At 43.2% G+C, this 72,089-nt stretch overlaps 1 long non-coding RNA gene across 1 annotated transcript; it reads left to right on the top strand.

The window, feature by feature from the left end:
- Positions 1 to 16,921: 16,921 nt before the first annotated feature.
- On the top strand, positions 16,922 to 46,440 carry LOC131837543 (uncharacterized). The gene is made up of 2 exons (XR_009356147.1): positions 16,922 to 17,103; positions 40,154 to 46,440. It is a non-coding gene; the product is annotated as an uncharacterized LOC131837543 (long non-coding RNA).
- The last annotated feature ends 25,649 nt before the right edge of the window (positions 46,441 to 72,089 follow it).

Raw genomic sequence — 72,089 nt, forward strand, 5'->3', positions numbered from 1 at the left:
CAGGGAAGTCAAGTGCTCCTTGCTCAACCTACTCATCCTCCAAGGCCAGATCGAGAGTTGCTTCTGCCACAAAGCCTGTCCACATCACTCCAGCTCACTGAGATTGCTACCTATTTTAAATTCATAAATCTCATTGTCTGTACCTCTCACTTGCAAATAATTGCATATTATCTTGCCAAACCACTTGTCATGTTGTCTTTCCTATAATGTAATCCTTATGCTGGCACTTACATTTGATATGTTGATGCTTTGTTCCTCCAGATAGGTTGCAAGCTCCTTCTGAGCAAGGGTCAGACCTACTGGTTCATTGTATAATAATGTTACTTTGCATTTCCCTGGCACTTTGGAGCTTATAAATCCCTTCCACATCTATTACCTTCTTTGAGCTTTACAATAATCCTGTCAGTTTGGAAGAGCCGGTATTATTGTATCCTAATTTCTCAGACAGGGTAGCCTGGAGTAGGAAGTATTAAATGTGTTGCACAAAGTTACACTATGCCCTGTTTTTTACAGAGCAGGGACTATCTGAGATGCTCAGTAAGTATCATTGATTTATCTGTTCATTAAACCCGAGTTCAATTCCACAGTCAGCCTGATGTTTTAGGCAATAGGTTTTGTATTTTGGGGAGACGATTGGCTATAAAAATATCCTGCACTTACTGGCTTAATATGCAACCTTCTGCCTCCCCCTAAGTGTCTGAAATGCATTTGGTGAATCAGGATAATAGAGACAGATGATAAATCCAGGTTTTAACATGGACCCTTCCTCCCTATTTTCCTCCAAAGGGAGTTTCTGAGAATCGCTTTGCTGTTTCACCTCTCCTTTTCACGGCTGCCTGGAAAGACACAGGTGGGGGTAATGAAAGAGTGGGTTTTAAAATTCTTCTTTCCAGATGTCATCTATTTAGTTCTTGCAATATTAGTTGGCAGCCATATTCGATTTTAGAAGTGTGAGGCTTGCTTGAAACCATATGACAGAACAGTTTTTCTTAGGAACCAAATGTTGAAAGAGGCTTTGGTCGTAAAAGGGGCGCGACAAAAATGGAATTTGTAAAGAGGGATTTTATACCTTGTACATTTCCAGGAAGGAGTCTGTCAACCTGGAAAGGACTTTCTAGAACATTGGGCCCTTTCTGCCGACTCGGTGCATAGAGTGAATGCTTCTGAGCGTTGAGTAAATTAGCCCGTCCTTCATGCCCCGCCCCCCGCTGCCTGCTCCTACCCCCTCCCCATCCCATTCTGTCTTCCCTGTATTTAGACGAAAGTAAAGTTTTCAATTTGTTGGAATTACCTGAGAAGTTGTAAGGATAAATGAGGTGTGAAAACACTTTGAAAGTGGAGAATTGCTTTGAAGAATCCAGACCCAGTCTAAACAGAATCCTCTGTACTTGATAATCCAAGAAGAAAAGAAGACAATGACAAAGGTCAAAATGAAATTCGGAAGGAGGTACAAGAGCAGGGGGCTGCTGGGGTGTGTCCCTGGGTCAAAGGCAGCTCCAGCGCAGAGGGGAACGCGCTGGACTTGCAAGATTTGAACCCAGCTGTCCCTTACACACGGTGTCACGGGGATGATTGATCAGATGTCTGTGAGTGTCTATTCTTATCAGCAAAGCGGTGATAAAAATGCTTGTCTGGTAGGGTGGCTGTGAAGAGCAAATGAGATAAACCACAGGGAAAATCTTTGTAAATGGAAAGGTGCTCTGCAAAGGGAAGGGATTACCGTTGTTATTCAGAACAGTATCTTCTGTGTTTGACAGGTGCGTTTAGGAAGTGTCTTGTGGCTTTTCCTGTCCCCACGGATGGTCCAGGCACCTAAGTCTCTGCAGTAATGAAGCTAAGACTTGGTCATAAGCACTAATTCCTGTTTTAGAAAGTGAATTGATGCCCTTTGAGAGACTATGCCCTCTGCACTCCCCCTAAAAGATCCCTTTCTCTTACTAGGAAGATCACTTCTTGATCTTGAGAGCCAGACATGCCTTGGCTTTCCTTCTTCTTCTTCTTCTTCTTTTTTTTTTTTTTTAAAGATTTTATTTATTTATTTGACAGAGAGAGATCACAAATAGGCAGAGGCACCAGAGAGATAGAGGAGGAAGCAGGCTCCCTGCCGAGCAGAAAGCCCTATGCAGAGCTTGATCCCAGGACTCTGGGATCATGACCCGAGCCGAAGGCAGAGGCTTTTAACCCACTGAGCTACCCAGGCACCCCTCTGGCTTTCCTTCTGCCTCTGTGCTCTTGTCCACCCAGTTCTTCAGACTGGAGGTAGCACAGGGAGGTTCTCCTTCCAAGGTCTGCTACAATCCTCTCCGTTCTTCAAGGCTCTCTTTTGTCTTCCAAGAAGACTTTTCTCGAGTTCTGCAGGAGAAATTACTTCTTTCACAGTTGTCCTGCAGAACCTCATTTCCTTTGTTAGTACAACATTTGCACCAATATTTCAGAGTGAATTTGCATGGATCTCTTCCCAGGGCAGGGTGCTCGGTGTTATTTTACGTGGCATCACCACTGCCCCAGCACCAGACTGCCTGATACACACTTGCATTCATCAGAGGGTAGCGATTTGGAATCTCTGCAAGGTGCCCGGTTGGGGCCGGGCAATGGCGTTCAGCGCCCCCAGTCAAGGACGCGGTAGGTTTTCAGGAAACGAATGTTGGCTGATGATTTGAGTCTCACCAAAGAGATTCAGAAAGGGGTCCTTAATTAGTTTGTAGTTCGTCACAACGTGAAATCTACCAAAACATTTCATTCCTCTGAGCGTTCTGGCTATTCCAGATGTCTCAATACAAATCATCTTTAATTTTAGTTTTTTATGTCTCTGGGTATTTTGTTTCCAATTTTAAAAGTAGCAGATGCCCAACTTGACAAGTTTGGAGCTTACCAAAAACTTAAAGAAGATGATGATGATAATAATAATAATACAATATTGAGATAGTTTGTTCTATTTTTATCGGGATAGTTTGTTCTATTTTTATCGGTTATGTAATTTTTGAGATTAAATTTTAACATATAATTTTAACATATAATTAAATTTTAACATATAATTAAATTTTAACATATAATTTTAACATATAATTTTCACTTAATAGAAGATCAGGGGCATTTTTCATGCCATTAAAAATTCTCAGCATATTTTTAGTGACTGCATAATGTTCCATTATATAGATAGACCATGATTTACTAAACCATTACCTTGAATTGCTCCTTTAGATTTGATACAATCTTCATTTGTTATAAATGATTCATACACGAATCTCTCTATTTAAAAAAATCTTTGTGCTTCATGTTTTTCCTTAGGATACATTAATCAAAGAAAAATCATTTAAGGCACAAACTTTTTTTGAACCTCTGGGTACATTTTCCCAAATTTACTTCCAGAAAGACTGAAACAATTGTATATATTTTCATTAAAGGGGTATTAGAGTATCCATTTCATTGTATTCATTCTATATTTTATTACTTCAACTATTTGACTGGCTTTGCTTTCTCAAGGATGTTTTGGATCAACCTTGCTTTAACACATGATACTTATTTAACATTAATCATTTGTCTCCAGAAGGTTGTTTGGGCAAAATTATAGATGTCATCTTCTGAATTGATGATCTAGTGCCACTAATCCTGATGAATATGACATTAACTTCAAATAATATGAACCATAAAGTGGGATGCAAGTCTGAGCTCTTATTGTGGTGGCTATTAGTGGTATTTCCCAAGAAACAATAGAATTTAGGCAACTGACACATCTAAGATGTCTACCACAGCAATTTAGAAGGAAGCAGTCTTCAGTAGACAGAGTAATGTAAGGAAGTATATTAAAATTGAAGAATAAACCAAGCACTCATTAAAAATGAAAGAGAAGATTTAGGCCCATTGTGTAACTATATTAGCAATGTTTTTGCCTGAAGTGAATTAGAGACTCAAAACTCAAGGGGTGTGCGTGTGTGTGTGTGTGTGTGTGTGTGTACATATATACTATTATGTGTATCTGTATCCATTTATGATTATGAATATTATTACTTGAATGTCTTCTAAAGCTTTTATATCATTATTGTCTTCTTTTCTCCAGGTCATAAGGGGAAAAATGCCTTCAGAATGAACATGGACATCTTCATGGGAAAAAAAAGTAAATCTTAAAAGGAAAAAAAAATCACTGAATTGATATCATAAAACCCATTGGAAGTGATCAGAACAGCCAAGGAGAATCATGGTAAGAGCTTGAGGGGATTAGAGATAGTATAGCCTAACCCTTCTTTTGATAGATGAGAAACTGAGGTCCGTTGAAGTTAAAATAATTCGTCTAAAGAGCGGTAACAGAGCGGTGCCAGAAATGGGTCGCAAACCCTGGTCTCCTTGTTTCGTGGGTAGTACGTTTTCTACTATACCTCTCTGTCTCTCAACAAGTAATTTTCCTAGCAGAGGTCCCTGCTTCATATTTGTTAGTTCAAGAACTTTTGCTGGGTGTGTGACACGGAGTGCCCTTCATCCTACCAGGTGTGGAGATGTCACAGAGGAGCCCTTTGCAGTTAACTAAGGAAGCACTAAAACAATGTACAGGGTGAGAGCCCTCCATGGGTCCCCGAGATCCTGATGGTGGACCCCAAGAGACATGTTGTCACGTATAATTCTGTGTTGTTATTTGAGACTAGTCAGAGTGAAATCACTTGGAAATATTGAGTTTTGTTCTATTTAATACAACAAATACCTTACTTACTCCAGCAGCATCCAGTGTGAATGTTTTGAATCAGGACAAGGATTTTGGATAAAAGGATTATGGATTCGCATGAACATTAGGCATTTGTGGGCTTGCCTCCAGGAAAATATCTGGACTGAATGGGCAAAAGGCTGAGACTTGGTTTCCTGGAATGAAATGAAGAAGAGAATGACAACGACCGTTCTTATGATTTAGGGTGGAGTGTGAAGGGTGCTTAACAAAAAATCAACATGAGGGCTTTTTGAGGTGGCTTTTTCTTTGTGTTTGCTTTTGTTTTGGTCTTGATAATCAAGATTGATCAATTTCAACTGATTCTTTTTTTTTTTTTTTTTTAAGATTTTATATATTTATTTGACTGAGAGAGAGACAGTAAGAGAGAGAACACAAGCAGGGGAGTGGGAGAGGGAGAAGCAGGTTCCCTATTGAGCAGGGAGCCCTATGCAGGGCTCGATCCCAGGACCTTGGGATCATGACCTGAGCCGAAGGCAGCTGCTTAACCGACTGAGCCACCCAGGTGCCCCAATTTCAACTGATTCTTGTTCAGTTTTGGTTACAAATATCTATGTCAAAATGTTCCTTGATAAAGTTAAGTAGACAAAAGCAGACATGCCATATTTCTAGCCCATTTCTGTCCCCTGTCCCCATTCCTGGCTCTCTAATCCACTCCTCTGGTTTCTCTGGGTAAGTAGATATCTCAGGTCTTCCTGGGGGAGATCTGACCTTTGTTGATTTTCCATCTGAAAGGAAAAAGAGCAAAGAGCAAATTTTCTTTTTGTTTAACTAGTCTAATTTAATTCCTGAGTGCCACCCTCACTTCCATCTTCATTCTTTGGCTCACCAGTCCCATGGGGGGCCATGTCTCCCTTGTCAGCCTCTTTATCCAGACACTGGAAGAATTACTCAAGACCTAACTTTCTTTTTATTACACTTCTTAGGAGTACCAGGTAATAAATCAATGGGGCAAGGACAGATACAGAAAAGCAATATTTAAAATGAGTTATGATGTAAAAGAGATGACTTGCTATTATGTTTTATCAAAGGCAGCCACTAACAAGCATAATGTAATTCACAATGCTTAAGCAGGGCGACTTTAATTGCAACAGTCATTAAGTTCACAGGATCATTAAATGCATTAAAGGAGGGAGCCAGTGAGCTATCATGAATGAAATAAGGCCCCCACTCACCCCACTTCACCTATTTAACTGGCATTGAACTTAGTCAGGGTCTCCGGGATGTCACAACCCTTAACTTCCTCTCCTCTTTTCTATACAATGTCACCACGACTATTTCAGAGCTGCCCAAACACAGAAACATTTAACAGGAAAGACAGACAGAGGTATTGTCAAACTATGTTTAAATTTACCAGTGGATTACATTTTGTCTAGTATATCCTATAGCATTTTAAAGTTTGAAGTCTACCCACACCTATTTTTGGTAAGTTTACCATCTTCAGAAGTCTACATAAGAAAAGAAGTACTAGCATCAAAAAGTTTTTCTCCCCAGTAATGACAGAAACATAAATGGAAACATCTCAGATTGATAAAAACTATAAATGAATGATTTTTCCCATTGTTGAAAATTATATAGGAAAATAGACACTTGTACATTGCTATGGGATGTTAAACCTTAATAAAAATTTCTGGAAAATGATTTGGTACTATGTATCAAAAACCTTAAGAAAGTATTCATATGTGTTGAGCCAGAATTTCTGTATCTAGGAAATTATCATTAAAAATGACTAAGATTGGGCTACCTGGGTGGCTCAGTGGGTTAAGCCTATGCCTTTAGCTCAGGTCATGATCTCATGGTCCTGGGATTGAGTCCTGCATCGGGCTCTCTGCTAGGCAGGGAGCCTGCTTCCTCCTCCCTCTCTCTCTCTTTCTCTCTCTGCTTGCCTCTCTGCCTACTTGTGATCTCTCCCTGTCAAATAAATAAAATCTTAAAAAAAAAATTAAGATTTTGGGTGCCTGAGGTGCCTCAGTTGGTTAAGCATCTGCCTTTGGCTCAGGTCATGATCCCAAAATCCCGGGATCAAGTCCCACATCAGGCTCCCTGCTCAACAGGGAGTCTACATTTCCCTGTACCTTTCACCCCACTCGTGCTTTCTCTCTCTCTCAAATAAAATAAAATAAAATAAAATAAATGATTAAGATTTAGCTGTAAGGAGAAATAAATGTACAAAGAATTTGGAAGTACCCTAAATATCCCACACTAAGAGATTGGCTAAATAAAGCAACAGAGTGGTAATAAATAAATATTATGCACTTATTTAAAACAGTGTTTTAAAAGTCTATTTTTTGGGAGGAAAAAGATGTTCATAATATAAGGTGATGAAATATACACCACAGAACCTTATGAACAGCATGGACCCTTTTTTGGAAAAACATATTTTTAATGCTTATCTACATAGAAAAGAGTGGGGATTTATGTTCTGGGTTTTTCTTTTCTCTTCAGTTTCATCTTACAACATTCATATCTTTTCACTCTGCTGTTCTGACACATTGGGGTTGTCTCAGGGTTGGGGTTTTGGGGTTTTTGGATGCAAATGTTCTTTCTCTCTTTTTCTCCTGGGACTTCTAGAATATTGTTCTCAACTTTTAGAACACATTTCTTCTGTCCTCAACCTTGGCTAAGGTCTCATGTTACATATTTTCTACCCCAGAAATCCTTTCTTGACCTCTCAAGTCTGAGCTGGGTTTTCCTTCAAGGGGCTCCTGTTCCATAGTGTACCTTTTATATCATTGTAATGACCTGTTTACTTGTTTGTATCATCCCTTCTTTCTGTGAGAACAGAGAGTGTATCTAGATTCTTATCTGTGTGTGGTAGCTTCTCTTCAAGATGACCACCATCTAGTCCTTCTTTCTCTGTATCTGTATCTGCGTTGCCACACCCCCATGGAAAAGTGAAGCCTTCTCCTTCTCTCACTTTGAGTCCGGGTGGGCTTTAATGACTCACTTTGATTTAAAAAATGTGGTGGAAATGATGTTCAGAGACTTCTAAAGCTTCCACTTGGGTTTCTTGGAACACTTTCCATGGTGAAGTTAGTCATCCCATAAGGGATATGTACTCTCAGTACTCTGAGACACCCATGCTGTGAGAAATCCAAAGAAAATGGAGAAGCCCCAGAGAATAAGACATCCTATTGGGGGAAAGGTGGGAAGGGGAGGGAGAGAGCAAGACAGAGAAACAGATATAGAGAGACAAAGACAAAGAGACACACAGAGAGACAAGAGACTGAGAATGGCCAAGGAGCTTCTAGACATGTGAGTGAAGATACCATCATGGAAGTAAATCCTCCAGCTCACCAGCCCAGCCAAGTGCATCCAGCTGAAACCATTTCCGAATTCTTGACTCACAAAAATCATGAGCAAAATTAAATGGTTGTTTAAGCAGCTAAGTTTTGAGATAGGTTGTTACATAACAATAGATAATGGTAACATCAGCCAGGCATGTATTGAGTCTTTAATAAGTATCTATTAAAGCAATGCATGGTGGGAGTTTTTGTTTTTTACTTTCTTTTTTTCCTTTTTTACCCACTTTCTGATTTTTTGGTAATGTATGTAAATAATAAACCACAATTTTTTTTTTAATTAAAAAATTTCCAGGAGATCTGAAAATGGTAGATTATGGCCAGTCGACCAGAGACTATCTCTGATTTGACCCAATTCTGTAGAAATGTCCTAAATTCTTTCTGGCAGAGTGGCTTCTCCATGACAGCCTCTGTCTCACGGAGCAATGACAAGTTATCTGAAAGCCTAATGCCAGGACAGAGGGAAATAGACACATAGTAGTAGATTTCTTTCTTTCTTTCTTTTCTTTTTTTTTTTTTTAAAGATTTTATTTATTTACTTGACAGGCAGAGATCACAAGTAGGCAGAGAGGAAAAGAGAGAGAGAGGAGGAAGCAGGCTCCCTGCTGAGCAGAGAGCCCGATGCGGGACTCCATTGCAGGACCCTGAGATCATGACCCGAGCCAAAGGCAGCGGACTAACCCACTGAGCCACCCAGGCGCCCCTAGTAGTAGATTTCTAATCTCTGTTTCTAAAATTTCAAATGGTCCCAGAAAACTTCCACCAGTTCATCTTAGCCTTCTCTGAGCTCATCATTCCCTGTTATTTAGGGAAGAAAAAACATTATGCCTTATTTTTCTTCTTACATAATAGTTTCGGGTTCTTAAGGTTAAGAGTATGGAAGGCCTTCATTTGCGTTCTAAATGAGTTTCTATGAGTTGGGAAGAAAACGCCTATTGGCTCAGGCTGACGTGGCAGGGGGTGGGGGCATGGTACTGACGTTCTTCCCATGAGCATTTTTTTCCAGTCTGGACCACACCTAAGGTTTGCTTATGAAGCCTGCGGAGGGCAATGACTGTCAGTGGCATTTCTAAACCAGTTGAAGCATCTGTGTCTGGGATGAATTAGGTGTCCTGGATAGATGGAGTGAAATGCTCTTTCTTTAGTGACAAGAGGAGGATTAACTAGATCTGTGCTAACACTGTTAGCTCAAGAATTCTACAGCATTCTAAGGGTTTCCTCTTGGAGAGCTGAGTGCATAGAGGATTATTCAAAGCCCTACTATTTTTGGTCCCATTACTCCATAGGTATGTCCCTACACTCTAGATTTTCCTTGGAGACCACAGTAAATGATGAATAAAGGAGTTCGTGAGTGGGTAAATGAGTTAGATACCTAGCTAAATTATTTTATTGTGGTGAAGTACGCATAAGGTTTAGCATTTTAGCCATTTTTAAGTGTATAATTTGGTGGCATTAAGTACATTCACAATGTTGTATCACTGCGACCAGTGTCTTATTTCCAGAACGCTTTCATCATTCCTACACCTTGATTGTTAACCCCCACCCCTTTCTGGCTATTCAAAGGTGATTTTTTTTTTCTTTATTTCTAGATTCTAAATGTTTGATGTGGCCAAGCAACTGACCTTGAGATCAATGTCGTATTTTCAAAAATCCTCCATGGATGAAATATTTCAGAAACATGTTCATCAGAGTCATAAACACAGAGACAGACTTCTCAACGTAGCGGTGGTGTTGGTGGTTTTAAATCCTCTGAGAAAAGTTAACATCTAAAAGCCTAATAGCTGCAGTTGGTGAATCAGTCGGATCACTTCAGTCAGGTCTGGGGGTGAGTACTGCTGTCTGCTCAGGGTCTACTCTCCAGGCTTTCCCCTGCTAATTGACTCCACTCCCCTGGCCACAGAGGGGATTGGTTGATCACGTGGTCCAGGTGAAGCTCTTCCTAGCGTCTCACTCCCAGGCCACAGGGACTGGTCCCTTGGGATGGGCAGAAGATGCAAACCATGTTCAGAATTTTTATCTGGGGATTTTCCAATTTCACCTGGGAGAAGAGGACTGTTATTTATACTTCTTGTTTTGGGGTGTTTGGGAATACAGATGTGGTGGAGCTGGCAGCCAGGTACCCTACCCTGGTAGCTAAAATATTTTCAGAGAATAAATTTGGTATTCAGAGAAGCACAGATAAGAGATGAAGAGAGACTTTTTAGAACATTTGATCCTTGGCTTACTTGTCCCTAAGGTCATGTCCAACTTTTGCCCCTTCTGCTGTTGGATTATTATGAATCCACCTCTTTTGCGTAAATTTTGAGTTGTGTTTCCGTCCCTCATAACCACAAGTCCTGATCAGAACAGTAGGATTTAGAATTGTGGACAAATGCCGTATCTTGAGCAGTAATATAGCTGCCAGCCGGGGTTGGTATGCTGTGAATTTAGGGGATAAACGTATGGATAGTGTATCCTACATCCATCCATCCACAGGTCTCACCATCTGTCCATCCAGTTCCAGTCCCATGGGTATCCCACACATGTGAATACAAATTGATACTTTAAATTTCTAGAATGTTTTCTGTCTTGTGAAATCCTCCTTGTGGGTCAAAATTGGTAGCATACAATTGCAGGGAGCCGAAAGCACTGTATCTATTTAAGCAGTTAGAAATTTCATACAAAGAATTAGGCACCTCCAGAATTGTTAGATGTGCTAAAGGAGCAAGCTTTAGGATAGGCTTTTGAGGAATTGGTCGGCCCAGGGAGCTTCTACTTCTGCCACAATCAAAGAAAAATCAGGAGGTTTCCACTGGGAACTATTGACTTTAAAACTGGAATCAGAAGCCACTTCAGAGGTCTTCACAACTGTCTTTATCGCCCATAAATCTGGTGATTAGGAAACTTCATTTTGCTGCACAAAAATCCCCAATCCCCGTAGCTATGCTTGCCAGGATGTGGGGAAATGGACTTCACCTCACTTCCACCTTATAAATCTTATACGTGTATCCAAATGCATATCGTGTTACTTGGGTGAAAGAAGCCGTGTTTAGAACAGAGGTGGGGTAAGCTTGCTCTCTGTGCTGGGGAAAGCCCACCTTTGCATTCTTTCTGGGTAGCCCACTTTAAGAGGGAATGAAATAATGTATTTGGGGATGATAGACATGATGACAAAGGAACCAAAAACTGTATTATGTAAGGAGGAGTTGGAGGATCTGGGGATATGTAGCTGAGAGAGAGAAAACTCAAGAAGGCTCTGCCAGCTTTTGCTAGGTATTAGAAAGGTTAAGTTCTTTAAGGTCCTTAAGAGTAGGGTGAAAGTTATGGGAGACAGAATTCAATGAACATTAGGAAGTTTTTACTAGTCAGAGCTGTGGAATGATTGGGCTGTTCTGAAGTTTTCCAACTTTAGAAGTACCCAACCATGATCTACATGACCATGTAATAGGGATGTTGTGAAAAATATTGTATTTTTAGATCCTGGAGACTTGAGTATGAATTAATTATGAAGTTGGTTAATTTGGGCAAAGCCCTTCTCTTTCCTCAGTTTTCCAGGGTAACTGTGTCTATATTAATGCTGGATTTAGAAAGAAATGTGGTTGAACACACCTTCTCTTTCAGGATCCAAAGTAAGATCTGATGAAGAAGGGAGGCTGTAAGAAATTCAGGGGAGGGACAGGACATGGTTGAAATAACACCATCAGGGGTTAGAGAAGAAGAAGCAACAGCAGTACCTACTCCAAAAGAGACATAAAGAACACATCCTATGGGACATTTGGGCAGAACTGAGGGGTGTCATGGGGTTTAGTATAAATAATAATAGTATTATTATTATCATTATATAATATATATAATATAATATGTTATATAATAATATATATTATTATATTTATCTATATCACATTATCACATTTATATATATATAGATATGATATGATATATATGATATAGATATGATATAGATATTATATATATCTATATCACTATATCACATATATATGATCTATATCACACACACCGAATGCTCAATATTCAGTAACTATTATTATTATAAATAATATATATTATTATATATATATGCAAAGGTGGGCTTTCCCCAGCACAGAGAGCAAGCTTACCCCACCTCTGTTCTAAACATGGCTTCTTTCACCCAATTAACATGATATGCATTTGGATACACATATAAGATTTATAAGGTGGAAGTGAGGTGAAGTCCATTTCCCCACATCCTGGCAAGCATAGCTACGGGGATTGAGGATTTTTGTGCAGCAAAATGAAGTTTCCTAATCACCAGATTTATGGGCGATAAAGACAGTTATTATTAATATATATAATAATATATCATATATAATAATATATATTATTTATAATAATAATAGTTAATGAATATTGAGCATTCGGTGTGTGTGATATAGATCATTAAATATCACAGCATCTTTTTTTTTTTTTCAAGATTTTATTTATTTGTCAGAGAGAGGGAGAGAGAGCGAGCACAGGCAGACAGAATGGCAGGCAGAGGCAGAGGGAGAAGCAGGCTCCCTGCCGAGCAAGGAGCCCGATGTGGGACTCGATTCCAGGACGCTGGGATCATGACCTGAGCCAAAGGCAGCTGCTTAACCAACTGAGCCACCCAGGCGTCCTTCACAGCATCTTTTTTTTGAAAACTCCTTGATTTACACACGAGGAAAATGGTATAAATGTACCCAGAACGTCCAAGAGACTTGTCCAAGGCAACAGGGTCACTAAGGGGCGGAGCCAGGATTTGGCCCCTAGAGCCCATGTTTATGCACTCCATGATACCGTGGTCTATGTCCAAGATAGGAAAGAATAAAAACGCAGCTGGTAATGGAGCCTAGGCTGCTAACAATCTGATCATGCAGCAGAGCCAAGAGGGTGAGGATAGGCAAATACCAGAATCTCATGGGCAAGGAGCCATCCATTTTTCCTTCCATAATCAGGATAACACAGTCAAATCTACATGTAGCCAAGGAATGATATTTTTGAGACATCTTTAATAACTGATTTCAGCTCCGTTTATTCTAGTTACAGTTTTTCATCCATAAAATAGAAATAAAAGTAATTGCTTCAAAAGGTTCATTTGAGGATTCATTAATATATATAAAAGTGTTTGCCTGGAGTGGTGTTGTTAAATCAAAGAGAGTTGACTGAGCAACCAAACCGGGAGTTGTTTTGCCTTTAAGGAGATGGTCTCAGTCTTGGATCATCTAGTCGGTTAGAGGAACAATGGAATAAGAAACATTTTTGAATTCTGGGAAGGCCTTTATTTAAAAAAAGAAAAAAAAAAAGGAATTTCACCTGTGAATGCTATTTGAGTCAACCCATAGTTCTATCCCAACAGGCAGGGGATGTAGGGAGTTCAGTTTGCGTTCAGGTTGAAACACCTCGGTGTAATGTGTTTTTCTGTGTGGTCACTATTTTTGTAAAAGAATAAGCAGCTGCTTATGTGATAAGGGCCTTCTGCCCTTCAATCTTTCTTTTTTCCACCTGACATAGAATATGAAATTCCATTTTAAGAAATCTGTCCTTGAATTAAAGCAGTGATTCTCAGACTTTGCTATGTATCAGAATTGCCTGAAAAACTTATTTAAAATATTGACCCTGGGGGGCGCCTGAGTGGCTCAGTGGGTTAAGCCTCTGCTTTCGGCTCAGGTCATGATCTCAGGGTCCTGGGATTGAGTCCTGCATTGGGCTCTCTGCTCAGCAGGGAGCCTGCTTCCCCTCTCTCTCTGCCTGCCTCTCTCCCTACTTGTGATCTTTCTCTCTGTCAAATAAATAAATAAAATCTTTAAAAAAAAAAAGTATTGACCCTGGGACCTCTGGGTCAGACTCTGGGGTTGACGCTCAGGCGACTGTATGTTTCACTAGATGAGTCTAATGCCCAGCAAAGTTTGAGAAACCCCAGATGAAGGCATTATATCTATAGAAGTCTCCTATTAAGTTTTAAGGTTTCTCTCTGGAAGGTAGCCATGGTTCTCGAATTATAACTTCTACCTCCTTATTCTACTCTAACTGGTCTTGCCAATATCATCAGTGAGCTCTTTGCTGTCACCTGTAATGGATTCTTGTCCGTCTTTGTATATTATGGTGCCTGTCCTCATATTTGAGGGTGTTGATTATTCCTCCTTTCTTCATCTCTGAGAGACACCAACCTCTCCTGAGTTTCCTCCTTGCCTCCTTGACTTCTCTTCTGTCTATGATGCTGGTTTCTTCTCAGTTCATCTCCAAATATGGAAGTTCTTCAGGGCTTGTGGCCAGGACCACTGCTCTTCTCTGTATACCCTTTTCCTGTACTTAAGTGCATAATGGCCAGCAGTTTTCAAATTGTGACCTCTTACCTAATCCTCTCTCGCCAGCTCTGGTTTTGCATCACTGACCACCTACTTGATAGATCTACCTGAGTATCTCATGATAATCTCAAACTCAATATGTGGGAAATGATTCCTAGACTCCTCCTCTCTGTCTCTAGTTTCCACGTCTCAAAAATGGTACCACCATCCACCCAGTTACTTAAATTGGAACCTAGAAGTCATGGTCATTCCTGCTTCTCTGTCATCACCTGCATCTGCTCCATCAGCAAGTCATGTCCATGTCTTCTCAAATGGTTCTTGAATCTTCCCATCTCCCTCTATACCCCGATCACTATCCAGCAAGTCACCATCCTTTTCTCTCACGATACTTCCTGGATCCCTGCTTCATCTATTACCCCTTTATATCATTTTCCAGGAAATAGAACGTTCTTTTAGAAAACTCCAAACATAAATCAGATACTCCCCCCCCCCCTTAAACTATTCAGTGGCATTCCACTGCATTTAGAATAAAAATGATTCCTTACCTGGGTCTGCAAAGTACCCATTAATTTCTTCCTTGTCCTGATCTATAAGACTCCTTATTTTCATTTTGTTTCCTAAAGATTTTATTTATTCATTTGACACAGAGAGAGAGCAAGCTTATGAGAGTGAGCATAAGCAAGGCGTGCAGCAGGCAGTGAAAGAGGGAGAAGCAGGCTTCCCACTGAGCTTGGAGCCTGCCTGATGCAGGGCTTGATCCCGGGACCCTGGGATCATGACCTGAGCCAAAAGAAGAAGCATAATGACTGAGCCAACCCAGGGGACCCTGAAGGCAGACCCTTACACCCAGGCACACTGGCTCTTTATTCTCTAGTTCACTACATTGCTCACAGTATTACAGTACACTGATTTTCTTTAAGTTCCTCAAATACTCCAAATTATTATCTTCCTCAGGGCCTTTGCACATACTGTTCCTTCTGCCTGGAATGATCTTCACCTCAATGACATAGTTTATTTGTTTACATTTCAGAGCTTAGTTTAAATGTTGCCTTCTGTAATTACTCTGTTATTCCCCCATTAATTTGTCATAGTGCTGTGGATTTTGTAATTGCTTATTCATTTGTTTGTTCGTTGTCTATCTCCCTCTCTAGAATATAATTCCATGGATTTAGGAACTATGTATACATATCTGGTCTCTAAAAGAGGGTCTGGCATATATTACTTCCTCAGTAGAAATCTGCTAAATAAGGAGTACCTTTGTGGCCCAGTCGGTTGGGAATCTGACTCTTGGTTTTGGCTCAGGTCATGGTCTCAAGGTTGTGGGATTGAGCCCCTCATCAGGTTCCACACTCAGCATGGAGGTCAGGTATGAATGGAAGGCAGTTAGGTTCACACAGTAATGTCATACAGTAACAGTTAACTTTCTTACATGCATTGTAAATTAGTGTAACATTTTTATTGAACGATTTGGCCATTTCTATTGAAATTTAGAATGTGCCTTACCTTTGACCCAATACTGTTTTGAGGTAGAAATTTTAGGAACTCATCTTAGAACAATACTTTCACAATATATAGTGCATATTTATATATGGATATATATTCAAATATATTGGTATATATTCATATATGATGTATATTTGTATATGTCATATATGTTTAGTATGGCTTTTTTTAATGAACAAAAACTGAAAACCATCTGATTATGCAATTAAATAATGATACATTCATAAAAGAAATATTATGCAGCTATTAAAAAGAACACTGGTCTAGAATTTTGTATTCTGTTTGGGACAGATATATTCTCTGATACATTGTTAAATCGAACAGATTTAACTGAATGGCATGTGTAACAAGATCCCCCTCCTTTTTTTTTTTTTTTTTTGGAAAGATGTAAGTATTTATAAACTGCATAAATATGTTCAGGCATGCGTGGAAAAATAAGAAAATGACTGAACATCTTAACTATGACTATATTTGGGAAGTTGGATTGGAAAACTTTCCCTTTTTACATTGTACATTTATGTTTCATACATTTCTGAATTGTTTGAATTTTTTTAACCACAAATGTGTATTGTTCTGTAATTAGAGAGAGAGAAGTACGGGGAGGAAGGGAGAGGGAGGGAGGAGGAGGCAGGAGGAGAAAGGAGGGAGGACAGGGAGGGAGGAGGAGGGAGACAAATGATCACTGTCTCCTGCATTTTGCCATCCTAGTTGGAATCAGCCTGGAAGGTCAGACCACTATAGGGCCAAGGGTTCAGGGGCTCCGGCCTTTCCCCTCTCTCTCTCTACCCCAAGAAGGGGAGGCACTTTGGCATCCCATGTTTTTGTAAGGATTAAATGAGATGAAGGTAGCGAGAAGCCTTTATCAGCTATAAAGCTCTTTCAAATACAAGAGATGATAATCACAATCAAAGTCCACTTCCCATCCCAGGGCCGGGCTGGCTGGCGACTTTAGAAATCCCCCCTTCCCACCCACGGAGAGCCTGTGCTCTGCGGGAGCTTGCAGTCCCCATCACCCAGAACAGCCCTGTACCCCCCCTCCCCGCCCCCACCCCCAGCCCTCCGGGGAGCCGGGCCTGTCTCCCGCTCCATCCCTTCACCCGGCCCCGGCCCAGCCGCTTCCCAGCAGAGCTTGGCTGTTCCTTGAACTTTCAGTGTTGGTTCGATTTCCTCCAGTGGTACCACATGCTGCTGTGCAAACAGAACACGTGGTCGGGCCAAACAAAGGAACATGTGTGCTGCAAACCATCCCCCCTATCACGGGAGCTCGAGCTCGGCCAGGAGAGGGCCCGGCCGGCGCGCGGTAATTTTTCCCTGCGGTTGGAGCGGCCGGGGCTCTCCGGAAGCGGCGGGGCCGGAGCAGGGGCTGGTGGGGGGGAGGGCCGCGGGGGAGGGGGCCGACCCGCACCGCGCCGCGCCCCGCAGCCAGCGTGCCGCCGGGGCCTCCGCGCCCCTCCAGCTGCTGGGGCTGCATTTCACCTCCGCGGGGCCGCTGGGGGGACTGCCTGTTCAAAGATCGCTCCCCCGGGACGCCGGCAGGGGGAGGGGGCGCGGCCCTGTATACAGCTGTCAAAACGTCTAGGACGGGAGGCTCAGGCACATCTGCAAGAGCCCGTCTCCGGCTGGGGGGCACGCGGGGAGCGCCTCCAACCTATCAGTGTAATGGCGAGCGGTAATTGCATTAGGATTAGTTATCTCCTGCGCTCTGCTCATTAGCCCCGAGGATGGCTCGCATCCAGCGAGAGGGTGGCACGCGGAGAGCGAGAGGATGTGCGCCTAACAGGTCGCGATAATGAAAGACTTGCTCTCCCCGAGTTGGCTTCCCCCCGCCAGCCTCCCCTCCCGGCCCCCTACTCTCCTCCTCCGTCTTCCTCTAAACCTCATTTCCTGACTTTTTCCTGAAGGTCTTATGAAATGCGCAATTTAGGAAGATTGCAGTGAAAACAAATCTCGTCTGGCTGGGGGTGGGGGAGGAGGCTGCGGAGGGCGCGGGGCCGGTTGCCCGAGTCCGGGGGAGGCAAGAAAGCGGGTGGCGTTGACTGACGCTGAGGCCAGCGGCTCGGGAATGCCTCGGGGCTCCTCCGAGGTGAAGGGAGAAGGGGTGGCCGCGGGCCACGTTTTCACTTCCTTCCCCGCGCGAGGGAGAGGCGGCGATTTCCACGCATTGGGATCCCGGGGAGCCCTCTCCTCCCTTAGATTGAGGGAACTATCGGCGGGCACCTACCCCCACCGGGGCTGAGCCGGCTGCTCCCTGCTGTGAACTCCCCAGGCCTTTGGGGTGGCTGCATGGACCCAGGACCCAGGACTGACTTGTTGGATGTCTGCCCCGGGAGGGGGGACCAGGTCATTATACTCTTCACCGCAACTAGCACAGGGGCATACAGTTGGTGCTCAAAAATTCATAATGGGTAATAATAGCCCCCCCCTTTTTTTTTAAAGTCAGAGGAATCGCCCTCAATTCCCCTCAATTATGATACAAAACTTGACTGGCGGGCAAGCAGACTTCCTAGCAATATGACCAATTCCAGGTGACCTCACTTTTCCAAATGCGTTCTTCTCATCTGCAAAACAGAATTAACAATATACCCATAAACTTATTCACGCACGCCTACATCACCGCAAACAGAACTAGAACGCGCGTAGTGGGTGCTCAGCGAATGTTAGTTCCTCCGCATGTCTTGCTTTATTCAGCCCTAAGATGGGGATTTAAAAAAAAAAAAAAAAAAACTCTTTGATGTCTCAGGAGGAGGTAATTAATGTTCTCTTAACCCATCTGAAAGGGCCAATAGAGTACAAAGTTGTTTTATAATTAAGAAATGTATCAAACCCCGTGCAGGACTAATTGCTGTGCAAATTTGATTGAGGCCTGTGAGGACAAGATTGCCTTTAATGGGTTGTAGCGGAGGGGGATTATTTAATATTCTTGGGGGGGAAGTTCCAATGCGCAAGTCTGAGTACCAGAGATTGCGTCACCAACCATTAGGAGCTCTACTCAATGGTTTAGAGTGAATACACCAGGGCTTTGCTTAAATAATTATTTTGAAACTGGAAGGTTTATTGAGAGTTCAGGGTTCAGATTTAGAAATGTCAGAAATAGAGTTTTATTTGTTTCCATTGCACATAATGAATTGCCCTTTAAATAATGAAGCAATGAAAATGCCAAGTCCCACATACTCCAATGGATTGCCAAATGTTGAATTAGGCCCCTGTGAGACCAAGCCTTCAAAGCCACATACATTAGAGAATTGGGGCATTTACAATTTCTACAGAAATCATTGATCCAGAGGGAACCCGGTGAGGGCACACCCCTCACCAAATCTACAGTCTAAACTTTTCAACTTCTACTTTAGTGTCATGGGAATACTTGTCGATCTTTGTCATGGGGTACCTGGAACAATACTTTCCTGGAGTGGCCACTGAGAGAAGCTTCTAGAACAGCCTATGTGTGTTCCATTTGTTTGCATGGAAGAAATATACTCTCCCCTTGATAGGACCATGTGTATGTATTCAAGCTAGGGCCGAGTGGAAATTAAGGGTGTGATGGGCTCCCTTCCTTGTGGTCACTGGTGCGGCTTCCCAGAGATGAATCCAAAAGGACTCGAGTGGCTTTACCTCCTGGAATCCTTTTTCTCCACCACTCACAGGACCTCAGAACACATCTTTTTCCTTAAACCCCAATTTTCTCCCTGTCTCTTCTTCATCCTCTCCACCTAGGAGATTTCTTCTCTCTGTGTCTCAGGCTAATTCACCCATATTTCTCCTGGACTACATGACTATCTGCCTCCTGGCAGTTGTCTCTGAATTATCATTTTTCTCCCAAGTATTTCTTTTTTCACTGGAACTTCACTTGGCTTATTTCTGCTTTCAGTCACAGTCCAGTCTTCTAGGTATGGCAACTAAATACTCATTTGAGTGTGTTCCTTTTCTGGTGTCTTTTCTAGGATTCTCTTTCCTTTTACTGCCTGTCTTATTTGTCCACATCTGCTGTCTCCATTGTGACATTACACAGTGGTCGCTTGAAACCCGGCCCCCCCCATCGGACTTCTTTAGTCTGCCCTGCCCATTGCAAAGGCCAGCCAGCGATCCATTCTGACGCTACCCTCCTTTGTTTATCAATCTCTCCTAACCCTCCAGGCCTATGTCAGCTAGCACTTTTCTAAGTCTTTGTAAATGTCTCTATTTTTTTTCTCACCTGTGTCCTCTCTGCCACTCTTCCTCTTCTTTCTCCCAAAATACATGCAGGCCTCAAAAAGCAGAGCTGACATTTGTTGAGTACTTACTGTGCCTTTGAATGCTCCATTCAGCCCTGTAAACAAGGTGCATTGATTATTTCATTTTTAGAGGAAGAGCCAAGGCTAAGATAGTTGATATGTGTTAAATCCTGGTCTGCTTGAGTCTAAGCTCTTAACTGGGTGGCTCTACTGCCCAAGGTTTGGGTCTCTGCTCTGAATCCCTGCTCCTCTGTCATTACCCTGCAGATGTCACCATGTCTGCATGTCCCAACTGATCCTGAATGCAAAGGTACTGTATGGATTAGCTGATGAAAGACCCGCGGATCCCCTTACCCAAGAATCCAACACTGCCACTGGATGCAAACAGCAAGAGGTTTATTGTCACGCAGGTACCGGCGGGTGGTCGGCAGCTCCAGCTAACCGAGCACCCCGACCGGAGTGAAGCAGGGTCTTTTATAGGAAGGTACAAACAAGTTTTGGGTGGGGCGCAATTGATTGGTGGACAGTTTGAACTTTTGAAAAAGGCATACTTGGAGTTTGCGGGTTGGCTCCAGGGACCCACGAGCGCGAAGAGAGCGGCGGGGAGGGGGGAGTAAGCTGATTGGTTATGAGGGCCCGCGCGCGCGAAAGGAAAGGTGGGGAAGGGGAGCAAGAAGGGGGAAGGGAGGAGTGCCATCATGGCGTCTCTATTATTTCTATAAGCCACGCGGCTAGAGAAAGGTAAGAGAGCAATTCACACACAATTGATAACCTAATTTCATACCTGAAAGCCAGCGGTTTACAGAAAAGCAAACAAGCAGTTAGTTATCCTATCTATCTACTAGGGGAGGGGTCTATCTAAGAGGGGGGTCTTTCACTGACTACTCTCCCCTCCTTCCAGACTGCCACAGAACCATCTTCCTAGGACCAAGGCGTGACCCCTACAACCCTTTTTTCTTTCCCTTGCTTACCTTGGTCAACTCCTCATCCTATTAGACTCAAGGCTTGACCATATTTCTTCTGTAATTTCTCTTGACTATTTTAAAAAATTCGGCCCTCCCTACTGTCCCTTAATAGGGACATTTAAAGGGTCCTCTGTTAGAATGAACACACTAGCCTAATGTTCTCTTACTTGCTATTTTTGGCGGTTGGCTTGCACCTAACTCATCCCATTCATCATGGCCAGAATAGTCTTCTTAGAACATTTCTTCCACATTCACAAAGTTTTCCTTTAAGAATTCTAATGACTTCTCTTTCCTTGCAATAAATCGATACCCCTTAACTTGTTACTCAAGTTCTCTATGGTCTGGTCCCGCAACTTTTCATTCTATATCACCTCCGTATTTCTAAGTAGCCCCTTAGCTCTGTTCTGTTTTAATTAGTTAATTACTTGATTAGTTGATACCCTGCCTTTTGCTGAAAGGCCTTGAGACTCCTGTTGCAACCTCATCTGCATGAACCCAGGGCAGTGGCATTCTGGTGTAGTTTTCAAGTTCATGAGCGGTGGGCTGTGATTCCAAGTCCAGCTCCGCTTTTGTTACTTGGGAGAGCTTGAGCAAGGTTCCTCCTTTCCTCCCTGACTTCCTTTCCATGTCTGCATAATGAGGAGGTATCCTGAAGGCTAATTAGGGAAATAGATGCTTATATCCATTGGTGGTAAAGCGAAGCCCTTCAACAAGTAGTAGCTATAATTAGTCCTTTATCTTTCCCTAATATTCTTGGTGAATTTCTGATTCTGTGCCTTTGGTTATTATCCCCTCCTTGTGGAATTGTCCTCTTCCTTCCTTATCTACACTGATTAAAATACTCCCATTCCAAGTACATTCACCCCACCGCTTCAGGGGTCCCCTCCCTCCTCCCCCCCCCCAGCCCCGACTCCCCTGGAAGGGGCTTTTCTCTGATTTTGGCACTTAGGACAGATACCATGCAAACTGGATACTGTCTTGGGCCATCTTTTACCCGCCCCAGGCACCTCCTTCCACACTCAGCCCGCCGTCTTAGGGTGTCCATGAGAGCTCCAAGCACCCCGCCTGGAGGAAGATGGGGAAATGTTAAAAGGATAGAACAATGGGGTTGAGGGGGAGGGAAGTAAGCCTATTAAACAGGAAACATCAGAGAGGGTGCCAGACATCCGCTTTCTTCCTTCCTTTCTGCCTTTCTTGGACAAAATAAGTCACGCGTTTTACTGATATCTTCAACAAGCACAATCGAAGGATGTGATCAAAACATAACTCAGTTTGTTTCCCACTGCTCGTTCAGAGTTTATTCAGTTGGGATAGTTTTTCTGCCCCTGGATATGGGTGGGTCTGACTAGTAAAAACAAACAAACAAACTATGAAGATAGAAGTTACATACAATCGTATGCATAGATCTTAAGTGTTCAGTTTGATGAGTTCAATAACCCTATATACCTGTGAAACCACCTCCTCCACACAAGATACAGGGCATTTCCACTTCTCCAGAAAGTACCTTCATTTCCTCTTTCCAGATATCTACTTCCTACCACCTCTAACCCCATCCTGCTTTCCCACGCAAGCCCAGTGGTAATTTCTTTCACAATATGATAATTTCCCCTGTTTCAAACTTCCTGTGAATGGAAATGCGGTATGTACTCTTTGCTACTCTTCTGTATTCTGGCTTCTTTACCTCCACAAAATGACTTTGAGTTTCACCCATGTGGGTTGCCTTTATCAGTGCTTTGCAAACTTCTTTTTATTTTGCATTGCGTTGTATTGTTGTGTGGCTCTGTTGTATTTTGCAGAAGTATTCTATTGTGTGAACTCCAATCTTTTTATCCACTCTCCTGGCAACTGACACTTGGGTTGTTTCTAGATTTTTGCTACTATGAGTAAGATTGCTATGGATATGTTTGTGCAAGTCTTTTTGTGGACACGTTTTTTATTTATTTTGGGGTGAATACCAGGAGTAGAATTGCCGGCTCAAGGAGTAGATTAATGTGTGATGAAAACTATTCCACTGGGAGGGAGGTTGGCCCATAGAGCAAGAGAACTGTATGGCCAAGGTGGAATCACTTCATCACATGCACCATGTGGGGCTTGGTTTTCAGAGGGTTCTTTCCTTTTTAACTCTTGTTGCAGGTTGAATCTTCATGTTTCCAGCCATTTGTCTACTTTTATTAAATATTTACAGAGAATCTCCTAAGGATCTGGGGGACTGATGAACTTGGAATTGTTTCTTGTAGAGTGGCCTTTGACTTACTTATGCAGGTTTTCTGTAAGGAGTTGAAATGCTGCAGAGGCTTCGCTATATTTCCCAAGACCTCTGTGAACCAAAGACAGATCAAAGATGCCCACTTTATGGTTACAGAAGTTGAGGCATAGAGTGGCAGCAGGGAGCGCCATCATTCTTCTGCAGAACAGACCCATCGAAAATGTCCTGATAGGCATCTGCACCCCCAGACTGAGATGTTCACTACAGGTCAGGTGAACCCCTGGCATGACAGGCCCCAAGGTCCCATTGTGTGTGTATGTGTGTGTATGTGTGTGTGTGTGCTATTCAATTTTCTCTTGAATCTTATCACTCCTCTCCTATATCACAAAACTAAAACTCCATTCCCTTTGGGGTAATTTCACCCTGGTACAATGACTTTGTACCTCCCTTGGGATATACTCCAGATGTAGGATATTTGGCAGCAAAATACTAGAGCCAAGTTCCACAGCATCTCTGCTATGAACCCACTGGTTCTTGTAAATAAAGCAGAAGAATTTGGTCTTCTCTGCATTTAGAAGAGAAATCTTTCAAGAAATCAGTTGAAGTGTTGGGAAGGGAGGGTTGGTGATTCACTGGTGGGGCAGAGAATGACATCAGGCCTTACAATGGTTAATTCTGTGTGTCAACTTGGGCTACAGGGTACCCAGATAGTTCATCAAATGTTATTCTGGGTGTCTGTGAGGTTTCTGGATGAGATTAGCATTTGAATCCGTAGACTGAGTAAATCAAATTGCCCAATGTGGGTGGGCCTCATGCAATCAGTCGAAGGCATGGAGGGAACAAAGAGGCTGATTTTCTCACAAGTTAGAGGAAACTCCTGCTTGACTGCTTTGACCTGAGGTATTGGTCTTTTCCGATTTGAACTAATGCACTGGCTCTTCTTGGGTCTTGAGCCTGCTGGATGCTTAACTGACCAAGCCACTCAGGTGCCCCTACATTACCATATTTAGAATTTCCCACACTATGTTGAATAAGACTGAGAAGCAGATATCCTTATTTTATTCCTGATCTTAGGAGGAAAACATTTAGTCTTTCACTACTGTGATGTTAGCCATTGGCTAACATCTTTCACTACTGTAATGTTAGCCATTGGCTTGTTGTAGGTGGTCTTTATCAAGTTTAGGGATTTCCCTTATTTCCATTTTCTTTTCCCAAGTATTTTTTTAAAGAATCATAAATGGGTATTACATTTTACCATGTGCTTTTTCTGCATTGATTGATATGATTATGTGATTTTATCCCTCTAATCCATTAATGTGATGAAACACACTGATTGATAGTTGAGTATTGAGCCAGCCTTGCATCTCTGGAATAAATACCACTTGGTTGTGATGACTAATTCTTCCTATAATTATTGAGTTCTATTTGATGACATTTTGTTAAGAGTTTTTATATTCATATTCTTGAGGGATATTAGACTGTAGTTTACTTTTTTTGTATTGTCTTTGACTGATTTTGTACTGTCTTTGACTGACAGCAGAGTAATATTAGGGTTATAAAATAAATTGTAAGGTGTACTTTCTGCTGTTTTCTGGAAGTGACTATATAAAATTATAAAATTGGTGTCAGTCTTTCCTTAAATGTTTGATAAAATTCCCATCAGATTTATTTATTTTGTTTTAACAATCAAATTTATTTATTTTGATTTAATAAAAATAAATCAGAGATTTATTTGGGGGGAATTTCTTAATTATGAATTCAATTTCCTTAATAATTATAAGGATATTCAAATTATCTATTTCATATTTGATGAGTTGTGGCAGTTTCTGTTTCTCAAGGAATTGATCCATTTCATCTAAAGGTTATCATATTTATGTGTGTAATAAGTTCTAAAATCACGAAATGTGAGTCCTCCAACTTTACTTTTCTTTTTCAAGATTGTTTTTCCTATTTGGGGTCTCTTAAGATTCTAAATGAATTTTAAGGTGGGTTTTTCTAGGGGTGCCTCGGTGGCTTAGTGGGTTCAGCCTCTGCCTTCTGCTCAGATCATGATCTCAGGGTCCTGGGATTGAGCCCTGCATCACGCTTTCTGCTCTGCAGGGAGCCTGCTTCCTCCCACCCCCCCACCTCTCTGCCTGCCTCTCTGCCTGCTTGTGATCTCTCTCTCTCTGTCAAATAAATAAATAAAATCTTTTAAAAAATGGGTTTTTCTATTTCTGAAAAAAAATTGTTGGGATTTTGATAGAGATTTCATTGAATTTGTAGATCACTTTGGGTAATAGTGATATCTTAACAATGTTAAGTCTCTCAATCCATGAACATGGGATATCTTTCCATTTATCTCTAATTCCTTTTGGCAATATGTTGTAGTTTTTATTGTATAAGTCTTTTACCTTCTCCTTTAAATTAATTCCTAAATATTTTCTGATATTTTGTAATATTGTTTTATTAATTTCTTTTTCAGATTATTCATCATTAGTGTACAGGAATGTAAGTTACTTTTGAGTATTGATTTTGTATCCTACTTAGCTGAATTTATTTATGAGTTCTGACACATTTTTTCTGATATGAAATCTTTGGGATTTTCTACATATAAAGTCATATCATCTATGAATAGATATATTTTTTCTTTTTTCTTTCCAATCTGGATGCCTTTTATTTTGTTTTCTTGATTAATTGCTCTGGCTAGAACTTCCAATATTATGTTGAATAGAAGTGGAAGAGTGGATATCCTTGCCTTGTTTCTGATCATAGAAGAAAAGCTTTCAGTCTTTCATCACTAAGTATGATATTTGTTCTGGGTTTTTCATATAGCTGTATAATGTTGAAGTAGTTTCCTTCTGTTCCTCGGGTGCTGTGCTTTTATCATGAAAGGGTATTGAATTTATTGAACTTTATCAAATGCTTTTTCTGCAGCAATTGAAATGGTAATGTATTGCTTTTTTTTCATTCTATTAATGTGGTATATTACATGATTGATTTTTTGTATGTTGAACCATACCTATATTCCAGAAATATATCCAATTTGGTCACAGCGTATAATCCTTTTAAAATGCTGTTGAATTCTGTTTGTTAGTCTTGTTGAGGATTTTTGCATCAATGTTCTTAAGGGATATTGGTCTTTAATTTTGTATTGTCTTTGGTTCTGGCATTGGGGCAATTCTAGCTTCATATACTGAGTTAGGAAATGTTCCCTCATTTTCAATTATTATTATTATTATTATTATTAATTTTTTTAAGAAGAGTTGGTGTTCTTCATTTATTTTTTTTTTTAAAGATTTTATTTATTTATTTATTTGACAGACAGAGAGAGGAAGGGAAGCAGGCTCCCTGCTGAGCAGAGAGCCTGATGCAGGACTCAATCCCAGGAGCCTGGGATCATGACCTGAGCCCAAGGCAGAGGCTTTAACCCACTGAGCCACCCAGGTGTCCAAGTTGTTGTTCTTTAAAAGTTTGCATCCAAGTTGGTGTTCTTTAAAAGTTTGGTAGAATTCACTAGTGAAGTCATCAGATCTGGGCTTTTTGCTGTTGTTGTTGGGAGAGTTTTGATTCCTTATTCAATTTGCCACTAGTTAAAGGTCTATTGAGGATTTTTATTTCATGATTTAGTTTTGGTAGGTTTTACATTTCTAAGAATTTGTCCATTTCATCTATGTTATCCAATATGTTGGCATATGATTGTTTTAAAATCCTTTTTATTTCTGTAACTTTGGTAATAATGTCCCCACTTTCACTTTTAACTTTAGCAATTTAAATCTTGTCTCTTTTTTAGTCAGATTAGCTAAAAGATTGGTCAATTTTGTTGGTCTTTTTAAAGAACAAACTTTTGATTTTGTCAGTTTTCTCTGTTACATTTCTATTCTTTATTTCATTTATCTCTGCTCTAATTTTTATTATATCTTTCCTTCTGCTAGTTTGCCTTTAGTTTGTTCTTTTCTAGTTCCTTAAGTTTTAAAGTTAGGGTTTTTTTTTAAATAAAATCTTTCTTATTTTGTAATGTGAGCATTTTTAGCTATAAATTTTCCCATTAGCACTGCTTTCGTGATACCCCCTAAGTTTTAACATGTTGTATTTTCATTTTCATTTATCTCAAGATATGTTCTAATTTCCATTTTTAATTCTTCTTTGACCCATTGGTTGTTCAAAATTGTATTGCTTAATCTCAACAAATTCCTGAATTTTCCAGTTTTTCTTCTTTTGGTTTCTCACTTCATCCCATTGTGGTCAGAGAGGATACACTGCATGGCATTTGCCTTTAAAAATCTCTTGGCAGTTAATTTGCGGGCTGACCGGGCTTATCCCAGGAAATGTCCCTGTGCACTCGAGAAAAAATATATATTCTATTGCTGTTGGGCAGAGTGTTCTGTTTACATCTTTAGATCTTGTTAGTTTATTATGTTGTTTGAGTCCTCTGTTTTCTAACTCATATTTTCTCTAATTTATCCATTACTGACAACAACCTATTAAAGTCTCCAATTATTACTGTAAAACTATTTCTTATTTCAATTCTGTCAGTTTTTGCTTTATATATTTTTCTGACCTGTTTTACCAGTGCTTATATATTTATAATTGTTATATCATCTTGCTGAATCGAAACTATATTGTCCTCTTTGTTCTTGTAAACTTTTTTGGGTTTAAATCTATTGTGTTTGATATTAGGATAGCTACCTCTGCTGTCCTTTGGTTACTCTTTCTATGGAATATCTTTTTTCACCCTTTTACTTCCAACGTATTTGTATTTCTGGATCTAAAGTGAATCTCTTGTAGACAGCATGTAGTTGCATTGTAGGGTTGTGTGTTTTTATCCATTCTGCCAATCTCTGTCTTAATTGGAGTTTAAGCCATTTATATTTCACGAGTTTTTATTGTAATTATTTTGCTTTTGCTTCTGAAATTTCTGTTTAATTCTTCTTTTTATCATCTGTTTATTTGAGGGTTTCTAATTTCTTTCTTTTTCATTCATTTTAAGCATATTCATAATTCATTTTTCTCATAGCTTCTTTAGAGTTCGAACATCTCTGTCATCTTGGTGTTGGTGTTCACACCTGTTGATGTCTTTTCCTTCATTCACTCTCTGGTTGTTACGATGAGTAATTTTCTATTAAAACCTGGTCGTTTTTGCATATGTTATGATATTCTGGATCTTATTTAAACATTTTAAACATTCTATTTTAGCTGGCTTCCTCTGACACTACTTCAAGAGGGGGAAAAGAGGGCCTCTCTGGATGCTGCCAGCTAGAGGGAAATGTGTAGGTTCTCCACTGTGTCTTTATTGACATCCAGTGGGGGGATCCTTGTCACAGCTGGGTGGGAGCAGCATTTTGGCTCCCCTCTAGGCCTCTACTGATACCTTGCAGCTGGCTGATAGGGGTAGATGTGCCTTGCTCTCCATCTGGCCACACCGACACCATGGGGCAGGTGTCTTCATTACTGCTGGGCAGGGCTGAAAGCTCTGACTCCCTTTTAGTTGTCCTCTGATACTACCCCAGGGGGGATATGGAGGGTTACCTCGACATTCTGAATGGGAGTGGAGGTCCAGGCCCCCTGTGTGGTCTCCTGTGACATGGTGGAGAGGGGGTAACTGCTGGTAGGGATGAAAGGTGCAGCTTCTTACTTGGTCTTTTCTGATGACAGCTGACAGGGGTGGTGGGTGCCTCATTACAGCCTGATTAGGGTAGAAATCTAGGCTTCTTGCTGGCCTTTGCTGGCATGGGTGGGGGTAAGGCCACAGTGTTCTCTGTGCTTTTTGGCAGGAGTAGAGCGATTATTGTCTAAAAGCTTTCTCTCCTGCTAGACTGCCTCTTTCCTGGTCCTTCGGCTAGGGTGCACAGGCTATTTTTAATCTGTGCCTGCTGCCATCTCTCAGTTTTTAGTTCCTTGAGCTCCAAGCCTGGCATCGATGAAGCGAAAAGAAAACCCGGGGAATGCAGCACTGCCTTGTTCTTCGGGTCCTGAGCCCTGTTGCCAGTCTTTTTCCTTCTCTGTAGATTTCAGAGTCTTGTGATTAATGTTATGTACAATGTTCAGGCTTTTGAATTCTAGTTTGTGGGAGGAATAGAGAAATATATGTCTATTCCATCTTTCCTGGAGGTGGAAATACACCCATGTATCATTTTTGTGGTGAGAAAAAAAAAACTTATTTTTTTAACAAAACAAAAAGACTTATTAAACTGTGGCTAGAGGGTTCTGAATCAGTCAAGAAGTGCTTGTCTGATTTAATCCAGAAAGAACAAAATTGGTGACCACGGTCATGGGTGATGAGGAACAACAGTGACCACACTACACGGAGCACATTTGCATACTTTCTTCCATTTTTATCAATTCTCACAGCAAACCTGTGAGGCCAGCCTTATTCCCACTTTACAGTGAAGTGAACTGAGCTACAGATAGTCTAAGAAACTTGAGTCCCAACGTTGTATGTCTAATGAAGGAGATTCACACTTTAGCACGCCTTGATAGAAAACCTGAAATCTCTGTGTTTCATTGCCTCAGTGGACTTCCTTTTACAAGAGGAATCCTGGAGAACAGGAAGTGTGCATGTGACCGAGCAGCCCCCATTATCTGTGTTCTGTAGAAAGCACTTAGGCCCCTGTGCAGGGAGCTGGTTTTGCTCGTGTTTTATATTACTTCCTGGAACAACTTTGAGATGTAGGTATAAGCCAGACTCACTGACGCACAGATGGGGAATCTGCAGCTCAGAGAGGTCGAGTGACTCGTCTAAGACCATATGGCATCTGATGCTGGAAGCAGATCTGGAAAAAAGGTCTTTTGAATTAGGCAGGAGCCGGTCCGGATGCCCCCAGTCCCCAGTGCTGCCTCGAGCGTGGTCTCCACTCTCTGTCTTTGTTCCTACCAAGGTGTAGGCAGAGACCGCTGCGGTGAAAGCCGGGCCTCTCCTCCAGCAGCCTCCTGGCGTGCACCAGTCTGCGGACTGTATCTGATGGAAACCTTATGTGGAACAAAAAACAAACCTGAAAACCAGACCCATCTCAGTATCTCCATCCGCTGGATAAACATCTCTAAGACAGACGCACAGGGAGGCCAAATTCCCACTGCCAAGTTTTTAACCTAAAGTTTGGAAGCAGTTTTCATTTTCCGTAGAGCAGTAAACTATCTTCATTCCTTTTACGGGGAACGGCTCCTTATGGGGTGATAATTTACTTTTAATCTCTCTTTCAGGAACTGACGATTTTGCCTTCTTGCCCGATAGAAGTTTTGGGTTAAAAGAAAAGGCCCACTTTTTTTTTTTTTTTGAAGTCTTCTTCTTTCCCATCTTTCCTTTTTTTTTTTTTTTTTTTTTTTTCTTTCCCCTTTTGAAAGCCTGCTTTGGAAGTCTTTGGAGCCTTGCCTCTTTATTCGGAGAGAACTTGGCTCCTTCATGGTGCCCCCATTCCTCTGCCGAATCTAATCTGACTATTCTATTTATAATTCTTGAGCAAGATGAATCTCGTCTTTGTATTTCTTTCTGAGCAACAGCGTCCCCTCCCTAGGACTACAGCCATTTAACCTCTACAAGAATCTCTTTAATTTCTCTGCAAATTGCCAGAAAGCAGGCAGCTGAAACCCTATCCAGGTCCTGGATCATATCAGACCTGCTTTAAACTGGCACCCTCCTCCTTCCCCCAATCTCCCGGGAGTTCATTTAGGAACAGGGCTGTGCAGAGAAATTCCCAGCAGCCCTCTGGCGACGCCAGCGCGGTCTGGGAAGTCTGGCAGGGAGGGGCACACTTGGGAGGGCAGAGAGGCTCTAAGACGGAAACCCTGCCCACTTCCAGCCGTGCCTCGGTTCTCCCGGATCCCTCAAGGCTTCGACATCCATGACATGCTATTTACCTGAAACTTCGATTCATTGCATTGTTCTGCCTGGAAACCATCTGGCCCAAAGCCCTCATTTTACAGAGAAGACAACAAGGACCCAGAGAAGGACAGTAACGGACCCAATGTCACCCATCTAGTCTGTTCGGAAAAGTTCAGACTGGGAAGTCGGTGTCCCACCTGGACCTCTTTGAGTTTATGGAGGCATTATTTTGATGAGATGTGTCCACTCCATATTTTTAATGCCTTTTAAAAAATGCATGTCTATTTTTATGCATTTTGAATGTTGATGCATCTTTTTTTAAAAGATTTTATTTATTTATTTGACACAGAGAGAGAGAGAGAGAGAGAGAGATCACAAGTAGGCAGAGAGGCAGGCAGAGAGAAAGGGGGAAGCAGGTTCCCCGCTGAGCAGAGAGCCCGATGCGGGGCTCGATCCCAGGACCCTGAGATCATGACCTGAGAGCCGAAGGCAGAGGCTTAACCCACTGAGCCACCCAGGCGCCCCCTGTTTATGCATCTTCTAAATTCTTCTTGTCATTCCCTGTCTCCCAGTCCTCATTTGTGCCCTGTCTATATCCAGTATAGGTCTTTCTGTTCTCGGGGCATCTTCGTAAATGCCCTGGAATATGACTTCTACAACTGGAGTTCGAGAAAGAGGTGATGAGCTGCGGAACCAGAACGAGAGGAGGCAGATAATCGGGTCTGGGAAGATCTGAAGGCTGTGACGGACTTTCTCAGGTGGCTTAGCCAGTCAGTGACCCTGCGGGCTTGGAGCCTGCGACTCCCCCCTTCTCATCCAGTGTGTTCTTCCCTACTCCGTTCCTGCCGGCTCTGTATGCCTCCCAGTTCTGACCTGGGTGTGGCGTGTTCACATAGACAATTCCTGTTAGTTAAGGTTCGCTCAGATCTACCAGACTTCGAGGCTGACACTCATTCACAATAAGAGAATGCATCATCACACTTGGGAAGCCAACCACATTTTAACCTCATTTGCTGTGAGCATCCCTGTGAAATTAAATAAGAAAGGGCCAACATATTTACTCTGACCTCCTTAACGTAATTGGTCTTTTCTGTAAGACAAACTAAGATGGTCTTATAAGTTTTTAAGGATCAGGCACCAGTGTGTCCCCTTGAACCTGCATAAGCACATTTACCCTTTAAAGCTACGGAGACCCATTTGAAGGTAACACAAATGCTGCTCCAAGCCAAGGATAATTATATTTAATTCATACGGAGATCCAGGTGGAGCAAAGGCTGTAATCAGTGGCTTCCTAAGCTTGTGACTGTCTCAGGGTCCCCTGCCTCCCTCTTTCCAAGAAATACCTTTTGCTTCAGGTTCTAAGTTCTTTGGGAGGCATGGCATGGCACACTTTTTGGAAGGCACCAGGAGAGAGGAAATGGAGTTTAAACGTTTTGAAAGAGCCCACTTGCTTCCCTGTAGGCCCCCAGCCTTGCTTACAATCGAAACATTGCCTCCAGTCAAGTAAGGAGATGAACACTCATTTAGGACACAGACAGGAGGGAAATTATTTTCTTTGAAGGGATAGTAAGTCTCCAACGCTGCGCCACATTCTTCCTAAACATGTTTCTCTTTTAATCCGCACGGTATCTCTGGTGGGCAGGTACGGTTGTCCCTCTTTGAATAATGGACAAATTAAAGCCGAGTACAATTTGAGAAATTTTTGCCTGGGGTTACTCAGAATAAATGATTTACACAAGATAGAATCCAAGCCTGTGACACCAAACCCAGCTACTATCATGAACGGTCTTGTATCTTGTGGAATGTGTGTGAGAATTTTGTGGTGTGTGTGTGTGTGTGTGTGTGTATGTGTGTGTGTGTGTGTGCGCGCGCGTGTGTGTAAAGGGAATAACTCTGTTGTAAGGAGTGTGCAGCTTCCACACCGAGGGGCTTTGCCAAATTGTTCTCCATAGCGATGGTATTTATTTATAGTCTCCCCAACAGTGTTTAAGAATTCTTATTGCTCCATAGCTTTGCCAACATTTGGTGTGATCAAGATTTTTAATTTTTTTTTCTGGCACCACTTGCTACTTCATTGTGGTTTTCATTTGCATTTTACTTGATTACAATGAGATTGATTGGCTTTTCGATGTTTTTATTGTCCGATCAGGTTTCCTTTGTGAAATGCTTGTTTGTCATTTTGCCACCTCCTCTTTCTCCGTATTGTGTATTTTATTCCTAGCGGATTTGTAAGAGTTCATATATATGCACTCACATGTAGAGACATATGTATATATATATCCTGGATTCTAATCCTTCCATGATTATATAAATTTTAAATATCTCTTCCCAGTCTATAACTTGACTTCTTACTTTTTTCAGCAATGGCTTATTTTCTTTTTTTTTAAAGCAAGCTTTATCGATCTCGAGTTTGTAGATCACAGAATTTACTCATCGTAATGGACCAATTGATGGGCTTTAATAGGTTCATGGTTGGACAACCATTGCTACAATTTTAGGGCATTTTCATCACTCTCCAGAGTTCCCTTTTGGCCACTTTCAGTGAATATCACCTCCTAGCCCAGCCAACTACTGATCTGATTTGAGTCTCTGGTTTTGCTTTTTCCAAAAATATAACTGGGAGTATACAATACACAGTCCTTTGTGTCTGACTTCTTTCATCTAATAAAATATTTTAGAAGTCCTTCTGTGATGTTGCAGATAACAACTACTGTTGCTTATTATTATTATTATTATTACGGACTAGTATTCCCTTATATGGCTTTAGTATTGTGTTTGCCCACTTCGATATTTGTATCATGTCCAGCTTTCAACTATTGGTGAATAATTTGCTGTGCACATTTGCATATACATTTCTGGGTAAATATAAATTTTGATGTCTTTTGGGTAGATAGTCAGAGTGGAAGTGCTGAGTTGTAGGTTAATTCCATGTTTAACACCCTTTAAGAAACTATTGAAATATTTTACAAAATGGTTGTACCATTTTTCTTTCTTTTTTTTTTTTTTTTAAAGATTTTATTTAATTATTTGAGAGAGAGCATGAGAGAGAGAGCATGAGAGGAGAGAGGTCAGTGGGAGAAGCAGACTCCCTGCTGAGCAGGGAGCCCGATGTGGGACTCGATCCCAGGACTCCAGAATCAGGACCTGAGCTGAAGGCAGTTGCCTAACCAACTGAGCCACCCAGGTGCCCCAGGTTGTACCATTTTTCATCCCGAAAAGAAGTGCATGCACTTTTTAACAGTGGACACGTGATTTGAATAGACACTTCACTGAAGAAGATATGTGAATGGCTAATAAGAATATGGAAAGATGCCCAGCACTATTAGTCAATAAGGAAATGTAAATTAAAAGCATGATGAGATAACCCTAAGTGCCCACTAGAATGGCTATAATTATGGCGATTAGCAATACCAAGAGTTGGAGGGGGTATGGAGAAACAGTTTCCCTTAAGGTGTGTAGCCATTACAATATCAGCTAAAATTTTTAATTCTCATTTTAATTTTTATCTTGGCTTCCTGAAGGCCACCTCTGTGTCTGCATAGCTACTGGTCAGCCAATGATTTGGATAGAGATCGTGCTTGATTCTCTAAGACTTTCTCCCTGTGCTGAGTGATCTGTGGGTGAACCAGGAAATCATATAGACTTGCAACCAGTTCTCAAGTCTCCCTTGGATTCATCTCCAGAACTTCCTGAGTCTCCCTTGCACATGGGTGTAGTTTGCCAGTCACTAAGGTAGGTGCAGGAAGTTTATTTCAGCTCTCCTATGGCTTTCTTATTTCCTGGATCTCTCCATTATATTTCTGACTGGTCTACCACTCACCACAACGAAGGTTGCAAACTGGGACTATCAAGTTGCTATGGCAGAATTCACCACTTTCAGCCGGAAAAGCTCTGGGTGTTTGCTCCCCACATCATCTCTCCAACCACCATTACGTATTAAGCCAGTTCTCTCTGGCCACGAAGCTCCAGGTTTTGCAGCTGGCCCAGCATTGGCGAAGCTACAGTGCTTGCCTACCAAACCAGGGCAAGAAATGGGAGCAGCCCCAGGCGAGAAGACCACAGACCCCTGCCTTGTTCTAGCAGCTTTTCAAGAATCAAGCTTTCCAATTTATTGTCTACTCCTGGTTGATTTCTAGGGCCTTGAAATGATTGGTTTTGGCAATTTGTTCAGCGTTATATGTATTTTGGAAAAACTACTTCTTCATCTTGCCTCCAGTGATGTCTTTTGAAGTGCAGAGTATTTTGATTTTAATATAGTCATATTATGTTTTGAGTCTTTAAGAAATTCTTCAACATCACAAAGCCATAAACATGTTCTCTTCTAAGTCTTCCAAAACTTATAAAGTTTATATTTTTGTTTCTCATATCAATGGCTTTTAATGGGTGTGGAATAAGACAGAAAGCTTTCTCTTTTCTCAAAGGAATTAGTTACCCTAGTGCCATTTATTGGATTGCCATCCTTTTCTCCTAATTGGTAACGTTTCCTCTATTATATGTCAAGTTTCCTCATATGCACAGAGCTGTCTTTGAGCTCCATAGCTTCTCTGTGTGTGTGTTTGTGTGTGTGTGTGTGAGTGTGTTTATTTGTTTATCCATTTTCCAACTTCACAGTGTAGTCTTGAAATCATTTAGAGCAGATGTTTTTTAAGATTGTCTTGGCCTTTTTTTTTTTTTTTTTTTTTTGGCCTTTTGCTTTTTCATGCATTATAGAATTTGGCCTCTTAAGTTCCATGAAAAATTCTATTAGGGCTTTGATCGGAATTTCTTTTGAATGTGTAGATTAATTTGGGAATAATGGACATAGTATTCTTGGCACATCTTTCTATTTGTTTAGGTCTTTTAAATATTTTTTTCAATAAAGTCATATCACTTTATCCTTAAAGATAGTCTACATTTTCTGTGGGATTAATTATTTGGTTACTTTATATTGGGTGTCATAGATGGTATTTGTAAAATTACATTAACATTTTTTGTTTAGTTTATAAGGGAGGGCAATTAATTTTTGTTTATTTATACTAGATACAACACTACTAAATCTACTGTTTGGTATTTTTCCCTATAGATTCTTTTGTTTTATTGTTTCATGTAGGAAATCATGTCAACTGCAAGTACTAACAATTCCGTTTCTCTTTTCAGTCTTGTACCTGCTATTTCTTGGACTTTTCTTACTGTCCTGCTCAGGACTTCGATCATAAAGACCAATGTGTTGATAGTTGGAATATCTGCAACTTTCCTATAAAACTCTAAACATTTGATCATTAAAATGATGTTTGAGAGATGTTTTTGGTAGATGTAAAAAAAATCCCTTGTATTCTTTGTTTGCTAACTTTTTTTCTTTTTAAATTAGAAATAGGTGTTGAGTTTTAACAATTTTTAATAATTTTTCTGTGTCTTTGTACTTCTGGGTATGAGCACATGGTTTTTCTCCTGCAGTCTGTTAATGCAATAAATTATGTTAATCAAACTTCTAACGTTATGCCATAGATGAATTCCTGGCATACCCCCAATTTGATCATAATGTCTTCTTTATTCATTGTTTGATTTGGTTGGCTAATAATTTCTTTCATGTTGCCTTATCTATGTTTGTAAGTGAATTAGGCCTATACTTTTTTTTTTTTTTCAGACTGTTGCTTATTTCCACTTTTAGACTAGTAACATGAGAGTTGATTATTGCATGGGTCCTCCTCTTTAAGAGCTGTGTTAGGGTGGGAGCCATGGAAATGGGACCTATGCAGAAGACCATGAAAAGGGAAAAGGCAAGGACTTAGTGAATGTTTAGAGTCTGGAAGCAAGAACGTGAATGAGTCCCACCACAAGCTAAGTGAAGGCAGTGAGTTTGGGGAACTATGTAAAGGGAGTATGAATGAGAAAAAAGTTAAGTTTATGTAAAGATATGAGTTTGAGGTGTTGAGATCACCAGTGAAACTGTCCAGTATGCAATTGGGAATTTGATCTAGAAATTGCAATGTCATACAGCCACGGGAGTCATTTGCTATGACCGAACTGTGGAGGTGGATGAGCTCATCATCTGGGATGAGCACATGGAGAGGAGAGCCGAGGAGGGGACCTTGAAGGGTAAGCACCGCGAGGGAGAGAGAAGCTGCGGAGGAAAGAGCAATGAAGGAAGCAAAGGTCATGATTTTCTGAGCTAGGGCTCAAAATAAAATGGGAGAGTAGATGGGGTCTGACACCTCCTCGTTTGGTTCACACCAACTGAGGAAAGGAGATCATTGCATTTCTCAAAAGATTTTTGGAGGAACCATTTTTTAAAAAGATTTTATTCATTTATTTGAGAGAGATGGGGGGAGCATGAGGAGTGGGTAGGGCAGACAGAAAGGGGGAAGCAGGCTCCCTGCTGAGCAAGGATTCCCAACTTGGGGGCTCAATCCCAGGACCCCAGGATCATGACCTGAGCTGAAGACAGGCACTTGATCAACTGAGTCACCCAGGCATTCCTGGGGGAACCATTCTTAAAAACACTGCCTCTCATGGCCTAGGTAAACAGATCTCATCCCACAGATCGAAGATAGTCATATATATTCTACCACCTGCTGGCTTCCAGCTTCTTTGCCTTTTTAGTTATTAATCTAATCTCATGAAAAATCAGTTCAAGTATGACCTTGAATTCAGAACAGAGATTATTTACTTTTTGCCACAAGTATCCTGTAGGTTATGAGATCTTTTAGCCTGTCCTAGATATCGTTGGTAGTAGAGTCTACAGTAGTTCATTGACATCAGTATATCATTGATGTCCATCAATCAGCAAAGACAGGCATGTAGAGTTGCAGTGTTACAAGGGAAGATAGAAAGCATTTTTCTCATTTCATAGATGAGAACACTCAGGACCAGAGAGGTGCAGGGACTTGACCTGGGTCAGTTGGGAAGTTAGAGGCAAAGCTTGGACGAGAGCCCAGATCTCCTGACTTGTAGCCTTCATGACCCAGAACCTTACAAGAATCAACATGCAAATCGCTCTTGCCTATCACAACACTCTGTTTGAGCTAGTCATCTGTTCCTTTTATTGATAGCTGTTTCCTAAGTTATGAGCTGTTAGTTTATCCAAATGGGATTTGCCTACAAACACACTGTACTACATTCAGTTTTTTTTTTTTTTTTTAATGTTTAAATGTATATAGATTTGGACATATAGAGGGCTTGTAATGGGGACGGTTAAATAACTGTGCCATTAGTTTGCAAACAGAAATGGTAACCAAGGCAGGATCCATTAATCTGTTGATAAGTGATTCACTGGATGAGTCCTCTGGCCTATTTATTAAAAATCCGTAATTCATCCTTCCAAGGAGCACAAACTGAGTGCTTAAAAACATATAAGCTAACATGTGTACGCCTCATTGTATTTACTGGACTAAAAGCTCTTAACATCTGATATTCTTTTATTTGACAATATTTAGGAAGTGCCAACTGCATGCTTGGTCCCAGGGATATAGCAGTGGGCCAGACACAGGAGGCCCCTGCCCTCAGGGAGCATATATTATAACAGCAGGGCAGTAGACAGTACACATGCAGGTAAATGGTGTTTTTTTTCAGACGGTGACAAGAGCAAAGGAATAGCGAGTGGCCAGAGGGAGGTTTTACATCACCTGGAGTGGCTGGGTAGGGCCCCTGGCCAGGTTGGTTCCTGGGGAGGATAGCTCAGAGATGGGGATGACCCCGTAGGGAGTTTATCGTGGAGCTCTTTTCCAATCAACACCCATGCTGGGGGGTGGGGGGGGGTCTAGGCAACAGGATTTGGAAGAAAGAGAAGTTTGGCTCTTACAGAGTCAGAGCAAAGCCTCAGCCTCCAAGGCCACGGGGAACTTTGTAGCTGGGGCAGCTTGGCTGAGTACCCTGAGCTGGAGTTGGAGGGCTGGCCTTTAGACCCTCTGAGGGGCCAGAACTATACATGGGGTGCCTTGGGTAGGAGGGCACAGGTGAGGGCGATCTGTGAGAGCCCCCAGCTGGCAGTTGTCAGCAGCCAACACTCCCAGCAGCTATGGGCACAGGAGCGATGCCTTAGTCCTGAAAGGGGGGAACAGAGTGACACATCACAGCCCCTACTGTTGCCCTCTGCACAGGGGACATTTGAACTGGGACCGGATGACTCGATCCCATTTAATCCTGGACTTGATATTGTGACTTATCCCCATTTGGCCTCTTGGAAGCTCAGAGAGAGAAAGTGACTTGCTCCAAGTTATGTAGTTAATAGGAAGCATCCCGTGGCGTACCCTAGTCCAGGGTTTTTTCTATGGCTGACTGTATGTTTCATTTATGCCTGGACTTGTGAGAGTGCCATCGACATGGATTTCTGGAAACACTTTCATAAAGGTCCGGGGTCCCTGCCAGCAGGATATAGGGTAGGGCTCTGTGCATTTCACTGGAAAGTGCGACGTTAGGGCAGGCCCGTAAAGCCATGTTTACAAATTTGTTCAGATCCATGATTAGAAATCTTTCTGCAAAATAGGTCTTCAGAATTTAAAAAAAGTTTTCGAATAATATGCTGACAACTTAGTTAAAAGAAAAACAAGTGGAACAAATATCACTAGATGTTACTTGCTCCAAAAGTCAAAAAGCTAACCACAGCCATGCCAAACATCTGCAAGTATTTTTAGCCCTCGAATCCCTAATCTTTGTTCAGTTTCAAGTATGAGCAGAGAGTACCGGGTGTTACGGTTTTTACTGTCAATATCGTCGACGGCTCAAAGTTTGTTCCTTGCCTGGTTTTCAGCCTGGGACCTGTTCGGCCCATCTCCTGTCAAGGCCAGGCTGCAGTCAGACAAGGCCTTAAATGTCATGTCCCTTTGCAGTTTTTAATGTGCTTTTTGTAAATTATTTCATCCAGTCCTTATCAAAACACTGGGAGATGTGGATCTTTCTTCCCGTTTTGCTAATAAAGAGACTGAAAACCCGAGAAGTTAAGTGACAACAGGTACATAGTATGAACTCAGGTCCTTGGGTTATAAGACCGCAGGTTCTTCCTATTACCTCTCTGCCCACAGAGCTCTGAACTGGGTTGCTGGGCTGGGGGGGTGGAGGTGGGGGGTGGGGGTGGAGGTGGGATCTAAGAGAAAAAAAGAAGACACAAGAATGAGGAGAGAACAGGTTAGTGTGCTTAACTCTCTGGGCAAGTCACATGACTTCCTTAGGCCTTTACTTTCTTTCTCTCTTTTTTACAGATTTTATTTATTTATTTGACAGAGAGAGAGCGAGCGACATCACAAGTAGGCAGAGCATCAGGCAGAGAGAGAGAGGGAAGCAGGCTCCCTGCTGAGCAGAAAGCCCAATGCGGGACTCCATCCCAGGACCCCGAGTTCATGACCTGAGCTGAAGGCAGAGGCTTTTTAACCCACTGAGCCACCCAGGTGCTCCAGGCCTTTTATGTTCTCACTGGAGAAGTCACAAAATGGAAGTTGATTCTTTCCAGGACTTTTCTTGACTCTAAGCCTCTCTGGTGTTCAGGAAAAAAAAAAGATGAGCGCAATGAGTCAGCAACACCAAAGAACAACAATGCTACCCCAGGTCTGCGGCCATAGTTGCACTTGTAGAGTAAGCTTCCTTCTGGATTTTTCCCATGGACGAATTGCCTTCATTTTGAACACTGCTCAGGTAGCTGCTGATTTCCTGGTACCAATGTCACTGTTTTACACATAATGGTGAACAGACTGAAGAGATCAAATTAAATCCATTTCCACTTTAGGGTAGGAAATTTGTTTGGAACAATCAAGAGGGTTTGGAGCAGTAAGCATGGGTTTTCAATTGCCATCAAATGGCAAATTGCTTAATGTCAATTGGCATTAAGTGGACTGATTTGTACCCAATTAATATGCGGTGGTTGGAAAGGAAGAAAACAATTTCATTTAGCTAGATTGTTCCTCCCTGGGTTCATCTCGCATGGACTCCAAGCGGTTTGCAGACATTCTCTTTTATTCTATAAATCCCCTACCCCTGTGAGCCACATCCTCCCTTGTTGGGAAGCGTGTGGCCTTGGAAAACTCACTTGGAGTATTTCCATGCTCCGCAGCCCCATTTAGGGAATGGCTACTACAGGCCTCCGCCCATCCCCGCTCGAGGCAACACAACGTCAGTGATGTAAAAGAGTTCATGCGGCTTGCAGAAGCATTTCATTTCCAACCAGAGCTCGCTTTGGGCCCTGGAGAAAGCAGGTCTACTGGCCATGAGGCTGAATTATGGGGCCAAGCCACTCCTAGCATTTGCTTGAAAGACTCCCGCTGGAGAATCCAAGGGATCAAATTAGTGCTAGCGGTGACAAGTCAGATGCACGAAGACCCAGATTCTCGGCAAGATCTGAACGCCCCCCACCCCGGCTTTGACAAACAGCCCCAGAGGAAGCCCAGGGCACCCAGTCACTGCCCGCTAAAATGCGGGCACACAGAAGCTTAGCCACATCCATGTTCCAGAGACTCCCCAAATGGGAGAAAAACCCTGTGAGCCCACCCTGGCCGACTGGAGCAGGATGAATGATAGCCGTCTCATTTTCACATCCATAGATTTTATGCTCCCTTTGGTCAGTAATTTACATTTATATAGACTCTTTCAAACTCTGGGTTCTAAAATGGCTTTGCTGGTTTATATGTTAGGGCACCGCTTTGTATCAGCAGTTGGCTCTGTGTGTATAAACAGAACCTGACCATCTGTATTTAAACAAAAGCATGTGGCTCAGTTTTAACTTGGTCATTTTAAGCCATACCATACTTGGATGAATTCCTCCGAGTGGGTTTTTTTTTGTTGTTGTTGTTTTTTGTTTTTTTTTTTTTTGTAAGGGCACATAAATGTGTATGGTGCTTCTGGAGGAACCCTTTAGTCGGACTCTGTTTTGATGCCAGGTGGTTCTGTAGCTCTCCTTCCTCCATGATTTATGTCTGAACATGAAAAGATGCAATATGACTGAGAAAAATACGAGCGATGACTTTCTCTTTCAGACTGAACCCAAAAGGCGTGCTCCGCTCTTTTCCATGAGTTTGTCCAAAGCAACACCTGAAGAGAGAAATAGTGTCCATGAAAATCACTTAAGCCACTTGCCAGTCTCCAGCCAGAAGGGTGCTTATGCCTGCTGTTATTATGGAGAGTGGCAGCTTCCGAAGATTTCTGGAAGATTTCTGCATCTAGAGTCAGAAGGCTTAGGTCGGAGCCAGATCAGTACAAGCTAGGAGCAGAGAGACCTTAGTTTCCAAATTTAAGTGCAGATATACTGATTCTGTTTGCTCAAGATGGTTGTTGAGGAGGGACGGACATCTGCCTGGGGCATCAGTCACCAGTGACCACCGAGAGTTGATTCAGCTGTTTGGTTGACTAGACAGAGGTCTCTACCACTTCCTGGTTTAGTTGGAGAGAATGGCTTTTCCAGGTAGAGGAGGACTGTTCTTGGGTCACCGTTATGTGGACAGAACTGTTGCAAGGACTAAACATGATAATGTATACAAAAGAGATTTCTTACTACAGAGAGCCATATGAATTCATACAAATCCTTGTGCAGGAATGTGCTGGGCTCTGTTTTTCCTGGAGTGTAATACCCAAGACTGCCAGTGGGTCTAGCTACTGAACCCAAGATGTTGTAGACTCAGTGACTTAGACTGACCTGAGCCAAAATCAAGAGTCAGGCACTTAACCTACTGAGCCACCCGGGAGCCCCTATTCCTTATTTAAAAAAAAAACAAAACAAAACTGTATCCTTGCACCAAGTCGCATAGCATCCAGCCCTAGTAGTATTAAACCTATTAGATTTAATAAAATGTAGTTGAGTAAAATTTCAAACTGAACAAAAGAGCAAAATTTCACCTGGGGATGATTGCTACCTCCTGCCAACTTTTCAGCCTCGGTTAAAGAGGCCACAATGAAAAGCAGATGAAGCATGTTATGGTGTGAAGCAGTCCAAGGTCAATGGAGAAGCACTTCTCAGCAAAGAATATATGTTCACAGCATCACTTGATACAGATTTAGAAGTAATGGAAACTATCTCAGATTGCCATGGGGTACCCCACCACCCTGAAATTTAGGGAGCTGGAGATTGATTTATACTTTTCTGTTCATTGTTATTACCTACCTTCCCCCCTTTCCTCCCTCCTCCTTAGCCAGACATGTGCTCACAATGTGATTCTTTAGTTGGCTTTGGGTTCTCAACCTTTCATATCTCAGGGTTTTTTGCAGGGTCTCTGACAAACCTAGAGGGCATTGTCTTCATGCACCAGACCAAATGGTGCCTGCAGACCCAAGAAGGAAGAGCTAGGGAGGTGTTAGGTGGTTTTAGTCATTCTAGCCTGTACAGGACTGCTGAGTTGGGGCACTCCAGGGAGCCCGCATCTTCTGTGATTTTAGTGGGTAGACGGAGGAGCAGTTTCCAGAGGTTCTAAATCATGGGCTCATCCTCTGGGAGTGACAAGCGGCCTTTGGAGCACTCTTCCCCTTGGAAGGCGGTGACCTTTCTCCAGGTTGTTCTTCGGCTACAGCAGAATGTGTCTGTTCTGCTCTCCCTCACAGTGAAATGCCTAGAAATAGGAACTGATAGGAGGTGTTCCAATTCCACATGCCCCACTTTCTCTTGAACACACCACATGCAGGATTTCACCCGCATTACTTGACAGAAAATTGTTCTTGTCAAGGTCACCATGACCTGCCAGTTGCTAAATGCATGGTCAGTGTGCATCCCCACACCACTTGATCTATTAGCAATGTGTGACCGAGGTGACCGTCTGTCCTCTTTGAGATGTTTTCTTCTCTTGGTTCTGAGGATACCCGACTCCCCTGGCTCCCCTCCTCTCTGGTCCCAAGGCAGTTCCTTCTAGTGGTTTTGTTGGCCCAGCCTTATCTCCAGCCCACTCCAGGGCTCCCCTTTCTGCTCCCTCCCTTCCTCCTCTTTTATGCCCTACTCTGTTGGCATTAAATATGGTTATAGATCGAATTGATTCCCCCCAAAATTTCTACATTGAGCTGCGAACCCCCAATGAGAACGTACTTGGAGATGAGACTTTTGGAAAGTGATTAGGTTACAAGGAGGTCATGAGGGTGAGATTCTCTTGATGGAATTAGTACCTTCCCAAGAACAGACACCAGAGAGCTGGTTTCTTCTCTCTCCCTCTGCCATGTGGGGACAGAGAAATAAGATGATTGTCTCCAAGCTGAGAAGAGAGCCCTCACCAGGGAACTAAGTTGGCCGGCACCTTGATCTTGGACTTCCCAGCCTCCAGAACTGTGTGGAATAAATTCCTGTTGTTTAAGCCACCAGTCTGTGGTATTTTATCGTGGCAGCCCAAACAGACTAATAGAAATACTGATTGCTGGCAACCCATGCATTTCTGTATCCAACCTGCATATCTTTCCAGAATGCCAATCTCAGATGCCTAATTGCCCAGTCAGCATCCCCGCTTGGATGGTTAATCAGTATCCCAAATTAACATACCTCAAGAGGAGCTCCTTCACTCCAAAACCTACTACTACAATCTACTCTATCTCAGTAAGTGGCAACTCTATTCTTCTGGTCGATCAGGTGAAGAACCCTGGAGTTCTTTCTGTCAGAATTCATATCCAATCCTTCCCTCTAGCTCTGCCTTCAGATATATATCCCAGACTCAAAGACGTCTTCCTACCCTCACCACTTGCTGCCATAGTTCAAGCCACCAGCATCCTGGATTATGGTAGTGCCTCCTAATGGGCTTAGCGCCTGCAGACTTGCCCACCACTCCTGCCTTCTCCCGCCTGTTTTCAGCACAGCAGCTAGCCCACATGGCGCTTTAGCTGCCCATCCTCCAAAAGCATCCATCTTAGTGTAACATCCAAACCTTACTGCCGTCTAAGTTCAGCACTGCTGTTGCTCTGAGTTCATCTCTTGCCACTTGTCCCACACAACCTTATCCCTCTTCCGTCCTATCCTGCTACATGGTGTTCCTTGTTATTCTCTTCCTCAAACCCCAGGATTCTCCTGCTTCAGAACCTTTGCACATGCTGTTCCTTTTGCCTGGGATACTGACCCTTCATATATTTGCATGGCACACTTACCATGTTCATCAAGCCAACCAGTCATTTCCTCTAAGTGGTCTTCCCTGACCACCTATCCTACCTAACATCCTACCCCCCCCACCATGCTCCTTTATTTCCTCTACATCACCGAATCATGTTTGTTTTCTGTTTACTTTCTTATCCTGTTCCTCCTAGAGAATGTAAACTCCCTGAGTTTAAGAAGCCTTGTTTCACTGCTGCAACTCTAACACCTTAACAGCTTCTGGCCCCTAGTTGGTGCGTAGTAATATCTGTGGAGAGAATGAATGAATCCATGTCTCAACAACCAAGAGCCAACATGTTTGTCAACAATTTCTTGGAAGATTTTAGGTTATTGGTGCTTCTTTATTAAAGAAGCATCATTTGAGCTTCAAAATGAGATTGTGCATGTCACTGTTTCTTTCCAATGTAAAATATAATTTGTTGTTGTTGTTGAAAATGGGAGATTTAAATTTGGTGAAGATTTTTGTCTCTAGCATTCTGCGAATGGATTAAATGGGCCAAGGTGTCCTTTGATTATGTTTAGTTAAATTCAACAGGCACTGATTGCTCCCCACCACATTCCAGATTCTGTGGGAGACAGAAATGCAGTTTGCTTAGATAGGAACCTGCCCTCAAGATGCTCACAGCCATCTAGAGATACGGAACACAGACTACCATTCACTTCAAAATTTAAAAATTTTGATAAACAGTACCAGGTTTGGGGGGGCACCTGGGTGGCCCATTTGGTGAAGCATCAGACTTCCACTCAGGTCATGGTCTCATGGATCCAACCCCCAGTCATCTCCCCGCTCAGCAGGGAGTCTGATTCTCCCTCTGCCCTTTCCCCTGCTCATGCTCTCTCTCTCTCTCAAATAAATAAATAAATGAGTCAAATAGTATCATGTTTCTATTCCCATCAGGAGGCTGATGTCCAATGAGAACATTAATGTCCGCAGGCAGATTACATGTCAAACTTCCTCTAAAGGGAAGTGCCGGGGCCAGATAAATTCATGTGGTCCAAAGAGCACAGCATCGATAGATAAATGTCATAAGGGAGCTGAAAACGAAGGGCTGTGGGTGATCTGAAAAGGAAATAGTCACATCTCTTGGGGGATATTATGGATGGCTTCATGCGACCATGGCTGAGCTTGGCAGGTAGGGAAGTGGGGCAGTGAGAGCCAGGGGGAAAGGGCACCTGAGCACAGGTGTGCAATGGTAGATTCTGGGACTTTTTCTAGAAGTGGTGATGGCCAAATGTGGCTAAAGCATGGAGCAGGAATGGGGGAGAAGTCGGCATTTGCAATGGAGGACAACCGAAATCATGGTTAGTAAAAATATCTTTTCCAAAAGTGACAGGATTGGGAAACAGAAGCTTTGTTTTTGTGACAATAACTAAAATGATACTTTGAATCTGATCATTCTCACTTGCTATGTAACGTTTGTGCAATAAAGTTCTGGACTCCTCAAAGAAGACTAATGTATTCACAACTTTCTTGTGTATTTCCATGTCTCTTTCAATCTTTGAAAATTGATAATCCGTGCAGCATCTATAAAGACTGCCTACTCACCACCTACCAGAACAACCCATCACTCTCCCCTGATGGATAACAGAGTTTACTGTAAGTGCCTTTTCATGACCATGATAGAATTTCCCCCATTATTTCACTTTTCCCATCAAGCCCACATCTGCTGACCTCCAGGGTTTGATAAAAGGTCTCGCTGATTGGCTCATCCAGTTCAAGCTCTGTCTGCACAGGATTCCAGTAAGGATGGCTACAGACTGAATAACGGTCTGCCTTTCCAAACACCACGGACTCAGATGTTTAGAGCAGACCGCATTTTAGTTGTTGGACACAGAATATACACCAAGAATAATTATAAACTATTACGGCCCCAAATGCAGACCATTATGACAAGGATGCAGGGATCTGGTCTCCTGAATCCGCCTCTGCTGACATTCACCTGTATCCGGTCCATTTCATACGGTTTCACCATGACGTGGGTCACCAAGCAAACCTCAGGGAAAGAGTCACAAAGTACTGCCGAGCTGGGCAACACATGTGGTTAATTTGGTTGAATTGTTCCCTTTTATAAACAAGAAAGTTGAGGTCCAAAGAGGTTACAGGTTTAACAGAGGTCAGTTAACCCATGGCTTGAATTGTACCTGGGACTGCAAGTCCTCCCACTGGAAAGGCGATCATCTCTCAGTGCCCATCCGTGGGAGGGTCTCCTCTTGGGCTGGTCTTTGGACCTCATGCTTTTAAAGGGCCCCTGCAACTCCTACCCTCTACTTTTCTGCTAGACCTTCATCTTCACTGCCTTTGTAGGCTCTGCATTAGGGAGGTGCTACAGCACCAGCTCCAGGTCAACACTGAGTACAGGGAGCTTCTCTGTCTGTATTCTGGGTTTTTGCACTCTGCGTGGTGCCTCATAGGAGCTCAGTGCATCTTGGTTGCCTTCCTCTCTACTGTAGAATACACTCATTCGTTTGAACAGACGTGGTTGGGGAAGAGGGCGGGTATGTGACGGAGGGATGTTGGAAGTGGCTTTGTCATCCACCAAGTCTGAGGGGGTTGGCGGAGAAAGAAGCATAGGGAGGGGATTGGGAGAGTGAAGGAAAAGAAAGACAAAGGATGGGGAAAAGTCAGAAAAAGATCACATTTAAAGGCACGAAACTGGCTCCTGTATAAACGCAGACGTGCGTCCGGGTGCGTCACATGTATTCAGCCTGCCCGAGAGATTATGCAAATTAATTTAAAAGGGGGAGGAAAGAAGAGGGGATGGGAGACGAGTCCATGTTGAAATGCTCCCAAAGATCCCTTAGAATGGCTTTCTTCCCCACATCGGTGTGTGGAGGAAGCTATGGATCCCGTTTATGCTGCTGCTCTAGGAGAAAAGAGGCATTAGCTCTGAGCAGTCACAGGGAGGAGGTTCTCACTGCAGAACAGATGGGGTCTGTTATCACCCACATAGTGCAGGGGAGGGGGTCACCTCCCATCTCCCATGATATTAGCTCAGCAAGCATTCAGGGGGCTCCATTGGCTGCTGTTCACTCATTTTCCCGTGGATACCCCTCTAAGGTTCTAATTCCACTATCAACCACCCTGAGTCGTGGGTCAGCCTGGATGCTCTGCCTGCCTCCCGTGGGCTGAGGCTGCTCCAGGAGGCAGGGGCCCATGGGCAGTGGGCTTTCTCTTCTTTAGCTGGTGCTTCGGAGGGAGTCCGAGTGCGGGTGATCTTGGATACAAGCTGGTGGCGCTGTAGTGGCTGCCCCAGCTGGGGCTTTTCCCCTGCTTTCATTCCAATAAGCTCCATGGAGCCTGGACAAGTTGGGACTGGGGCCCAGACACCAGGGATGCTTGGGGGCGGGTGGTGAACCCTTCAGAGTTCCTGACGTCATACTAGGCTAGAGCGGCCTGCTGCTTGTAGGAAATATTGAACATTCTGAGTCTTAAAGAGGGAACCTGGATCGGTTCCAAGATTACACTTAATACATCTGCTGGGAGCTACAGAGAAGGGAGATGGGGAGAATCTGTGAAAATAACCCTTGCAGAGCCAGGCGTGCACACAGCATCAGGATGGCACAGGTAAGGAGCCAGAATAAAAAGCCTCCCTTACCTCAGGTAGCAGGGACAGTTTCCAGAGCTCATATGCATGGTCTCTTTGTGCATCCTTGTGGTCCTGGGAGGTAGGCAGGGACTCTGATTTTAGGTAAGCTATTCAATTATGCATCTGTATGTTTAACTTAACCTAGCCGATTGTCCAGTAAATGGCAAATAAAGAAATGAGGGGATGAGTGGACAGATTTGCATTTTGCAGGTGAGAAACTCCTTCAGAATAGTTGAGTTCATGGCAAAGCAGTCAACATGGGGCACTTACTACCTGCTAGGCACCCGCGCTAGACCCCGGGAAGACATGGTCCCCTTGCTTGAGGAGCTCATCATCCAGAGAGCTAGGTGGCCAGAAGTGATTACAGTCTGATACGCATTCCATCTGAGGCCATCACAGAAGGCTCTGAAAGACAGGAATGAGAGAGATTGACTCCAAGCCAAAGGATCCCACGTGCCTTGCCTGATGTAGGAAGAAGGGCGATGAAACTACTAACCAGGTGTACAGACTCATCCTTCCTTTGTTTTCACTCTCCCCCAACCAGCGAAGTTTCCCTCGCCTTCTTGCCATCCGCGCATCTACTCTTGACGCCTTCTATCATCTTCGGAACTTTGTCTTTCAGCGCCAGGCTGTATTAAACAATTCTGAGTAAACGATTCCCGGGAAAGACAGTTCTGTGAGTAAGGAGTAAGAGAGTAAGCTTACGTGCAAGTGACCGGAACACAGAGGTGGTGGGGGCTTGAGGACTCGGAGCCGTCTAGGGGTTTGCGTGGGACGAGAAGGCAATGAGGGAGACGGAAATGAGACGAGATCGAGGCTTCTTGAAGGGAAGCACTGCCTTTGCAATTTTGCTTTCCTCCCACTAGCACATCCTTACACCAACATAAATGTACCGTATATATATAGTGTGTATGCATATAGATGTGTGTGTAAGTCTGTGTGCACACACTTACACCGACCAGCATCGTCTTTAAACCTGTCACCAAAGGGCACGCAGAGTTTCTGCCAGCCCTTCTTGAATTAAACAATTCTTTAGTGATGGAGGCCCCATATTTGTGAACATGGGGCTTCATGCCGTCTGACAGCTGTGGGTTTCAAATTTATTAAACTTTGGCCTTCTACAGTCTGGATTTCTTGAAGGCCTTATCTAATTGCCTTGGGCCACAGGGCCTACCACCTCAGCCACGTGCAAAGATATAAACTTTACCATGTAATGGAGGGAAAGGAATAAACTAATGACTAATAAACAGCAAAGAATGTTGGGTGATCTGTGTCCTCGTGGAAGAATGGCTTGTAAAAATAATGATCACATGATACGTGCTTACGTTATTTACAAGGTATATGCATGCTCTCCTTTCTCCAAACGCTGTTGGGCATTTGGATATAATCACCAGAAATCCAGGCATTTGCAGATTCCCATGTGTGTGTTGACATGTACCCCAAACATCCGGGTTGTTGACTGAGAACTGTGATTTTCTGCAGATCCCTGAGTGCCAGGCGCCCACAACCTGTGTTTAAGTCACTTCTTCTGGGAAGAGGCTGTGATTCTGCTATGTGATTCAGCTCCCCATTCATATCTCCAGAACACCATACACATGGGTTCACTTGTCTATCCCTCCCCATAGGGATGGGAGCCTTTTGAGGAATGTGATGGATCTTTTTCATCTTTTTTACTCCCAGACATTTGTTGAATGAATGAATGAATGAATGAAGTGCCTACCATGCACTTTTCCACCTGTACATCCAATACAGGGCTTGCATAGAGGAGTCAAATATTGAATGAGCCTCTCTGTTCCTGGGTAGGGAGATTCACTTCGGCTGGGTTGCATTACACAGATTTTTGTTTAAGCCTCTCAAAGCCTGCAAAGTCATTTTTACACGGCTTCCTCTAGCCCAAGGGAGACAATAGATAAAAATAATGAAGAACTTGCAGCGCCAGGAGGAGGATGAATTCCCCACGTTCACCGGGGGAATGAGGCGCAGAACCCCACGGCTTGGGTTCTTTCCCTCTGTTCTTTCCCTCCCGCAAATGTGCCTCCCTCCGCCTTTCTCTTCACATTAGAAGTTGGTCGAGTATTTATATATATTACGGAGCCTCTCTATGTAAATCCACATTCCATAAATCCCAAAGCTTTTCTTCTGTTTCAGAGCAAAAGGCCAAACAAGATATATATATATACATATATATATATATATATATATTTTGTAAACAGCAAATGGCTTTTTTATCGATTTCACCTCTTCTAACAGCAGGTTTCTCTTCGTGCAGGCTTGAGGACTCTGGTATCTCTCTCCCTGTCTCTCTGTCTCTCGGTCTCTCGCCCCACTGCCTGGACTCTCTCCGGCAAGGCCCTTGCTTAAGTTTAGAGACTCTAACTGTTTACTCCCCTCCGTCTCTCCCTTTCTGCAGATTTCTCTGACCTCAGCTGTGTTCATAAGCCCCCAGCTTCTCCAGAGTCTTGGACTTCCCGCCTGCCATGGCTGGAATTTTATGGCCCTAATCAGATTTTGCCGTTTTTTTCCACACCGTGCCCCTTCCCCATCCATTCTGCCCTTTTGACTCTTCCCCGCCGACCCTCACCTTCATGGTGCATGGGCCTATTAAATGGTGTCTGGTCCAATTTCTGGCACCCAATAAATCTAAATTTTCAAGCTTGGGAAGCCAGGCTCACCCAGTGGCACCCAGATAAATGAGTCCTCCATGAGAAACCTACACTGGTCATTACTCAAGACTCTCCAGAAACCCCAACACCAGGTTTCCTGCCTGGGAAAGTCAAAGTGCCCCTTTCTCCCCTCACCCCCTGAGAAAGAAAACGCCCCCACGACTCATGGAAACTTGTCTTCATTGGGGCGCCAGGAGGCTAGGAGTGGTTCCCAGCCTCCCACTTCCAGCACCCCCCAGCACCCAGCCGCTCCCACATCACTTTGCCACAGCAGCGGCTTTGAAATGAGACTTAATATCCTGTGCATGCGCCTGCACTGTTGAGCTCGCCCGGGTGGGCTCCGAGTGCGGAGCGGAACAAAGAGCTTCCATGCAGACATGTCATTGTTTGCAAAGAGCACCACCAACCAGGGTTTCCCTGCCCAGCCTGCAGGCCACCTCCCTAGCCTTTTTTGGGGGCGGGGGCGGGGCGGGTATTGTTTCAACACCTGAAATTTACACTCCACCTGATGGACAAGGGCCTCCACGTGGTCTTACGGGGGAGAGGAAGAGGGCTATGGGGACCAGAGACATTTGTAGCCAGCCTTGCAACCTGGAGAACTGGAGGAAGGGGTCACCTAGAGCCAGGGCTGGTGACGGGGCAATAGGGTTTATGATCTGTGCCTCACTCACAGAGACCTGCCGACGGTGGTCTGCTCTTGGGAACTTGGGCACTATTTGTATTTATTTATTTGTTATTTTGACTTGTGAAATTACCCCTTTCACTCTGCCAGCGTTCTGCTTCTGTACATAAAAATTAATTACAATGAATTAGAACCTTTATAAACCACCCTCAGCAGTACAATGGCTTGGAGACAGCCCCTCTTCTGGCCTCTCACTGGTCTACGGTTTAAGATCCCATTAGAAGAGCAATTTTAGAAGGCAAGTGTCTCTAAAATAAAGTACCTGCATTTGGCATGTATGGAATAAATCTGGGAACTAATCGGATTCTGTGATGGTTGGTTTTATGTGTCAGCTTGCCTGGGCTATGGTACCCAGTGACTTAATCAAGTGCTAATCCAGGCATTAACCTGGTGATGTTTTGTAAATGTGGCTAAGGGGTACAGTTGATTGACTAACCATTCTGCCCTGAATAAGGTGGGTGGGCCTCATCAAATCAGTTGAAGGTCTTAAGAGCAGAAACCAAGGTCTCTCAGAGAAGAAAAAAATTCTGCCTTGAGACTGCAGCATCCACTTTTGCCTGGGTTTTCAGCCTGCTGGCCTGCCCGTTGCATTTCAGATTTGCTGGCTCCGACAATTCCTTGAAATGGATCTCTTCATATAAAAATAAATCTCTCATCCTCGATATCTCTGTCTATGTGTTGTTGACTTTACCTCTCTGGAGAACCCTGCCTGATCCGTTTAGAAGATTTATGCTGAATTTGAATTGTTCATTGTGTAAGGAACTCCCGGGAGGATGACCACTCTTTATTTCTCCAGCACAAAGCCCTGCCTTGTGCACATGGGAGGAGCTTAATGAATGTCCAAGGAAGTGGCTGAAAACCCAAAGAAGCCCCATGCTTGTCTCGATTTCTGCCACTGCATTTTCAGTTCCTGAAAGCATTTGCTCCTTCTCTTCTCAGGACTTTGTAAGGTACTGATGCTCTCCCCACTCTCTGCCTTTTAAATCTATTGAACAAACCACATCTCCCCCAAAACCCTCCCTGCAGAGTCCAGGCACTTAACTTACCCTGCCTTCTGCAACAGAGATGTACATGGTTTATGTTAGTGGTGCTTTGCTGCGCCTGCCATGCTACGATGATGTCTCCCTTTCTCATTAGCTGGTGGGCCCTCTGGGGCAATCCCCAGATTTCCTGATGTTGTGGAACATTTATTTTATGATTTTGGAATCATCCAGATCTAGCCTGAGACCTGGTTTTCATATAAGCTTTGAAAACCTGATGAAATCATATAACTTTTACAAACCTTCCTTATTAGTAAATTGGGGGTTAAATGACTCATAGGAACATGTGAGGGGTAAATTAAGCAAATAGTTATCAATTATTTTTTTTAACATTACAGTAAAACACTCATATTTCCCCGAGTGAAATTCTCTGTGGAACGGCAAAACACAAGGCAGATGAGAACTACCATGGATGGCCCCAATGAAACCCTCCTTCTTGTGTGCTACTGGAACTCCTGTCTTCCCTCCTGTTCAAGGACTTGCCTTTAGCAATTCTCCCTCTGTCTCCTACATCTACCTGTAACACTGTTCTACTGGATCATTCCTGTCAGCCAGAAGACATGGAGGAAGGGCCTCCATCTTTCAACCAAACAGCCAACACAAAACATCTTCTTTACCCTATATCCCCAGCAGTTACTACCCCGTCCTGTCTTTTTCTCTATGGTAAAACTCACTCACAGACTAGTCTACACATTTTTGTCTCCATAACCTCTCCTCCTGTTCTTTCTTGAACCCACTCCAGTTGGGTCTTTGTTCCCATTATTCCACCATGGCTGTAGTCAAGGTTCCAAAAGGTCTTCATATTTCCAGAAGTTACACTTGATTCTCAGTCACCATCTTGCTTGGTCTACTGGCAACATTGGGCACAGTTGGCCACACCTTCACCTTGAAGTACTTGCTTCACTCTCCCTGGGATACCACTCTGTCTGGGTTGTCCCCACCTCACTGGCAGTTCCTCCTCAATCTTTTTTGTGTGGTTCCTTCTCATCTTCCTAACCTCTAAAGTTCTGAGTGCCCCAGGGCTCGGTTCTGAATTTCTGAACACTTGGAGGAGGGAAAGAGGGTTTCATCTAATCCCATAGTTTAAAATACCATGTATATTCTGAGAGTTCCTCAATTTATATCTCCATCTAGGCCCTCTCTCCTGAAAGCCAGACTCATAGCCAACTGCCTATTTAATATCTCTGCTTGGCTGACTTTACAGACCTCTAAAATTCATCATGTCCAAAGCAAACTCCTGATTTTCCCCTTGAAATTAGCTATTCTGAAGTTTTTCCTATTTCAATAAATAACAATTGGATTCCACAGGTGATTCCTCTTGTTTTAAAATCTTGACGTCATCTTTGGCATGTCATCTGTGAACATGCTCTACAACCAGCCAATCCAATGGCAAATGCTGGAGTCTCTACTTTCAAAATTCTGAATCTAAGAACTTCTCATGTGGACTGACACAGTGAGAGTCTTGTCCAGTTCACTATCTTCTGTCATTTTAACAGGCTCCGGATTGTCTCCTTATTTCCCGCTACATTCAGCGATAGGTTGTTTCCAACATACTACCCAGAGTGAGGCTACTCAAACATTAGTTTAATTATGGCTCTCTTCTGATCAACATCTTCTGGTTAGTTTCCCTTCTCACTCATAGTGAAAGACAAAGTACCATTAAGGGCTCAACACCTTACACTGTGTCTCCAGCAGATTAAGGTGGGAAGTTAGTTCCCATCATGTTCCTTATCCTCCCACTAGCTTTGATTGTCCAACTTCAGCATGATCTCCTTGCTACTTCTCAAACATGGTGAAATATACATGCAACTCGGGACCTTTGTGGATGCTGTTCCCTCCACCTGGAATCTTTTTCTCCTGAATAAGTGCAGGAGATAGCCACAGGGATCCCTCTTTTCAGAGAAGGGAACTTCTCAGATATGTGAACCTGATCACCCTATATAAAAAAGGAGTAACCTCCCTCATCTCTCTGTAGCCTCACTCTGCTTTATTTTTTATAGCACTTATCAATACCTGACATATTATTGATTCCTTTGTTTTCTTCTTATGGTCTATTCTGATAAAAATTGTAAGTTTGAGCACAAGGAGCTTTGGCTCTTGCTCACTGTTGTATTTACTAGCACAAAATATAGTACATAGTAGATTCTCAATAATTATTTGTTGAAAAAGTAAATGAATGAAGTGAAATCAGTAGGTGGAGAGCCCCCACTATAACCTCCACTCCTTGGCTCTGAATCCTGGAGCTCCAGAGATGGTCTCATCCTTAGAGGGCTATCTCTGCTACTTGACAGTAAATATCACCGATTCTTTCTCCAGGTCTGTAAATAAGATGGGGATTCTGACAGCAAATGTAAGTTTCTTCACACTCCACAGTGTAGTTTGTCTGGATTCAGGGTTTGGACAATTAAATTAAGTGAGTTGTTCTTTGACTACCTTCTGGTCCCTTTGGGCTTTCGTTCCACGGTCGCCAGATTGGCTTCCCCCACCCATGTCTGAAGACCAGTTTGAAATTGCAACAGAGAGATTTGGACATAGAGCTGAAGTCATTTCAAATGGTAAAAGTAGCCTAGAAGGGTCAAGATGGTATCTTACAGATTTGAGATCACTTGTTACTGTGCTCTCAGGGCAGGATGAATCCGTGGGGAGGGGAGATGTTGCAAGTGTGCTTTGATTAGAAGTAGGTAGCTGGCAAACAGTCTGTTGCTCGTGGAGCAGTTTATAGCCCATGCATGTGGCGGGAGCAAAAATATTTCCTGTAGGATCTATTTAAAACTTAACGTGAATGGCAACCAGGGGCAGAAGACAGGCAGCACATTCATGTGGAGCCGCTGAGACGAGTGTAATGAAGGGGCTATTGACAAAGGTGTGGGAAGGCTTAAGGAAAGACCAGAAGCGTTGAAGCAATCAAGGGGTAAGCCAAAGGTGGGAATTGTGACCATCCTGGCCTGAGGAGTCAAGGGGAGGGAGTCGTTCCTATGCCTGGAGAGAGCAGCTAGCTTTAGGCGAAGTCTGCCTGAAGTGTGGCTCTCGCCAAGGTGGTCAATGGGGAGAGAGGACGGGAGCCAACACTTCCACCAACTCACCGCTGCCTTCCCATCTGTAGCTGGCGTTCCTTTGACAGTTCCCAAGTAGACACTAGGGACCCCAGGAGCCACTCAGGGGGCCTGGGAAGGTCAGCCTCCCAAGGCACAGAGCAGAGAGCAGAGGGTTGGAAGCGTGTGAAGGAGCCAATGGGAGAGATCCGGCAGGGTTAGCTTAGGAATGAACAACTTTTGAAGAAGTGAGGGCTTCCCCCAGTATTGTCCTGTGATGTCCGAAATACCTAATAATTTGTAGGTATTTCATTCATTGTTTTAACATGGAGGGTTTTTCTTCCTTTTCTTTTTTTGGTGATGGTGGTGGGACTATGGACGTTCCCATTTGATTTGATTTTCTGTATTCAAAGGACCTGGTACTGCTCTTTAAAAATTAATGAGAGACTGTATGATTCCATTTGTACGGTTTTAGGAACTGGCTAACTCAGTGCACAGAGATAGAAGTGAAAATAGTTGTTACCTCTGGGAAAGGACAGAAGGGAACTTTCTAGAAAATGTGTGTTTTGAATTGTGTGATGGTTACAGGGGCATATATATAAGTAAAAATTCAATGAGCTGTGAATTTAAGATTTATGTGTTTTTCTGGTATGTAAATTATACCTCTATAAAAAAAAGAAAAAGAAAAAATAGTGTGGTCATGTCCTTGGAAGCACAATGCTTGTATGGGATATTTTTATGTGTTTATACAATCCATATAAGCATTTGTATGCCAGTCCTACACTGTCTTATCTGTTCTCTCTACCCTTGTAACCGGTACTCAGTTTTTCAAGGGGCAAAGATAGGGGAGGGGTGTCAACTATCTCGGGGAAAGCTACAGACAATTACCCTCAGTTGAAAATAAACATAATAAAACTATAGAAGTCTAATTTTTGCAACTTGAGAGGGTTTTTTCTGTAGCTATTCACTTCTAATCACTCTCACCTAATAAATGAATAGAATAGCTAATGTGATTAGACTAATTCACTATTCATCAAGAATATTAAATGAATAGAATATTTTGCATTTCGCCAGTCACACATCTTGAGTATTTACCTGATATTACAATTAGACATGTGTTAGATTTTCTCTCTGCTTCTGGGCCATAGCTCATGGATAATTATAGTGTTTAATTAGCCCCACACAGCACTTGGCTCTCCGGTGTGGATGGAAATTACAGGATGTAGAAAGAACAAATCAAAGACTGTAAAGGAAAGTAGCCCTTTGCTATATTCCCCTGGAAGCACTAGCAGGGGCGATGGGCAGCACGGGGTGAATAGTGTTATTCCACTTGAATAGAAAAGAAGTTGCTTTTCATAAAGATTAAAAAAGTACTTTTTTTTTTTTTTTAAAAACACAGCTAGTGAGCATGAAATGGAAAATAGATGGAGAGTTTAATGTACTTAAAAAGAGAATTCTTTTTTCCCCTTGACCATTCTTGACTGGCCCTTCCATTTGATGAAATAATAAGATCTTCAGTGGGTTGGGAGCTTCTTCTGAGCAAGGTGACTGTGGTCTCAGGCTCTTGAACTGACTGTCAGAGGCTCTTGAACTGACTGTCAGAGGTGAAGGTGACTGTTTCTCGGTCCCTACATCCTGAAAGTGCAATGAGACAGTGTGCTAGCTAAATGCCTCATTTCCCAATTAAAAGCACCATTTTGAATCAATCCAATCTCACTCCACATACATACAGCAAGCATCTTCTCAGGTAAGACGTGGTGCTAAGTGCTCTAGAGGACAGAGAAGTCCCACAGTACCATTCTCTCGAAGGTGGGGAACTGTGGGAAGAGGGAGGGGTGAGAAGGCACACAGGGGCGGCCATCTGGAATAGGGTGCCTTCCGCATGCGATGTCAGGTCATCAAGAAATACTTGATGACGAAGGTGGTGTTTCTGATGGAACTTGAAGGATGGGTAGGATTTTGAGAAGCCAAGGTGAGGACAGTCCAGGCAGAGAGCCATGGAACCACAGATGTGGAAGTGGGAATCTAATTTGGCTTGCAGAAAATGGTGTAGGGAGACAAAACAGCCTCTGGTTTCCATCAAGGCTGACTACACTTGACCCAAACTTACTCTATAACCCTTGAGATGAAAGAAAACATATAGCTCATTTGAATATCTTTCCTCCATGAAGGTCTTCCTTTGTTCTCATTCTGATGTTTAGATGGGTTGAATTTGCTCATTTTCTAAAGAGAGTCACAAGGTTATCCTAAGCGTTCTTTAATTTTACAAAAAAACCCCAAAAAACAAAAAACACCATGTTGAGAAAAATCTATGTTCTCTGATGTGTAAGCTATTGGATAATTTTCACTCATTCAGCAAATACTCATTGAATACTTACTATGTTCCTGACATTCTAACTGAGGCTCTGGGACACAGCATTGAACTGACAAGGGCCCCTGTCATGGCGCTTACATTTTAATATGGTGGTGGGAAAGAAAGTCATACAACTGTATTACCTCATCAGTCAGGAGGCAATAGTGCCACGAAGAAAATAAAACAGGGGCAGGGAGCTAGGAAGTCCCAAGGATGGTGTTCATCAGGGAAATTCTCTCTGATGTTCTTATTTAAGCAGGAAGTGAGGAAGTGAGCAGGTGTCTTGTGGGTATCTGGAAGAAGAGCAACAGCAAGAGCTAGTGCAAAGGCCCTGTGGGCAGAACACAGTTGGCGTGCAGGAGGGGCATTGCGGTGAAATGGAGGGAAGGGTGCACAACGTGTTGAGAGATGAGAGGGGACAGGGATCGGATCATGAAGTGGAGACTCTGGCATTTTCTCTGGGCACATGTTCAGCAGAGGAGTGATATGCTATATTTGATGTTTTACAGGAAACACTCTAGCTGCTGTGTAGACATGAGACTGGAGTGTGGAAGGGGAAACAAAAATGGAAATTAATATGCCATTGAGGTGTCTATTGTAAAAACTCAGGCAAGGCAGCTTGTGAGCAGTAGAAGTAAGCGGTTGCCAGATTCTGCACAGAGTTTGAAGGTAAAGCCAGGAGACTTTACTGAGGAACTGGGTCTGGGGTGTGTGAGACAAAGAGGGGTTAGAGAATGGAGGAGTTGCATTTCCTGAAAGAAGGCAGACTTGGAGAGGAACAGTTTGGGGACGGGTCAGAATCAAGTTATTCTGAGAAACATTAAGTTTGATATTCACATTGGACGGTGAATGGAGATACTGAGAAGACAGTTGGGTATGTGAGTCAGGAATTCAGGGGAGAGATTTGAGCCAGAGGTAAATTAGGGAGCCATTGTGTGTAGGTGGCCCTTGGGTGGGATGAAAACTCTAGGGAATGCTGTGGATAAAGAGGCTAGAGTCCTGAGAATCTCCAGCATTTAGGGGCTGCGGGGAGGGTGGGTAAAGAGGAACCAACACAGTAATTAGAGGTTAGAGAAATAGTGGCTTTCAGGGGACAAATCAAGTGTCTTGGGGTGTCTGGGTGGCACAGTCGGTTAAGTATCTGGCTCTTGGTTTCTGCTCTGGTTGTGATCTCAGGGTCGTGAGATCGAGCCCTGTGTTGGGTTGTGCCCTGGGCATGGAGTCTGCTTGAGACCCTCTCCTTTTCTCTCTCTCTTTCAAATAAATAAACAGATCTTAAAAAAAAAAAAAAAAAAAAAAAAAAAGTTTCACATGGGAGAGTCATCTCTTGAAAAGAAAAAGAAAGTCTCCTTAGGTATACCAATGCCACACAAATGGAGTATGCTGTTGCTGAGTGTGGCAGGCAGAATTCTAAGAGCCTCCCCTCCCCCATTTCTTATGCCCCATGTATGGCTGCCCCGTGAAATCCCCAGGACTGTAAATACGTTGAATCTTACTGCAGTGATTTACTATATGACAGTTGATGGACCCGACCGTATCTGAAAAGCAGAGTCATCTCCAGCTGGTGGCGGAAGAGGTAGTCAGAGAGACAGACGCCAGCTGTTCTGGCCGATGGGGTTGCATGGCAGGAACTTGGAGCCTCGGGGAGTGCAGAGCTGACGGCTAGCAGGAAGATGGGCGGCTCCGTCCCATCGCCTCAAGGACATGGAATCCGCTGACAACCAGTCCCCTTGGAAGAGGACCCAGATGAGACATGCAGTCCTGGTTGGCTCCTTGATGTCAGCCCAGTGGGACTCAGAGGACAAGCCACGCCCTTCCCAGACTTCTGACCTAGAGAAACTGCCAAATTATAAACTGGTGTTTTTGTAAGATGTTAACTTTGTGGTGATTTTTAATGCAGCAATAGAGAACTAATAGCCCAAGCGAGACCGAGGATTTGAAAGCTTATGATAAAGAGAGAGTGAGCAAAATAAGGGGAAGGGGGGAGTGGGGGAGGGCCTAGGAAAGGGGGGGCGATGATGAAGGAGTGCACCTGTACCGAATATTTTCAGGGCACTATTAATCACAGAGTAAATAACTCTCCTCATTGCAGAAAAGGAATTTAAGAAGAGAAACTATGATTTATTGCTGAGCCTGCGAGGGTTCCGGACTAAACGTTTGGCCAGAGCAGAAATCAGGTTGTTCTGGAAGGCTCATTTGGGGACTCTTTCTTCCCTCTACTCAGTATGTGATTCAGGACTCTCGCCCCTGGGAAAGTCACTGGCCTGGGCTGGGTTCCTGAGGGCACACTTTCCACTTTGGCTCTCATCCTGAATTACCTCCACAAAGCCTTCCTTATTTGAATATGGTGCACACTGTGACTTATTATTGACTTGGAGATCCAGAAATTCGAGGCTGAAGGGCAAGGGCTGTGGTCCATGGCACAGGTTTTCAGTTTTTCTGGGCTATTTAGAGCAAGTAGAGGAGGTCACAGGAGCCAACAGACGTGGGCTTTAGTTTTGTCTGTATTTATTTATTTAGTCTCTCGCTGGGTGACCATAAGACATTGTTGACCTTCTTGGAATCTCACCCATAATTTGAGGAAAATTCCAATTGCGATTTATTTCTAATGCGGAAGGTGGAGATCAGAAAGCGAGTGAAGGGAACTGTACGAAGTATTATTACCATTTCAGCTTTGAGTGTGAGCTCAGCCGCCTATGGTTTCTTTTAATCCCGAAGGTTCTGCATTACAGTCTGTTAACATCCTAGTCACATAGGACCTACCTTTAAATATCACAATGTTAGGATATTACTCTAAGTAATTAGAGACACAGAGAACGGGGCAATGAGATTGGTTGCCACCGTAGATAATATTATCATAAAGGTAAAATTCCATCGCAATGAATATTTTTTCGGTATTATGCTTCTGTGCTATCTTGAAATGAATACTTTCTCTATCGATCTAAAACAAACCAAAACAAAAACCTGCATAAAATACTGAATTTCCTTCCTAACGACGATATTTGATTGTGAACTGTCCGCAGGACACAGGGAAAACCTCAATGGAGTTTTTGTCTTTCTATGAAGTAAACATTAGCCTGCAGTTTCTTCTTCTCCCTCTTCAGCATCACAGTGGCTGAAACATTTCATTGAATTTCCAAACCACCACCTGGTCATGAGGAGGAAAGGAGTGGGGGAGGAGCCCAGACACCTTCCTCTAAGCAGGGCTCCATTTGCCCTTTCAATTCACTGGGGAGAGAATGGACACAGCGGGTCTTATCTCCAACTCCTGCAGACGGGAAAAGTGACAACATATCCTAAGAGAACCCCATTGTGTGTGCACGTGCATAAAGGAGGAAAAAAATGTAATCTCAGAGGTCTCTTCACAGAGAAATTATACTTTTGGAACACGGCGCTGTTTAAAGGGTTGATACAATTATTTGCTTTTTTAGGTCAGACAAGAGGAAAGGCAGGAAGGAATTGGATTTCTGTGACTATGTCACAGCACAGGTTAATGGAGCGCCCACAGCACGGGACACAGCAGTGAGCAAGGCAGAAGGGGGTCCCGCTCACGGGCAATGCCTGTTCTAGTGGCGGAGGCAGGATGAGGGGTATAACGAACATGTACTATGTCAGGGTGTAGTAGGTGCTGTGAAAAAAAAGAAATGGAGCAGGGTAAGGGTAGAGAAATGGCTGCTGGAGGGGGAGTTACTGTTCACATAGGGTGGCCAATCAAGGTGATGCCCATAAGGTGATCTTTGAGCTGAGAACTGAAGACAGCGCTGATGGAATCAACCACATAAGAGTTTTGGAGAAAAGCACAGCAGTCGGGGGGAACAGCATATGCGAGTAAACACCCTGAGGCGAGAGCACATCCAGCTTTCAGTTCTGCATTCATTTGTTCCTTCATACATCTTCGATTCACGTTCCTTCTTACAAATAATAACTTCAAGGCCAACTATGCACTTCCAGGCAACTTCTTTTGTTAAATTGTACTTCACTCTGGTTATGAAATGCGTATTTGTTGGGGCGCTTGAGTGGTTCAGTCGGTTAAGCATCTGTCTTGGTCTCAGGTCATGATCTTGGGGTCCTGGGATTGAGCCCTGCGTCGGGCTCCCTGCTCAGTGAGGAGCCTATTTCTTCCACTGCCTGCTGTTTCCCCTGTTTGTGCTGTCTCTTTCTCTCTCTGTGTGTCAAATAAATAAAAACTTTAAAAAAAAGGAATTCGTATTTGTTGACTAGCTGATATATATTTAACATAGGAGGAAAATAGAGATGAGTCAGACAAGACTCTTATCCTTAGAAAAAATACAACCCGATATAGAAACAGACATAAACAAATAAATGTAGTACATCAGGAGGCTTCCTGGGATTAGGAAAGTAGCATGGGCTTTAGAGAGAGACATCCTTATCTAGTCCTTTGTAACTAACTTGGGCACGTTAGTTTCTCCTTTGAGCCACAGAGCCCTGGACAAGCCATACCTATTTTGTAGAACTCTTGTGAGGGGTAAATGAAATAATCTATCTGAAGAATATAACATATAGAATGTCTGATTAATGTAACATCTCTTCTCCCTCTCCTATAATAATAGCACAATATGGCTAACAAGTTAAACATATGCTAAGAACAGTATGTATACATAATCCTAGTATTTTGTGGTTAATGGAATAGAGGCCTGTCTCCCATATTAAACCAAGGTTTTCTTGAAGATAAGCAACATTGTTAATAACCGTTATTTCTGCGGGGCCCAGCCCAACACCTGGCACATAGTAAGGTATTCTCAGTAAATATATACTGACTGAGTGGAATTAACGAATGCTTAGAAACTGAGTGGTCAGCATTGTTTTCTGCCATAGATAATTACACGGAAGAGTAGAAAGGTTAAACTATTTGTTCTTGATTGTACAGCAGAGGTCAGAAGTCAGATTTGCTATATGGTCTGTACAGAGTCTGGAGCATTTAAAACATAATTTAAAATCTTTCTGAACATGGTATATTTCAGAGGCCAGTCTGAAACAGGGCCCTTCCATGCATTTCTTTCACAGTGTGTTTAAATAATTAGGATATGGTAAACTCTTTATTCTCAAAGTAATGGAAACATAATTGAATCCCATGGATTATGCAGGAGATCATATTGTCCGTTGGTTTCAACTCCTCTTAAGTGGACTTAGTTAATTTCATTTTATCTTCCTCTTCTTGTTTACTCTCAGGCAGAGAAATGGAGCAGCTTTGAATTACACTGGCACACAGTCAATACTCCGTAAGTATTTGTTGAATGAATAAATGATGAAAGAACTCTTTTAGGCACTACGGCGCCCTAAGATGCTGATCTTTACTTTCATCAAGATGCCAACACCCTCGCCCTCTCCTTCACCCGTCTAACTGCATCTAGGTCATCTCATCCCTGCATCGTTCATTAACACCCTCCTCCCCTCACTCCTCCCACATGCTGCAGTGCCCCCTATAACTGACTCAGTCCCCCTCTACCCATCAATGGCACAGCATCATGTGAGAGGGTCTCTAAACGCCAGTGACATGGACCAACACACATCCTGGTCATCCGATGTCAATAGGCGCTTACTGATAAACTTCGTTTTTGTATCTTGCATTTTACTTAGCCTTGTGCCACCGTTTTCCCACTTTTCTCTGTGTTCTCCCAGCCCCAGTCTTAATTCCTCCCAGCCCTTGGCACCCACTGACTACCTCGCCTGCTATCTCACTGGGAGTTGGGAAGGCAGCAATGTCCGTCTTGGCACGAGTCAGATCTGCCCCCATGTGTTGGCGAATCCACTGGAGCAGCTTGCTGATTTATGAATCTCTGTCCATCTCCGTTCCTCCCCGGGCTTTTCTGCATTGTCTCTTTAGTCTTGTGTTGACTGCTCCCAGAACTCCCGTGTCCTTGCTCTGCTCTTGCCTACACTTCCAGTTATCTGTTGTTCCATATTTCGAAATACCACCCCCTCCCCAAATTGGAAGTTTTAAACAATTCAATTTTATAATATCACACAACTTTGTCAGGGGTCCAGACAGGGCTTGGCTCACTAATATCAACTAGGTCACACAGAGGCATCCGGTGGGTGGTTGGTAGGAAGAGTCCAAACCAGCTTCATTCACACGCTTGGCACCTTGGTGAGGATGGCTGGGAGGCAGGGCTTGGCTGGCTTCCTCTCCGTCTCCAAGGAGTCGCTCTATGTCATCTCTCCAGCGGGGCCACTGGACTTCTTACTTGACACACCTGGGCTCCCAGAGACAAACTTATCTCAAAGGCTAGGCTTAGAAACAACAAAGTGTCTCTTCGGACATCGTCTAAAGATCAAAGCAGTCATAGGCCAGCCCTGATTCAAGGAAAGAGGAAACACACCCTACCTTTTGATGAGAGGTATTTGAAAGATTTTTCTGCATTTAAACGTTTTTACTGACATAGGAAAGGACCGTGTTGCTCTGTGACCTGGGTTATGACGCTTGACGTAACTTTTTAAATAAATTCTTTTAAAATAATTAGGGATGCCCAGGTGGCTCAGTTGGCTATGCTACCCACTTTTGATTTCAGATTAGCTCAGGTTATGTTCTCGGGGTCCTGGGATAGAGCCCTTAATTGGGATCCCTGCTCAGTGGGGAGTCTGCTTGTCTCCCTCTCCCTCTGCCCCTCCCCCCACTTACTCTCTCTCTCTTAAATAAATGAACCTTTAAAAAATAGTAAGAATATAAAAATTATTAAGACTATGTTTTACAGCAGTTTTGGATCACAGCAGAAGCAAAGGGAAAATTACAGAGATTTCCCATAGACTACCTACCCCGCCCCCCCGTATATAGCCTCCCCCCTCCCAGAATGCCCATTTTTTATAGTAACAAAACTATACAGACACCTCCTTATCACCCAAAAGCCCAAAGTTTCCATTAGGGTTGACCCTGGGTGCTGCATATTTTATGGATTTGGACAAATATATAATGACATATACCTGCCATTGCGTATCATACAGAGTAATTTCACTGCCCTAAACATCCTCGGTTGTTCTCGTCTTGCATGGTAGATGTGGAGAGGTACCATCCTGAATTCCTCTTGAAGGAAGGACTTGCTACCCAGTTCTGGGGAATGCAGAGAGCAGTCAGCATCTCCCAAGTCTGCCTCTGCTGTACAGGGCACAATTTTTCCCGAGTTCATGTCTTTCCTGGGGCAGCCCACATCCACTGACTGAGGGATACAGGTGTACAAAGGCCCAGGCACTTTGGTCCAGCCATTTCTGACTGACGCAAGATAATTCTGACGAACGACAGTCTGGAGCACTCCTCTGGGCTGATGGAGGTCTGCATTGGGGCTTTACTTCTCCGTTTTCCAAATGTAGCTCCTCCCTTCCCTGCACAAGTGTTGATCTTGCGAACAAAATCATCTCGGCACCTGCTTTCAGAGTACCCTGCCTGTTACATACATTATAACTATATGACTCTCTATGTGTACGTATATAGCATATACATTATATACACACACACACACACATACATTCATCTGAAGACGTGCTTCTGTTCCTATCCAAGGCTAACCATGTCTCGTTGAAGCGGTTGCTTTCATCTGCCCTGTACCTCCTTTCTTCCTAGCCTGTGGGTCAAAGCACCCTATGTGTTGTCGGAGAATGAAGAGTGGCTTCTTCCTCCATGTATGTTTCTAATGGGGACTATCAGCACGAATCCTTTGTCTTCCCCTTCTTTCTCTGACCACAGGGCTGGGCACAACATTTAGATCAGACCCATCAGAATCTTGATGGCATTTAACAGGAGCTGAGGAGAAAGGCCTTCTTTTCTGATAGCCAAGTTGGGAAGACACATGCCAGAGGCAGTCTGTGGAAAGGGACTGGCCTCCGCTTGTCTTCATGAGAGTGTGAAAGGGACCTAGAGGGAAGCAGAGTGAGACAGCGATCCTGGAAACACCCGTCTCTGGGTGCCACCCTCTCCAGCTGCACGACTCCATTGCTGGTTGTGTAAGCCCGTAGGTTTCTGTTTGGGCCTCAGTTCATTGACGAAGATACACCACCAGCAGCAACTAAGAGTCCTGATGAACAGATCCCTCCAGTTTTGCTCTCTCTTCTCTCTCTGTCCTTTATGGGACCCCTTTCCTCCAAGATTCACAGCTTACACTGTCTTTCCTCTCTCCCTCTCTATTGGCTCCTTTCCCTTTGCATAGAACCAATGCTGACTACACCAATGGTTGGTGGAGAGAAGACTATCCATTGAGCCCTCCTTCTCTTTAGCTAAATTCATTTTATAGTGGGCCATGCACACCCTGACATCCTTACTTCCTTCACGTAAGCCCCTACCATCTGTCTCCTGTCCTCACCTCTCTGCAGAAACAGCAGCTTTGAAACCATTTATCTAGAATTGGCCACAACCAACAACCTCTCCTCAGTTTTATTATCTTGGATCTATTTCTGGTTATTTCTGGTAGCAAGTCCTTCTGGTATTATTAATCACTGACAATCCCTCTGCCCTCTGAACAACACGGTCTCAAACTTCCCTTCTTAGAGGACCTCCATTCCACCAGCATTCCTGAGCCGTGAGGTTCTGGTGGAGTCGTGAGGGAGAAGAGTCAGCGATTCAGGGAGGAGGATTCTCCCCTCTACTTTGGAGTCAGGAGGCGCAGCCATAAAGATGGATTGGAGATCAGTGGGAAAAAATGGAGGCTGTCGCTGGGGGACTTTGTTCTTAGTCAAGTAAGACTCAAGGCCAGTGGCCAAAGTGTGGAAGACTGGTATTGAAGATACCGGTATACCAAGATACCAAAGTACCTTTGGTTACCTTTGAAGATACCAAATAGTAGTATTAAAGAAAATGGGTAACTATTAGGCGTATTGTAAAGAACAAATTAGCATACCCAAAAGAAAATGAATAATATGGTTATAAGCCAGCAGCTAGGGCCAGGTAAGATAGCCAGTTGGAATGAAATCGGCACCATTTCATTCCTTTTGCCAAAGTCCAAATTTAGAGGAAACCAGTTATGGGGCTTAGAGGCATCATGGGAATATCTCACCAGGGGTCCGGACTGGATCAAATTGAGACCAAAAGAGGTTCTAGACTTCCAGACCAAGGCAAATATTAGTTTAGCAAAGTTGGAAGAAGAAGAAACAATGAGGCCAAGTTGGGTGAATCGGGGATCCTAGAGTGGAGAAGCTATGTGGGCATTGGCTCATTAAACAGAATATGATCTCACAGGATACCAAGTCACTGGGTGACTAGTGGAGTGGATGGCTTGTTGGGTCCATGGTCAAAGGAGCGAGACTGATACAAAGCAAAGGTCAAGCAAAGCTTTGAGAGCTTTGAGAATCAAACTGACCAGGGCCGTCTCTTGCAAAGAGGTGATCTCTCCCTGCTTTACCGACTAACTTTTAAAGGGCAAGGGCCATGTGGTTGGGCCTGGCCATGCGCAGGTGGTCAATGAGATTGTAACACACAGAGAAAGCTGCACAGTCATGCTAGGTCACACACGGACGGCCAATTGAATTATAATTTACCCTAGTAGATATTTGAACCAGCCTATCACTTTGGTCAGAATTAGCACCCCAAAGGTGCCCAAAGGGCGGGGCCCATACTCCTTGGTAGCTAGGGAGACAGTATGCACCCCACCGATTGGATACTTCCACCTGGCCTGACCCACCCTTGTATTTGGGCTTTGTTACCTGGGACTGGTTTCCAGGACTTGTTTTTAAGTAAGTCCCCTGGGGGGAGGGACAGTTTAAGTTTTACTGCATAAACAACAAAAACCACTGTTTTACAGGATGCCTTTGCTCTGGCTAAATAGGCCTTTATAGGCTTGGAGTATGAGGGTGGATGAGAGCCAGGTTTGGATGGAAATGGGGCTGATGATGGGAAAGTATGGAAGAAGACAAGGTGGGTGGGCTCTGGTTAGGCACCCTACCTTCTGCATGGAATTGAACCCCCAATGTTGTGTTGGTGAATATCTATGTGTGCTTTTGCTTGGAGAATGTCTTCTTAGCTTCTGATGATAAGCCAGTGACATTCTCCATTCTCTGCCTGTATGGAGTTTTCTTTTCCTTTCTTTCTTTTTTTTTTTTAACCTTAAATGCTTTGCAGTATAGTGGCCATAGTAAATATTTGTTGAAACAATTGATCTGTAGAACGGATCCCCTTTCTGTCCTCCTTGTTGCGTAGTGCGGCTTGTGTCTGATCACACGTGGAACTGTGTTAACAACTGTAACAGGAGGACGCTCACGGGGTAAACAAATATTTTTGCAGCAAACACAGCACTGGTCGCTCTGCTCTAATAAGAACAAGCTAAGAATCAAGGTTCTTGTTTTCACTTTATTTGTGACTTTGGTCGTGTTGGAGTCTATGGTTTTTAAAGACCTTGCAATTGGAAATTGTTCTGTGTAATGAAAATAGAGTAGTTTTAAAATGATAAAGATTGGGGCGCCTGGGTAGCTCAGTGGGTTAAAGCCTTTGCCTTCGGCTTAGGTCATGGTCCCAGGGTCCTGAGATGGAGCCCCGCATCGGGCTCTCTGCTCAGCAGGGAACCTGCTTCCTCCTCTCTCTCTGCCTACTTGTAATCTCTGTCTGTCAAATAAATAAATAAACTCCTTAAAAAAAAGATACAGATTGCAATTCTACTTCTAGATCAGACCTTCGACTCTGGAAAAGTTACCCAAACCATCTTGTCCCTAGTGTCTCTATTTTCACATGGTAGGGAAAAAAAAAAAAAAAAGAAGAAGAAAGGGGGGAAAAAAAGGAATAAGTTGTGTCATAGGGTTGCTACGAAGATTAAATGAAACAAGGTATCCAACATTCTTAAACATATTTCTGGGACATACTAAATGCTCAATAATATGACTTTATTTTTCTTTCCTTCCTCAGTCTCCACTTTTCCCTTTATTATTCTGTACAATTTCAGGGGCCAGAGAACTATCTTGCCGCAGGCAGAGGAAGGTACAGATGAGCAAAATACCTTTTGAAGCCCTTGCCTGTAGCACACTGTCTCTCACTGTGGGGGGAGTAACTTCCTTTTTTGGCAGGAAAGTTTCCTCCATGTTAAAAGCTCCCTTTTCATGAGGTACGTGCTTGTCAAGCAGGGCTTGGATGTTCTGGAAAGCGAAAGCTTCTCAGAAAAAACAGGGATTACATTTCCCTGTACATACTCGCAAGTATGAAATTAAGAAGAAAAGGCTTTGCCAAGTCTGTACTGTGCTTGGACACTTGTTCTGAACCTGAATGTTCTTGGCAGCTCTTAAAGCATGCACCTCCCTTCATCTGTCCCTGGATGGGACCTACACTGGAAATTGATGGTTTATTTCCCCCATGCTTCGTCTTTGTGCATTTTCCTGATGGTGTCAATTAGTATAAAAAAAAAAAAAAAGGAAGGCGTCTATTTCCAGTGTCCCCCACTTCACAGCAAGCCCAAGCTGGCCACAACATTCGCTGACACTGTGAATACGTTAAAACTGTTTCAGAACAGTTTGAAGAAAATCCTGCTTGAAACAGATTCTGTGTAGATTCTGAGTGTCCCAGAGAAGCTTGCTTAAAAGTCAACAAGGTGAACTGAGGGGGTGGCGTGGGGGACCGCCATGCTTTTCCACATAGTTCTTTCCTACTGCAGGACTGGGGGGTGAGGTGGGGAGAGAATTAAATCCTGTGAAGTGAAAGGTAGGATGTCCTGAGGTTTTTTTGCACCGCGAATTGCGACGGTAACATTTAGACCCCAGAAAAAAACTCTTCTCTGCCCTTGAGTTGAAAATAAAATCAGAATGGAGGGAGCTGACATCCTCTTTCACTTAATATGTAAATGGCGATGCTCCCAGCTCATGATTTACTTAGGCCTGTCTTACTCTGTTTCTGTCACAGAACGTTTCTCTTTAGATTCCTTGAGTTAGTTGCTGCAAGTCAGGAATGTAAATTTAGAGAGTATGATCATGAGAGAGCTGCCTTGATGTTTTTTCTTATAGTGGTGGGGCGTGTGTGCGTGTGTGCGTGTGTGTGTGTGTGAGCATGTGTGCGTTTTCCAAAGGATATAACACTGATTCTGTTGATTTTTAAAAAAATGTTTTGAGAGAAAATGAGGAGTTGTTAGAGGAAGTGGGAAAGCAAAAGAAAAAAAAATCTGAGCAAAGTGAGCTTGATGGTTTGGTGTGGTGCCCAGCCCCATCCCTTCTGGGAAATGGTCTTTCCTATGGTGCATTGTCCCAATGGGCAGGCAGTTTTGTTTTTTCTGCAGTACCCAATGTGATGTTCCACGTCCGTTCTTCTCTTGAGGGAGAAATTAGAAGAACCACAGCGGCAGCACCCCTAAGAGCACATAGGGTTAACAACCTAAGGAATCTGAGGCATAAGAAGGTTCCAAGTAAAACAGGAACCTAAGCTGGGATGAGCAGTCTCATCCCGGAGTGTCTGCCTCTTGCCCTCATCACAGTGCTGTCCTTGGCCTTCCTACTGGGCTTCCAGGGGGTTGTGGGACCACTGCACACACTGTTCCCCATGGATGGAGGCAAAGCTTGCGTTTGCACGATGAACCTTGTCTTCTCTCTGTAGGCTCTGTTCCCAGAGCAGGTTGGCCTCCTGGAAGTTCTTCCATTCAGGAGCACCAAGGCACCAAGGTATTTTGTCTGGGAAGTTCTCAGGGAAGCCTCCAGCTGGGTGGGGTGGGGGAGTGGGTGGGTGTCCTCCTAGTTGTTCTAGATGAGTCTTTCTGAGCTAGCACTGACACACTGGCATCTGTTCTTGTCCTAGGATTGATCACGTCACATAGAACAGCAGATACTCCTTCCTCCATTACTATTTCAAAGGGCAGGGGGGTGGGGGAGGAAGGAGTGGGTCATGAATATTTAATCGGGGAAAAGTAGGAGCATGTTATTTGGATAAACTACTTAATAGCAGTGCTAGCCCCTCCTCAGATGGGGGTAGATGCCACATTGCCTGGCTCGCTTGCAGGCTTTCATCTTTAATCATCTCTTCTGGGTTTGCTTTGAGTGGGGATATACGAAGGCTCCCGTCCCTGCATCAAAACGCATCTCCAATTTAAACAGCTGTTAATAAGGGTTAAATCTGCAGGCTGAGCTGGCCCTTCACTTGTTACTTGGAAAGGGGGAAAAATCAATGGAGCAGGAAGCCAGAGGGGCGTCCATTTTGAAAAGCCGTAATGAATTATGTTTCCTTAGCAAAGCTGGCAACCTCCAGTCCTGCTCTCACAGCCTCCCTTTCACATATCCAAGCCCTCTGCGACACATCACATTTAATGAGACTGCACAGATCTCAAATAAGGAAGGGGAGCGCCGCTGCTGGGGCACTTTATTAAGGAGGATCAGAGAAAACTCGCTGGCTTTTAAAAGGAGCCCTTAAAGGCAAAGGATCTTTTGGGGGGAGTGGAAGGAGGTCCCTGATTTCAATGTTTCATGTCCCCTCTGGTCTGGAGCACTTGAACCACCTAATTCAATGTGAGCTCTTGGGACTGAGCCTTAGCAAACAGGTCCCCAAACCTCAGGACCACTGAAGAGCAGGAGGATTAGGAACCTTTTGATTTAAGTGCCATCCGCCCCCTCAGGTCCATTAGGATAAAATGGAGAGAATGGCTCTGCAACTGTCTTCTGCGTGATGAATCATTGTTATAACTGTATTTTCCAAATCAATAATTAAATCACTTATTTGGCCAATAGAACAGCACTTAGGCGGGTGGCAGGCAAGAGATTCTGAAATCTAAAAAATCCAGTGGATGTATTGGCTACACGTTTAAGAGCCAGAACATTATCTGGGCATCAGGAGAACTTTCCA

The sequence above is a fragment of the Mustela lutreola genome, chromosome 1, assembly GCF_030435805.1.
Source record: "Mustela lutreola isolate mMusLut2 chromosome 1, mMusLut2.pri, whole genome shotgun sequence".
NCBI classification, from domain to species: domain Eukaryota; kingdom Metazoa; phylum Chordata; class Mammalia; order Carnivora; family Mustelidae; genus Mustela; species Mustela lutreola.